The following is a 72089-nucleotide window of genomic DNA, read 5'->3' as shown; positions in this document are numbered from 1 at the left end:
CTTACAGGGGATTTTGTTCATTCTAGATATTGGGTTCACACTAGGGATTTGGTTCATACTGGTGATTAGGTTCACACTGGTGATTGGGTTCAAAATGGGGATTAGGATCAGACTGGGAATTGGGTTCACACTTGGTGTTGGTTTCATATTTTGGATCGGTTCATACTAGGGATTGGGTTCATACTGGGGATTGGGTTCACACATTGGATTGGGTTCACACGGGGATTTGGTTCAAACTGGAGAATGGGTTCATACTGGGTATTGGGCTCACACTGAAGATTGGGTTCACACTGGGGATTTTGTTCATACGAGAATTTGGGTTCATACTATGGATTGTGTTCATAATGGGGATTGGGTGCACACTGGTGATTGGATTCAAAATGGGGATTGGGTTCAGACTGGGAATTGGGTTCACGCTTGGTATTGGTTGCATACTGGGGATGGGATTCATACCAAGGATTGGTGTCACACTATGGTTTGTGTTCCTACTGCGAATTGGGTTCACATTGGTGATTGTGTTCATACTGGAGTACGGGATCATTCTGGGGATTGGGTTCACACTGCAGATTGGGTTCTCACTAGGTATTTTGTACATATGAGCTATTGGGTCCTCACTAAGTATTGGGTTCACACTTGTGATTAAGTTCACACTTGTGATTATGTTCAAAATGGGGATTGGTCTCAGACTGGGAATTGGGTTCACGGTTGTTATTGGTTTCATACTGGGGATGAGATTCATACCGAGGATTGGGGTCAGACTATGGTTTTTGTTCCTACTGGGGATTGGGTTCACACTGGTAATTGTGTTCATATAGGAGTACGGGTTCATACTGGGGATTGGGTTCACACTGCAGATTGTGTTCACACTGGCGATTTTGTTCATACTAGATATTAGGTTCGCACTACGGATTAGGTTCATACCGGTGATTAGGTTCATACTGGTGATTGGGTTCAAAATGGGGATTGGACTCAGATTGGGAAGAGGGTTCACGCTTGGTATTGGTTTCATACTGGGGATGGGATTAATACTGAGGATTGGGGTCACACTATGTTTTGTGTTCCTACTAGGGATTGCATTCATACTTGGTATCGGGATCACAGTGGGGAATCTGTTCATATTGGGGATAGGGTTCACACTTGGGATTGGGTTAATACTGGAGATTCGGTTCAAAATGTAGATTAGGATCATACTGGGGATACATTCACACTGCGGATTAAGTTCATACTGGGGATTGGGATCATATTGTGGGTTGGGTTCATAATGATTATAGGGTTCATATTGCGATTGGGTTCAAAATGTTCATACTGGTGATTTAGTTCATATTAGTGATTGGGATCATTTTGGGCATTGGCTTCGTACTTGGGATTGTGTTCACACTGCTGATTGATTTCATACTGGGAATTAGAATCATGTTGTGGTTTGGGTTCATAATGATTATAGGGTTCATACTGGTGATTGGGTTCAGTATGAAGATTGGGTTCATACTGGTGCTTTAGATCATATTAGCGATTGGGATCATTTATGGCACTGGCTTCATACTGGGGATTGTGTTCACACAGCGGATATGGTTCACACTGGGGATTGGGTTCATACTGGGTATTGGGTTGACAATTGTGATTGGGTTCATACTGGTGAATTTGTTCATACTGGGAATCGGTTTCATATTTTGTATCGGGTTCATAGTGGGGATTGGGTTTATACTGGGCATAGCGTTTACACTGGTGATTGGATTCAAACTGGGGATTGGAATCACACTGGTTATTGTGTTCATATTGTGGATTGCATTCATACCGGAGATCAGGTTCATACTGGGGATTGGTGTCATACTGGGGATTGTTTTCACACTTGGGATTGCATTCAGAGTGGGGATTGGGATCACACTGGGGATTTGATTCATACTGGGGATTGGGTTCACACTGCAAATTGGGTTCTCCCTGGGTATTTTGTACATATGAGCTATTGGGTCCTCACTAGGTATTGGGTTCAAACTGGTGATTAGGTTCACACTTGTGATTGTGTTCAAAATGGGGATTGGTCTCAGACTGGGAATTGGGTTCACGCTTGTTATTGGTTTCATACTGGGGATGAGATTCATACCGAGGATTGGGGTCAGACTTTGGTTTGTGTTCCTACTGGGGATTGGGTTCACACTGGTAATTGTTTTCATATAGGAGTACGGGTTCATACTGGGGATTGGGTTCACACTGCAGATTGGGTTCACACTGGGGATTTTGTACATACGAGATATTGGGTACACACTAGGGATTGGGTTCATACTGGTGATTAAGTAGAGACTGGTGATTGGGTTCAAAATGGGGATTGGGCCCAGACTGAAAATTGGGTTCACTCTTGGTATTGGTTTCATATTTTGGATCGTGTTCATTCTGGGGATTTGGTTCATACTGGGGATTGGGTTTACACTGGGGATTGTGTTCACAAGGGGATTTGATTCAAACTGGAGAACAAACTGGGGATTGGGTTCACACTGCAGATTGTGTTCACACTGGCGATTTTGTTCATACTAGATATTAGGTTCGCACTACGGATTAGGTTCATACCGGTGATTAGGTTCATACTGGTGATTGGGTTCAAAATGGGGATTGGACTCAGATTGGGAAGAGGGTTCATGCTTGGTATTGGTTTCATACTGGGGATGGGATTAATACTGAGGATCGGGGTCGCACTATGTTTTGTGTTCCTACTAGGGATTGCATTCATACTTGGTATCGGGATCACAGTGGGGAATCTGTTCATATTGGGGATAGGGTTCACACTTGGGATTGGGTTAATACTGGAGATTCGGTTCAAAATGTAGATTAGGATCATACTGGGGATACGTTCACACTGCGGATTGAGTTCATACTGGGGATTGGGATCATATTGTGGATTGGGTTCACAATGATTATCGGGTTCATATTGTGATTGGGTTCAGAATGTTCATACTGGTGATTTAGTTCATATTAGTTCATTTTGGGCACTGGCTTCGTACTTGGGATTGTGTTCACACTGCTGATTGATTTCATACTGGGAATTAGAATCATATTGTGGTTTGGGTTCATAATGATTATAGGGTTCATACTGGTGATTGGGTTCAGTGTGAAGATTGGGTTCATACTGGTGCTTTAGATCATATTAGTGATTGGGATCATTTATGGCACTGGCTTCATACTGGGGATTGTGTTCACACAGCGGATTTGGTTCACACTGGGGATTGGGTTCATACTGGGTATTGGGTTGACAATTGTGATTGGGTTCATACTGGTGAATATGTTCATACTGGGAATCGGTTTCATATTTTGTATTGGGTTCATAGTGGGGATTGGGTTTATACTGGGCATAGCGTTTACACTGGTGATTGGATTCAAACTGGGGATTGGAATCACACTGGTTATTGTGTTCATACTGTGGATTGCGTTCATACCGGAGATCAGGTGTCATACTGGGGATTGTTTTCACACTTGGGTTTGCATTCAGAGTGGGGATCGGGATCACACTGGGGATTTGATTCATACTGGGGATTGGGTACACACTGGGGACTGGGTTCATGCGTGGGATTTGTTTTACACTTGGGATTCGGTTCACACGAGGTATTGGGATCATACTGGGGATGGGGTTCACTGGAGATTGTGTTCTCATGGCTAATGTGTTTGCAATTGTGTTGGGATTCTTATCGGTGTCTGGTTTCTTTCTGAGTATCGGGTTCAAGCTGGGAATTGTATTCACATGGTGATTAGGTTCACATAGGCGATTGGATTCATAGTGAGGATTGGGATCATATTGTGGATTGGGGTCATATTGGAGATCGGATTACACTGGGAATTGGGTTCACAATGCAGATTGGGTTCACACTAGTCACTGTTCACACAGGGGATAGGATACACACTGGTTATTGGGTTCACACTGTGGATTGCGTTCATACCGGAGATCAGGTGTCATACTGGGGATTGTTTTCACACTTGGGTTTGCATTCAGAGTGGGGATCGGGATCACACTGGGGATTTGATTCATACTGGGGATTGGGTACACACTGGGGACTGGGTTCATGCGTGGGATTTGTTTTACACTTGGGATTCGGTTCACACGAGGTATTGGGATCATACTGGGGATGGGGTTCACTGGAGATTGTGTTCTCATGGCTAATGTGTTTGCAATTGTGTTGGGATTCTTATCGGTGTCTGGTTTCTTTCTGAGTATCGGGTTCAATCTGGGAATTGTATTCACATGGTGATTAGGTTCACATAGGCGATTGGATTCATAGTGAGGATTGGGATCATATTGTGGATTGGGGTCATATTGGAGATCGGATTACACTGGGAATTGGGTTCACAATGCAGATTGGGTTCACACTAGTCACTGTTCACACAGGGGATAGGATACACACTGGTTATTGGGTTCACACTGGGGATTGGGTTCATACTGGGGGATTGGTTTGATACTGACGATCGGGTACAAGCTGGTGATTGGGTTGATACTGGGATGCGGGTTCATGCTGGCGATTGGGTTAATACTGGGGATCGGGATCACACTGGTGATTGGGTTCACACTGGAGATCAGGTTTCTACTGGGGATCGGTGTGCCACTGGGGTTTGTTTTCATAATGTGGATTGGGTTCATATTGGTGATCGTGGTCACCATGGGGATTGGGTTCATACTTGAGATTGGGTTCATATTGGGGATAGGGTTCACACTGGGGATTGGGTTCATAATGGGAATCATGATCACATTGGGGATTGAAGTCATACTAGGAATCGGGGTCAAATTCCAGATTGGGTTCATACTGGAGATTGGGTTCAAACTAGGGATCGGGGGTCACACAGGGGATTGGGTTCACATGGGTATTGGGTTCACACTGTGGATTGGGTTCATACTGGGGATTGTGCTCATACAGGAGATTGGGTAGATATGCTGGATTGTCTTCACACTGTGGATTCGATTCATACTGGAGATTTGGTTCATACTGAAGATCGGTGAACAACTGGCAATTTGGTTCATACTGGGGATTGGGTACTTAATGGGCTCGGGATCATACTGGGGATCGAGTTCATACTGGGGATTGGGAACATACTGGGTATTGGTTTTATAATGGGGATTGTGTTCACACTGGGGATTGGGTTCATACTGGAGATGGGGTTCACACTGGTGACTGAGTTCATACTGGAGATCGGGTTCATACTGGGGATTGGGAACATTCTGGGTATTGGTTTCATAATGGGGATTATGTTCACACTGGGGATTGGGTTCATACCGGTGATTGGGTTCACACTGGTGATTGAGTTCATACTGGAGATCGGGTTCATACTGGGGATTGGTAACATACTGGGTATTGGTTTCATAATGGGGATTGTGTTCACACTGGAGATCGGGCTCATACTGGAGATCGGGGTCACACTGAGTATTGGGTTCGCTTTGGAGATTGGGTTCATACTTTGTATCGGGTTCACACAGGGAATTGCGTTCACACTGGTGATTGGGTTCATACTGGGTATTGGGATCACACTGGAGATCGGTTTCATATTTGGGATCGGAGTCACACGAGGGATTAGGTTCACATGGGGATATGGTTCATACTGGGGACTAGGGATTAGGATCACACTGGGAATTGGGGTTATACTTGTGTTTGGGTACACATTGGTGATTGGCTTCATACTGGGGTGCGTATTCATATAGGGGATCGGGTTAATACTTGGGATCGGGTTCACACGGGGGATTGGGTTCACACTGGAGTTTGTGTTCATACTGGGGAATGGTGTAACACTGGAGATTGAGTTCATACAGTAGATTGGGTTCATAATGGGGATTGGGATCATATTGACGATTGCATTCAAACTGGGCATTGGGTTCATACTGTGGATCAGGTTCACACAGGGCATTGGGTCCATACTGAGAATTGGGTACATTCTGGAGATTGGGTTCATACTGAATATTGGGTTCAAACTGGGGATTTGGTTCACAAAGGAGATTTGGTTCATACTGGTGATTGAGTTCATACTGGGGATTGGGATCATATTGGGTACTGGGGTCATAATGGGGATCGGGTTCACCCTGGGTAATGGGTTCATTCTGTGGATCAGGTTCACACTGGGGATCGGGTTCACACTGGGTAATGGGCTCAAACTGGGGATTGTGTTCATACTTGATATCAGGTTAATACTAGGGATCTTGGTCACACTTGGGATGGTTTCATACTGGGGATTGGGTTCACACTGCCAATTGGGTTACCACTGGGGATTAAGTTCACACTGGGTTTTGGGATCACACTGGAGACTGGGTTCATACTGGAGATTGGGTTATACATTTCCTATGGTTGACACTGGGGTTTGGGTTAAGACTGGGGAATGAGTTCATACTGGGAATTGCTTTAATAATATGGATCGGATTCATACAGGGGATTGGGTTCACAATGGGGAATGGGTTCATACTGGAGAACGGGTTCACACTGGGGATTGGGTTCACACTGCAGATTGTGTTCACACGGGATTTTGTTCATACGAGATATTTGGTTCAAACTATGGATTGGGTTCATACTGGTGATTGGGTTCACACAGTTGATTGGGTTCAAAATGTGGATTGGGTTCAGAAAGGGAATTGGGTTCACATTTGGTATTGGTTTCATATTTTGGATTGGGTTCATACTGGAGTTTGGGTTGAATCTGGGGATCGTGATCACAGTGGGGTTTCTGTTCATATTGGGGATAGGTTTCACACTAGGGATTGGGTTAATACTGGAGATTCGGTTCATACCGTAGATTGGGATCATACTGGGGATACGTTCACACTGAGTATTGAGTTCATACTGGGGATTGGGATCATATGTGGATTGGGCTCATAACGTTGTAGGGTTCATACTGGAGATTGGGTTCAGTATGAAGATTGGGTTAATACTGGTGATTTAGTTCATACTAGTGATTGGGGTCATTTAGGGCACTGGCTTCATACTCGGGATTGTGTTCACACTGCGGATTTGGATCACACTGGAGATTGGGTTCATACTAGTGAATATGCTCATACTGGGAATCGGTTTTATATATTGGATTGGGTTCATTGTGGGGATTGGGTTTATACTGGTGTGAGGGTTCAAACTGGGTATTGTATTCATACTGCGGATTGCATACATACCGAAGATCAGGTTCATGTTTGGGATTGCATTCACAGTGGGGATCAGGGTCACACTGGAAGTTTGATACATACTGGCGATTGGGTACACACAGGGGACAGAGTTCATATGGGGGATTTGGTTCACACTAGGTATTGGGATCATGGTGTTCACACTGGTGATTGGGTTCACACTGATGATTGGGTTCAAAATGGGGATTGGGCTCAGACTGGGAATTGGGTTCACACTTGGCATTGGTTTCATACTTTGGATCGGGTTCGTACTGGGGTTTGGGTTCATACTGCTGATTGGGTTCACACTGCGGATTTTGTTCATACAAGATATTGGGTTCACACTATGGATTGGGTTCAGACAGGTGATTTTATTCACACTGGTGATTGGGTTCAAAATGGGGATTGGGCTCAGACTGGCAATTGGGTTCACGCTTGATATTGGTTACATACTGGAGATTGGGTTCATACTGCGGATCGGGATCAGAGTGGGTTCATATTAGGGATAGGGTTCACACTGGGATTGTGTTCATACTGCAGAATCAATTCATACCGTAGATTGGGATCATACTGGGGATACGTTCACACTGCGGATTGAGTTAATACTGGGGATTGGGTTCATAATAATTATAGGGTTCATACTGGGGATTGAGTTCACAATGCAGATTTGGTTCATACTGGTGATTGAGTTCATACTGGGGATTGGGGTCATATTGGATACTGTGGTCATATTGGGGATTGGGTTCATACTGTGGATCAGGTTCACACTGGGGATCGCGTTGATACTGGTTTTTGGGTTCACACTGGGGATTGGGTTTATACTTGATATCAGGTTAATAATGGGGATCTTGGTCACACTTGGGATGGTTTCATTCTGGGGAATGGGTTCACACTGACAATAGGGTTAACACTGGGTATAAAGTTCAAACTGGGGATTGGGTTCACACTGGAGACTGGGTTCATACTGGGGATTGGGTTATACTTTTACTCGGGTTGACACTTGGGTTTATGTTGATACTGGGGAATGAGCTCATACTGGGAATCAGTTTCATATTGTGGATCGGGTTCATATTGGGCATTGGTTTAATACTGGGGATTGGTTTCAAAGTGGGGATTGGTTTCATACTGGAGAACTGATTCATACTGGGGATTTGAATCACACTGCAGATTGGGTTCACGCTGGCGATTTTTTTCATACGAGACATTGGGTCCAGACTATGGATTGGCTTCATACAGGTGATTTTATTCACACTGGTGATTGGGTTCAAAATGGGGATTGGGCTCAGAATGAGAATTGGGTTCACATTTGCCATTGGTTTCATACTTTGGATGGGGTTCATACTGGGTTTTGGCTTCAAACTGAGGATCGTGATCACAGTGGGGATTCTGTTCATATTGGGGATAGGTTTCACACTGGGGATTGGGTTAATACTGGAGACTCAGTTCATACTGTAGATTGGGATCATACTGGGGATACATTCACGCTGAGTATTGAGTTCATACTGGGGATTGGGATCATATTGGGGATTGGCCTCATAACGATTATAGGGTTCATAGTGGAGATGGGGTTCATACTGCGGTTCCAGATCACAGTGGGTTCATATTGGGGATAGGGTTCACACTGGGATTGTGTTCATACTGGAGAATCAGTTCATACCGTAGATTGGGATCATACTGGGGATAGGTTCACACTGCGGATTGAGTTCATACTGGGGATTGGGTTCTTAATGATTATAGGGTTCATACTGGGGATTGGGTTCACAATGCAGATTTGGTTCATTCTGTGAGTTCATACTGGGGATTGGGTTCATATTGGATAATGTGGTCATAATGGGGATTGCGTTCACATTGGGGATTGGGTCATACAGTGGATCAGGTTCACACTGGGGATCGCGTTGATACTGGTTATTGGGTTCCCACTGGGGATTGTGTTTATACTTGATATCAGGTTATTACTGGGGTCTTGGTCACACTTGGGATGGGTTCATACTGGGGATTGGGTTCACACTGCCAATAGGGTTAACACTGGGGATTAAGTTCAAACTGGAGATTGGGTTCACACCGGAGACTGGGTTCATACTGGGGATTGGGTTCACACTGCCAATACGGTTAACACTGGGGATTAAGTTCAAACTGGGGATTGGGTTCACACTGGAGACTGGGTTCATACTGGGGATTGGGTTATACTTTTGCTCGGGTTGACACTGGGGTTTGTGTTGATACTGGGGAAAGTGTTCATGCTGGGAATGAGTTTCATATTGTGCATGGTGTTCATGTTGGGGATTGGATTAATACTGGCGATTGGTTTCATACTGGAGAACGGATTCATACTGGGGATTGTATTCATACTGCAGATTGCGTTCACACTGGCGATTTTGTTCATCCGACTCATTGTGATCACACTATGGATTGGGTTCATACAGGTAATTTTATTCATACTGGTGATTGGGTTCTAAATGGGGTGTGGGCTCAGAATGGGAATTGGGTTCACTATTGGTATTGATTTCATATTTTGGATAGGGTTCATACTGGGGATTGGGTTCATACTTGGGATTGGGTTCACACTGCAGATTTTGTTCATGCGAGATATTGGGTTCACACTATGCATTGGGTTCATACTGGTGATTGGGTTCACACTGATGATTGGGTTCAAAATGGGGATTGGGCTCAGACTGGGAATTGGGTTCATGCTTAGTACTGGTCTCAAATTTTTGATCAGGTTCAAACTGGGAGTTTGGGTTCATAATGGGGATTGGGTTCACACTGGGGATAGGGTTTATACTGGAGAACGAGTTCATACTGGGGATTGGGTTGACACTGCGGAATTTGTTCATACGAGAGATTGGGTTCATACTGGTGATTAGGTTCACACTGGTGATTGGGTTCAAAATGGGGATTGGGCTCAGACTGGGAATTGGGTTCACACTTGGTATTGGTTTCATATTTTGGATAGGGTTCATACTGGGGTGTGGGTTCATTCTGCGGTTTGGTTTCATACTTGTAATTGGGTTCACACTGCGGATTTTGTTCATACGAGATATTGTGTTCACATGATGCATTGGGTTCATACGTGTGATTGGGTTCACAATGGTGATTGGTTTCAATATGGGGTTTGGGCTCAGACTGGGAATTGTGTTCACACTTTGTATTGATTTCAAATTTTGTATCGTGTTCAAACAGGGAGTTTGGGTTCATACTGGGGATTGGGTTCACACTGGGGTTGGGTTTATACTGGAGAATGTGGTCATAATGGGGATTGGGTTCACATTAGGGTTTGGGTTCATACTGTGGATCAGGTTCACACTGCGGAATGCGTTGGTACTCGTTATTGGGTTCACAATGGGGATTGTGTTTATACTTAATATCAGGTTAATAGTGGGGATCTTGGTCACACTTTGGATCGGTTCATACTGGGGTTAACTGCCAATACAGTTAACTCTGGAGATTAAGTACAAACTGGGGATTGGGTTCACACCAGAGACTGGGTTCATCAAGGGGATTGGGATATACTTTTGCTCAGGTTGACACTGGTGGTTTGTGTTGATACTGGGGAATGAGTTCATACTGGGAATCAGTTTCATATTGTGGATATGGTTCATATTGGGTTTGGTTTAATACTGGGGATTGTTTTCAAATTGGGGATTGGTTTCATACTGGAGAACGGATTCATACTGGGGATTGGATTCACACTGCAGATTGGGTTCACACTGGGGATATTGTTCATACGAGACATTGGGTTCACACTATGGATTGGGTTCATACAGGTGATTTTATTCACACTGGTGATTGGGTTCAAAATGGGGATTGGGCTCAGAATGGGAATTGGCTTCACATTTTGTTTTGGTTTCATATTTTGGATCAGGTTCATACTGGGATTTGGCTTCAAACTTGGGATCGTGATCACAGTGGGGATTCTCTTCATATTCGGGATAGGTTTCACACTGTGGATTGGGTTAATACTGGAAATTCGGTTCATACTGTAGATTGGGATCATACTGGGGATACGTTCACACTGAGAATTGAGTTCATACTGGTGATTGGGATCACATTGTGGATTGGGCTGATAATGATTATAGGGTTCATACTGGAGATTGGGTTTAGTAGGAAGATTGTGTTCATACTGGTGATTGGGGTCATTTGGAGCACTGGCTTCATATTGGGGTTTGTGTTCACACTGCGGATTTGGTTCACACTGGTGATTGGGTTCATACTGGGAATGTGCTTTACATATTGGATCGGATTCAATTGTGGGGATTGGTTTTATACTGAGGAGAGAGTTCAAACTGGGTATTGTATTCATACTGCCGATTGTGTTCATAACGAAGATCAGGTTCATGCTTGGGATTGCATTCACAGTGGGGACCGGGATCTCACTGGAGATTTGATACATACTGGGGATTAGGTACACACAGGGGACTGAGTTCACACGGGAGATATGGTTCACACTTGAGATTGGGTTCACACTAGGTATTGGTATCATGGTGTTCACACTGGTGATTGGGTTCACACAGATGTTTGCGTTCAAATTGGGGATTAGGCTCAGACTGGGAATTGGATTCACACTTGGTATTGGTTTCATATTTTGGATAGGGTTCAATAATGCAGATTGGGTTCATCCTGGGGATTGGGTTCACATGTGGATTTGGTTCAAACTAGGGAACGGTTTCATACTGGGGATAAGGTTCACGCTGCAGACTGGGTTCACACTCAGCATTTTGTTCATACTAGATATTGGGTTCATACTAGAGATGGGGTTCATACTGGTGATTAGTTTCACACTGGTGATTGGGTTCAAAATGGGGATTGGGCTCCGATTGGGAATTGAGTTCACGCTAGTATTGGTTTCATACTGGAGATTGTGTTCATACGGCGGATCAGGATCACAGTTGGTTCATATTGGGGATAGGGTTCACACTGGGATTGTGTTCATACTGGAGAATCAGTTCATACTGTAGATTGGGATCATACTAGGCATACGTTCACACAGCGGATTGAGTTCATCCAGGGGATTGGATTCATAATGATTATAGGGTTCATACTGGGGTTTGGGTTCACACTGCGGATTTTGTTCATACGAATCATTGGGTTCACACTATGGATAGGGTTCATACAGATGATTTTATTCACTGGTGATTGGGTTCAAATTGGGGTGTGGGCTCAGAATGGGAATTGGGTTCACTATTGGTATTGATTTCATAATTTGGATAGGGTTCATACTGGGGATTGGGTTCATACTTGGGATTGGGTTCACACTGCAGATTTTGTTCATGCGAGATATTGGGTTCACACTATGCATTGGGTTCATACTGGTGATTGGGTTCACACTGATGATTGGGTTCAAAATGGGGATTGGGCTCAGACTGGGAATTGGGTTCACGCTTAGTACTGGTCTCAAATTTTTGATCGGGTTCAAACTGGGTATTTGGGTTCATAATGGGGATTGGGTTCACACTGGGGATAGGGTTTATACTGGAGAACGAGTTCATACTGGGGATTGGGTTGACACTGCGGAATTTTTTCATACGAGAGATTGGGTTCATACTGGTGATTAGGTTCACACTGATGATTGGGTTCAAAATGGGGATTGGGCTCAGACTGGGAATTGGGTTCACACTTGGTATTGGTTTCATATTTTGGTTAGGGTTCATACTGGGGTTTGGGTTCATACTGCGGATTGGTTTCATACTTGTTATTGGGTTCACACTGCGGATTTTGTTCATACGAGATATTGTGTTCACACGATGCATTGGGTTCATATGTGTGATTGGGTTCACAATGGTGATTGGTTTCAATATGGGGTTTGGGCTCAGACTGGGAATTGTGTTCACACTTCGTATTGATTTCAAATTTTGGATCATGTTCAAACAGGGAGTTTGGGTTCATACTGGGGATTGGGTTCACACTGGGGTTGGGTTTATACTGGAGAATGTGGTCATAATGGGGATTGGGTTCACATTAGGGTTTGGGTTCATACTGTGGATCAGGTTCACACTGCGGATTGTGTTGGTACTCGTTATTGGGTTCACACTGGGGATTGTGTTATAATATCAGGTTAATAGTGGGGATCTTGGTCTTCATACTGGGGTTAACTGCCAATACAGTTAACACTGGGGATTAAGTACAAACTGGGGATTGGGTTCACACCAGAGACTGGGTTCATCAAGGGGATTAGGATATACTTTTGCTCAGGTTGACACTGGTGGTTTGTGTTGATACTGGGGAATGAGTTCATACTGGGAATCAGTTTCATATTGTGGATATGGTTCATATTGGGTTTAGTTTAATACTGGGGATTGTTTTCAAATTGGGGATTGGTTTCATACTGGAGAACGGATTCATACTGGGGATTGGATTCACACTGCAGATTGGGTTCACACTGGGGATATTGTTCATACGAGACATTGGGTTCACACTATGGATTGGGTTCATACAGGTGATTTTATTCACACTGGTGATTGGGTTCAAAATGGGGATTGGGCTCAGAATGGGAATTGGCTTCACATTTTGTTTTGGTTTCATATTTTGGATCGGGTTCATACTGGGATTTGGCTTCAAACTTGGGATCGTGATCACAGTGGGGATTCTCTTCATATTCGGGATAGGTTTCACACTGTGGATTGGGTTAATACTGGAAATTCGGTTCATACTGTAGATTGGGATCATACTGGGGATACATTCACACTGAGAATTGAGTTCATACTGGTGATTGGGATCACATTGTGGATTGGGCTGATAATGATTATAGGGTTCGTACTGGAGATTGGGTTCAGTAGGAAGATTGTGTTCATACTGGTGATTTAGTTCATACTAGTGATTGGGGTCATTTGGTGCTCTGGCTTCATATTGGGGATTGTGTTCACACTGCGGATTTGGTTCACACTGGTGATTGGGTTCATACTGGTGAATATGTTCATACTGGGAATGTGCTTTACATATTGGATCGGGTTCAATTGTGGGGATTGGTTTTATACTGGGGAGAGGGTTCAAACTGGGTATTGTATTCATACTGCCGATTGTGTTCATAACAAAGATCAGGTTCATGCTTGGGATTGCATTCACAGTGGAGACCGGGGTCACACTGGAGATTTGATACATACTGGGGATTAGGTACACACAGGGGACTGAGTTCACACGGGAGACATGGTTCACACTTGAGATTGGGTTCACACAGATGTTTGCGTTCAAATTGGGGATTGGGCTCAGACTGGGAATTGGATTCACACTTGGTATTGGTTTCATATTTTGGATAGGGTTCATAATGCAGATTGGGTTCATACTGGGGATTGGGTTCACATGTGGATTTGGTTCAAACTAGGGAACGGGTTCATACTGGGGATAAGGTTCACGCTGCAGATTGGGTTCACACTCAGCATTTTGTTTTTACTAGATATTGGGTTCATACTAGAAATGGGGTTCATACTGGTGATTAGGTTCACACTGGTGATTGGGTTCAAAATGGGGATTGGGCTCTGATTGGGAATTGAGTTCACGCTTGGTATTGGTTTCATACTGGAGATTGTGTTCATACTGTGGATCAGGATCACAGTTGGTTCATGTTGGGGATAGGGTTCACACTGGGATTGTGTTCAAACTGGAGAATCAGTTCATACTGTAGATTGGGATCATACTAGGCATACGTTCACACTGCGGATTGAGTTCATCCAGGGGATTGGATTCATAATGATTATACGGTTCGTACTGGGGTTTGGGTTCACACTGCCAATATGGTTGACACTGGGGATTAAGTTCTAACTGGGTTTGGGTTCACACCAGAGACTGGGGATGGGTTATACTTTTGCTCGGGTTGACACTGGGGTTTGTGTTGATACTGGGGAATGAGTTCATACTTGGAATCAGTTTCATATTGTGAATCGGGTGCATATTGGGGATTGGGTTAACACTGAATATTGGTTTCAAATTGGGAATTGGTTTGATCCTGGAGAACGGATACATACTGGGGGTTGGATTTACACTGCAGATTGGGTTCACACTGGGAATTTTGTTCATACGAATCATTGGGTTCACACTATGGATAGGGTTCATACAGATGATTTTATTCACCGGTGATTGGGTTCAAAATGGGGTGTGGGCTCAGAATGGGAATTGGGTTCACATTTGGTATTGTTTTCGTATTTTGGATCGGGTTCATACTGGGGATTGAGTTCATACTTGGGATTGGGTTCACACTGCGGATTTTGTTCATGCGAGATATTGGGTTCACACTATGCATTGGGTTCATACTGGTGATTGGGTTCACACTGATGATTGGGTTCAAAATGGGGATTGGGCTCAGACTGGGAATTGGGTTCACACTTGGTATTGGTTTCATATTTTGGATCGGGTTCATACTGTGGTTTGGGTTCATACTGTGGATTCGGTTCACACTGGGAATTGGGTTCACATGGAGATTTGTTTCAAACTGAAGAACGGGTCCATACTGGGGATTGGGTTCACACTGCCAATTGGGTTCACACTGGCGATCTTGATCATACTACATATTGGGTTCACACTAGGGGTTGGTTCAGACTGGTGATTAGGTTCATACTGGTGATTGGGTTCAAAATTGGGATTGGGCTCAGACATGGAATTGGGTTCATGCTTGGTATTGGTTTCATACTGGGGATGGGATTCATACTGAGGATAAGGGTCACACTATGGTTTTTGCTCCCTCTGGGGATTGGGTTCATACTGCGGATCGTGATCACAGTGGGTTCATATTGGGGTTAGGGTTCACACAGGGATTGTGTTCATACTGGAGAATCAGTTCATACAGTAGATTGGCATCATCCTGGGGATACGTTCACACTGAGGATTGAGTTCATACTGGGGATTGGGTTCATAATGTAGATTTGGTTAATACTGGTGAGTGAGTTCATACTGGGGATTGGGGTCATATTGGGGTCATATTGGGGTTTGGGTTCATACTGTGGATCAGGTTCACACTGGGGATCGCACGGATACTGGTTGTTGGGTTCACACTGGGGATTGTGTTTATACTTGATTTCAGGTTAATACTGGGTATCTTGGTCACACTTGGGATGGGTTCAAACTGGGAATTGGGTTCACACCAGAGACTGGGTTCATTCTGGGGATTGGGATACACTTTTGCTCAGGTTGACAATGGGTTTATGTTGATACTGGGGAATGAGTTCATACTGTGAATCAGTTTCATATTGTGGATCGGGTGCATATTGGGGATTGGGTTAACACTGAGGATTGGTTTCAAATTGGGAATTGGTTTGATCCTGGTGAACGGATTCATACTGGGGGTTGGATTTACACTGCAGATTGGGTTCACACTGGGAATTTTGTTCATATGAATCATTGGGTTCACACTATGGATAGGGTTCATACAGATGATTTTATTCTCCGGTGATTGGGTTCAAAATGGGGTGTGGGCTCAGAATGGGAATTGGGTTCACATTTGGTATTGTTTTCGTATTTTGGATCGGGTTCATACTGGGGTTTGGCTTCAAACTGGGGATCGTGATCACAGTGGGGATTCTCTTCATATTGGGGATAGGTTTCACACTGGGGATTGGGTTAATACTGGAAATTCGGTTCATACTGTTACCTCACTGACAAAAGGCAAAGGAGGAAAAACCCAACACCCATCCCCAACCAACCAATTTTCCCCTGCAACCGCTGCAATCGTGTCTGCCTGTCCCGCATCGGACTTGTCAGCCACAAACGAGTCTGCAGCTGACGTGGACTTTTTACCCCCTCCATAAATCTTCGTCCGCGAAGCCAAGCCAAAGAAGAAGAAAAAGACTGTAGATTGGAATCATACTGGAGATACGTTCATACTGAGGATTGAGTTCATACTGGGGATTGGGATCATATTGTGGACTGGGCTCATAATGATCATAGGGCTCATACTGAAGATTGGGTACAGTATGAAGATTTGGTTCATACTGGTGATTTAATTCATAGTAGCGATTGGGGTCATTTAGGGCACTGTCTTCCTACTGGGGATTGTGCTCATACTGCGGATTTGGTTCACACTGGGGATTGGGTTCATACTGTTGAATGTGTTTTATATGTTGGATCGGGTTCATTGTGGGGATCAGCATGTACAGAGCCATTGTCATACCCATGCTCCTGTTTGGCTCTGAATCATGGGTCCTCTACCGGCATCACCTACGGCTCCTAGAACGCTTCCATCAGTGCTGTCTCCTCTCCATACTCAACATTCATTGGAATGACTTCATCACCAATATCGAAGTACTCGAGCTGGCAGAATCCGCAAGCATTGAATCCATGCTGCTGAAGATCCAACTGCACTGGGTGGGTCATGTCTCCAGAATGGAGGACCATTGCCTTCCCAAGATTGTGTATTTTTGGCGTGCTCTCCACTGGCCACCGAGACAGAGATGCACCAAAGAAGAGGTACAAGGACTGCTTAAAAAATCTCTTGGTGCCTACCACATTGACCACCGCCAGTGGGCTGATATCACCTCCAACCGTGCATCTTGGCGCTTCACAGTTCGGCGGGCTGCAACCTCCTTTGAAGAAGACTGCAGAGCCCACCTCACTGACAAAAGACAAAGGAGGAAAAACCCAACACCCAACCCCAACCAACCAATTTTCCCTTGCAACCGCTGCAACCGTGCCTGCCTGTCCCACAACGGACTTGTCAGTCACCAATGGGTCTGCAGCAGACGTGGACATATCCCTCCATAAATCTTTGTCCGTGAAGCCAAGGCAAAGAAAAGGGTACACCCTGGTGATTGGGTTCATACTGGTGTACGGGATCATACTGTGGATCGCGTTAATACTGGGGATCAGGTTCACACAAGGGATTGGGTTCACACTGGGGATTGTGTTCATAATGGTAATTGAGTTAATACTGGTGATGGGATGCATACTGGGGATTGGGTTCATACTGTGGATTGAGTCCATACTGGGTATTGGCCTCAGAGTGGGGATTGGGTTCACACTGGAGATCATGTTTCTACTGGCAATTGATGTCCCACTGGGAATTGGGATAATACTGGGGATTGATTCACACTAGGGATTGGGTTCATACTGTGGATTGGGTCCATACTGGGTATTGGGATCAGAGTGGGCATTGGGTTCACACTGGAGATTGTGTTTCTATTAGGGATAGGATTCATACTGGATATCGGGTTTCTATTGGTGATCGGTTTCCCACTGGGAATTGGGATCATACTGGTTATTGATTCACACTAGGGATTGAGTTCATACTGGTGATTGCATCCATACTGTGTATCGGGGTCACTGTGGGGATTGGGTTCATACTGGAGATTTGATTCATATTGAGTATAGGTTTCACTTGGGGGATTGTGTCCACACTGTGGATTGGGTTCATTCTGGGGTGCGTGTATTTTGTATGTTTACCAACTCCTAGTGGAGTTGGGTTTATATTGGGTATGGGTACACACTGGTGATTGTGTTCATACTGGGGTGCAGGTTCATACTGGGGATCGGGTTAATACTGGGCTTCAGGTTCACACTATTAATCGGGTACACGCTGGGGATTTGGTTTATACTGGAGATCGTGTTCATACTGGGGAGTGATGTCACACTGGGGATTCAGTCCACACTTGGGATTGGGTTCACACTGGAAATTGTGTTCACACTGGGGATTGGGTTCATACTGTGGATAGGATTCACACGTGAGATCGGGTTCACACTGGGGATTGGTTTCATACTAGAGATCAATGTCCGACTGGGGATTAGTTTCATACTGAAGATTGATTCATACTCGGGATTGTGTTCATACTCGTGATTGGGTCCATACTGGGCATCAGGGTCACAGTGGGGATAGGGTTCACACTGGGGATTGGGTTCATAATGGGAATCGTGATCACCCTGGGGATTGGGTTTATACTTGGGATTGGGTTCATTCTGCAGATTGGGTTTCTATTGGGGATCGGTGTCCCATTGGAAATCGTGATCACACTGGAGATTGGGATCATACTGGGATGCTGGTTCATACTGGGGATTGATTCACACTAGAGATTGGGTTAATACTGAAGATTGGGTTCAAACTAGGGATCAGGGTCACACAGGGGATTGGGTTCACACTGGGAATTGGGTTCATACTGGTGAATAGGTTCACAATGTGGAATGGGTTCACACTGGGAATTGCATTTATACTGGGGATTGGGTACACTCTGGTTATTGGGTTCATATTGGGGTTCACATTCATACTCGTGATCGGGTTAATATTTGGGATGGGGTTAACACTAGGGATTGGGTTAACACTGGATATCAGGTTCATAGCAATTGGGTCCATACTGGGGACCAGTTTCATATTAGGGATAAGAAGAAACTGGCGATTGTGTTCAAACTGGGTATTGGGTATATACTGAAGATTGGGTACTTAACTGGGATCGGGATCATACTGGGGATTGGGTTCATGCTGGGAATCGGGATCAGACTGGGTATTGGTTTAATACTGGGGATTGGGTTCATAATGGGCATCGGGATCACACTGGGTATTGGGTTCATACTTGGGATTTGGTTCATGCAGGATATCGTGTTCATACTGTAGATCGTGGTCACACTGGGCATTGGGTTCATACTGCATATTGGGCTCATACTGGGGATTGGGTTCACAATGGAGATTTGGTTCACACTGGTGATTGACTTCATACTGGGGATTGAGATCATATTGGGTACTGGATTCATACTAATGATTGGGTTCACATTGGGGATTGGGTTCACACTGTGGATTAAGTTCACACAGGGGATTGGGTTCACACTGGGAATTGGGATCACACTGAGGATTGGTTTTACTCTGGTGTTTGGGTTCACATTGGAGTTCGGTTTCATACTGGGGATCTCTGGGGATAAGATTCAAATGGCGATTGGGTTCACACTGGGGATTGGGTTCACTCTGGGGATTGGGTTCACACTGGGGATTGGGTTCACACTGGGGGATTGGGTTCATACTGGGGATTGGGTTCATACTGGGGATTGGGTTCATACTGTAGATTGGGTCCATAAAGGGGATTGGGATCATACTGGCGAATGGATACACACTGCAGTTTGGGTTCATACTCTGGATCGGGTTTACATGGGAGATTGGGTTCACACTAGGAATTGGGTTCACACTGGGGATTGTGTTCATAATCGTAATTGGGTTAATACTGGCGATGGGATTCACACTGGGGATTGGGTTCATACTGGAGATTGGGTTTCTATTGGGGATCGGTGTCCCATTGGAAATCGTGATCACACTGGAGATTGGGATCATACTGGGATGCTGGTTCATACTGGGGATCGAATTCACACTAGGGATTGGGGTCACACTGGGGACTGAGTTCATACTAGGGTTTGGGATCACAATGGCGATTGATGATCAGGGGATTGGGTTCACCTGTGGATTGTGTTCCCACTGTGGATTGGGTTCATACTGGGGTTTTATTCACACTAGGGATTGGGGTCATACTGGGGATTGGGTTCACACTGGGGATTGTGTTCATACTGGGGATTGGGTTCATGCTGGGGATTGCGTTTAGACTGGAATTTGTGTTCATACTGGGGTTTCAGTTCATACTGGATATTGAGTTCATACTAGGTATATGGTTTATGTTGGAGTTTGGGTTCATACTGGGGATTGTGTTCACAATGGGGATTGATTTCACACTAGGTATTGGTTTCACCTTGGGGATTGGTGTCATACTGGGAATTGGGTTCCTTCCTGGGAATGGATTCACACTGGGGATTGGGTTCATACTTGGGATTGGGGTCATTCTGTAGATTAGGTTCACACTGGGGATTGGGTTCATACTTAGGAATGTTTTACATTGATGATTGTGTTCATGCCAGGGCTCGGGTTCTTACTGGGCATTGGGGTCATACTGGACATTGTGTTAAATCTGGGAATTGGGTTCATACTGGGGATTGGGTTCACACTGGGGATTGGGTTCACACTGGGGATTAGTCTTATATTGTGAATTGGGTTATAATTGGGATTGGGTTAACCTTGGTGATTGTGTTCATACTGGAGGACAGGTTCACTCTGGGGATTGGCTTCATCCTGGAAATTGGGTTCGGATTGGTGATTGGGTTCATATGGGCATTGGGTTAACACTGGGGATAGGGTTCATACCGTGGATTGAGGTCACATGAGGGATTGAGTTCTTAATGGGGATTGGATACACACTGTGGATTGGGTTTATACTGGGGATCGAGGTCACACTGCTGATTTGGTTCATACTGGAAGTTGGGCTCACACTGGGGATTGGGTTCATATTATTGATTTGGTTCATACTGGAGATTGTGTTCATACTGGAGGACAGGTTCACTCTGGGATTGGCTTCATCCTGGAAATTGGGTTCAGATTGGTGATTGGGTTCATATGGGCATTGGGTTAACACTGGGGATAGGGTTCATACCGTGGATTGAGGTCACACGAGGGATTGAGTTCTTAATGGGGATTGGATACACACTGCGGATTGGGTTCATACTGGAGATTGGGTTCATACTGGAGATTGGGTTCATACTGGAGATTGGGTTCATACTGGAGATTGGGTTCATACTGGAGATTGGGTTCATACTGGAGATTGGGTTCATACTGGAGATTGGGTTCATACTGGAGATTGGGTTCATACTGGAGATTGGGTTCACTGGGATTGGGTTCATATTGGCAACTGGATTCACACTGGGTATTGGGTTATTACTGGAGATCGGTGTCATACTGTGGACTGGATTCATACTAGTGATTGCGTTAATGCTGGGGTTCGGGTTTTTTCTGGGGTTTGGGGTCATACTGTGGATTGGGTTTACTCTGGTGATTGAGTTTGTACTGGGGATTGTGTTAATACTGGAGATTGGGTTCATACTGGAGATTGATGTCATATTTGGGATTGGGTTCATACTGCTGATTGGGTATCAGGTTCATACTGGGGTTTGGTTTCATACTGAGGATCATATTCACACTGGTGGTTGGGTCCATATTGCTTCCTGTGTTTGCACTAAAATTGGCATGGTTTTGTGCAATGCTCATTTGGGAGCCTTATCGTCAGTTGAATAGATTAAAAGCTTTGGGGTGCCCTGTCATGGGATACGAGGCTTGTAGGAAAAAAGTGGAGCATAGTAATGGAAAGACGAGTAGTGGTGCCCCATAAACCAGCTCGGCTGACAAGGTGTCCAGATCTTCCTTGGGTGCCTTACAGATTCCTAGCAGGATCTAGGGAAGTTTTCTACCCAGTTAGGCCCTTTCAGGCGAACCATATGCCGACTTTAAGTGCCTGTGGAAACGCTCTACTAACCGGTTTGACTGTCCTTCCCCGAGACATGCTTGATGGTGGTTGTGTATTCAGAGATGTAGGACAGATGTCGCTGCTGGCGGGCCGACTAGGAATTGGACCTCCTTGCGAACGCGAAAGTCAACAGCTTGTGGTGTGTGAAAGCCTTCTAACAAGTACCAGGATGGCCAGGCACAGTGCCAACAGCTCCCAGTCGAAAGTACTGTACTTAAGCTCAGGCAGCCTTAGGTGCCTACTGAAAAATGCCAGGGGCTGCCAGCACCTTTCGAGCAACTGTTCCATCACCCCGCAAACTGCCATATTGGATGCATCCACTGTGAGGTCGGTTGGGACATCTGTCCTGGGTGAGTTAGCATCGTGGCATTTTCCAGGGCTTCCATCACCTGCAAAAAGGCGGTCATGGAAACTTCATCCTAAGTGATGTCTTTGGCCTTACCTGACATCAGGGCAAATAAGGAGCACATGATGCATGCCACTGAGAGGATGAAAAAGTGATAGAAGTTCATCATGCCAACAAACTCTTGCAGGCCTTTGACCATGTTGGGCCTGGTGAACTATTGGACTTCACCTACCTTAACAGGTAGCTAAGTTTTTGGTAATCCTGTGGCCCAGGAAATCGATGGTGTCAAGTCCAAACTATCATTTGGCCAAGTTGCTCATGAGACCGAAGTCGGTCAGGCGAGTGCAGAGGTGGGACAGATGTTCCTGATGACTGCTGCTGGCTATCATGATGTCAATTAGATAGATGAATCCAACGTGCAGGTTGAGTCCTATCATGTCCATTAGCCGCTGGAATGTCTGTGTTGCATTCTTCAGGACGAATGGCATTCAGACGAACTCAAACAATCTGTCTACCTGAACTGATCCCATTTGGAATGATATAAGAAGGAACTCAGCAGGTCACACCACATCCACGGAAAGCAAGGTGCAGTCGATGTTTCCACCCTGGCCCTTTGTCAGAGATTGTTTAGCCTCGTTTACCCTAACCAGCATTCAGCCTATATCACTCGAAGCCTTTCCTCGAGACTTTAAAATGTTGAATTTTCACCACCTCCACCACTTGCACTACCAGCTCATTCCACAGCCCACTACTGTGTGAAGGAAGAGTCCCCTCCGATCCCTTTTAAATCTTTCCCCCTCTCAAATCTAACTTTAGACTGATCATTCAATTTTCCTGTGTCCCTTGTGGCTTTATATACCTTTACAATATCATACTGGGTATGATATTACTCCTCATTAGGCTCCCCAGAAAAAAGTCCTCAGCCTCTCCTCATAACTCAAATTCCCCAGTCCTGGTAACATCCTCAGGAATCTTTTCTGTACCCTTTCCAGAATAATGACATCCTTCCTGTAGACCAGAACTGCATGGCTCATGTGGGCTCACCAATGCAACATTACTTCCCAATTCCTGTTCTCAGCGTCCAGCCAATGAAGGCAAGCAGTCCAAATGTGTAGCCAGCTTCAGGATACTAAGTACCTGTACTCCTACAACATTCTCTGGAGCCCCGGTTTAACCCTTAAAAATGCAATATCTTGCATTTGTTCCACTTAAATTCCATCTATCATTCTTTGGCCCCAGCTCTGGTAGATCATGCTCCTATTACAATCTCAGATAACATTTGTCACCACTGATCTGGTATCATTTGCAAACTTACCAATGATGCCAACTACATTGTCATCAAAATCTTTAGTGGAGATGATAACAGCTGTGCACCCAGCACTGGTCCCTGAGGCACACCACTGATCACAGGACTCAAGTCTGAGCAGCAGCCCTCCAATCTTATCCTCTAGCTCCTTCCACTGAGCCCATTTTGAATCTAATTGACCAATGCACCCTGGGCCCTGCATGACCTGATCTTCCAGACCAGCCTACCAGGCAGAACCTTGATAAAGGCTTTCCAATGTCCATGTAGACAACCTCTCCCTGATCAGCCCACTTTGTTGATTTCACAATTTCTTCTATACCCTTTCGGCACCTATTCTCACCCATTCTCAAGCCCACCCATTCTTAATCCCACCCATTCTATCCCCACCCATTCTTACCCCCACCCAATCGCACCCATTCTTACACTCACCCATTATCAACCCCACCCATTCTTACCCCAACCCATTCTCACCCCATCCATTCTCATCCCCCACCCACTTACACTCTCCACCATTCTCATCCCCACCCATTCTCACACACGCCTGTTATTAAACCCCACCCATTCTCAACCCCCACCCATCCTCACCCCCACCCATTCTCAACCACCTCCTTATTAGTTTCATCCCCCACCACTCTCATCTCCTAACTGGATCCTTCAACTCTATACTTCCCTCCCACCCTGTCCCTTTCTACCCCATCATACCCACCTTCTCCAATTACCACATTCCAGCACTGGAAGAATTTGCCTCTAGCCTCCTTCCCCAACCCATGTGGCTCATCTTCGTCCAGCTGACCCTAAGATTTTTCTTGCCTCTCTCTCCCATATCTGAAATCTATCAGTCCCTGCCCCTGTCCCTCCCTTCCCTGCCTCACAAATCCCACATGGGCCACATTCCCACCTCTCACTCCTGCCCTGCCCTCTGTACTCTGACTTCTGCACTACATACTCTCCCTCTTGCAACACCACCCAGTCACACCCATTCCCAGCTACTCCTCACCTGCCGAAAGTTGGGGCAGACAAGACACAAGAGTTCGCAGGGAGGGTGAGAATCTTTGCAACAAAGTAATTGCATTAACACCAGGGTCATTGGTGAATAAGGTGACATCAATCCCACCTCCTCCCACATTAGATGCATGATTTCTGAGCACAGGTGGGTGGAATTGAGGGCTAAGATGGGGAGGAGGGATAGAATGCAGTCCGGATTGTGGAGTAATGGCATCTTACAACAGGAAAGGGCAGCAGAAGATTACCAGCCTGGAAATACTGCAAAGACTATGCATTATAGATTCTCCAACCGCGCTGATATCATCAACCTTGATCACAGGGAGATGCAAGGGAACAGAGGGTGGTGGATGTTTGGAATGAGCTTCTAGAAGAGGTGGTAGATGTGGGGACAGATAGGGCATTTAGGCATGTCCATTGATAGGATCAGAGAAATCAGCACTGGTGAATATCTTATCAGTGTAGGTGAATGTGGTATCAACACTGGCAAAGATGGTATTGGCATTGGTAAAGGTGGTAACAGCACTGGTGATGGTTATATCAGCATTGATAAAGGTGATATCAGTGCTGGTGAAGGTTGTATCAGTGCTGGTGAAGATTGCATCAGCAGTGGTGAAGGTGGTATCAGCGTGAGTGAAGGTGATATCAGCAGTGGTAAAGGTGGTATCAGTGGTGGTAAAGGTGGTATCAGCATTGGTGAAGGTGATGTTGGTGAAGAGGGTATCAATGCTGGTGAAGGTAGTATCAGCACTAGTGAAGGTGGTATCAGCACTGGTGAAGGTGGTATCAGTGGTGGTAAAGGTGGTATCAGCATTGGTGAAGGTGATGTTGGTGAAGAGGGTATCAATGCTGGTGAAGGTAGTATCAGCATTAGTGAAGGATGTATCAGCGATGGTGAAGGTTCTATCAGAGCTGGTGAAGCTGGTATCAGCATTGGTGAAGGTGGAATCAGCGCAGGTGAAGATTGTATCAGTGCTGGTGAATGTGGAATCGGTACTGGTGAAGATTGTATCGGCCATGGTGAAGGTGGTATCAGCATGAGTGAAGATGGTTTCAGCGCTAGTGAAGGGGTATCAGCGCTGGTGAAGGTGCTATCAGCATTGGTGAAGGTTGTAGCAGCAATGGTGAAGCTGGTATCAGCATTGGTGAAGCTGGTATCAGCATTGGTGAAGCTGGTATCAGCATTGGTGAAGCTGGTATCAGCATTGGTGAAGCTGGTATCAGCATTGGTGAAGCTGGTATCAGCATTGGTGAAGCTGGTATCAGCATTGGTGAAGCTGGTATCAGCATTGGTGAAGGTGGAATTAGCACAGGTGAGGATTGTATCAGTGCTGGTGAATGTGGAATCGGCACTGGTAACGATTATATCAGCACTGGTGAAGGTGGTATCAGCACTGATGAAGGTGGTATCAGAACTGGTGAAGCTGGTATCAGCATTGGTGAAGGTGGAATTAGCGCTGGTGAAGATTGTATCAGTGCTGGTGAATGTGGAATCGGCACTGGTGAAGGTTGTATCAGGACTGGGAAGATGGTATCAGCGTGGGTAAAGGTGATTTCAGCGCTGGTGAGGGTGGTATCAGCACTGGTGAAGGTGGAATCAGTGCTGGTGAAGATGGTATCAGCACTGGTGAAGATGGTATCAGCATTGGTGAAGCTGGTATCTGCATTGGTGAAGGTGGAATTAGCGCTGGTGAAGATTATATCAGTGCTGGTGAATGTGGAATCAGCACTGGTGACGATTATATCAGCACTGGTGAAGGTGGTATCAGAACTGGTGAAGATTGTGTCAGCAAGAGGGAAGGTGGTATAAGCGCAGGTGAAAGTGGTATCAGCACTGGTGAAGGTGCTATCAGCATTGGTGAAGGTGTTATCAGCACTGGTAAAAGTGGTATGAGTGCTGGTAAAGGTGGTATCAGCGCTGGTGAAGGTGGTATCAATGCTGATGAAGGTGGTATCAGCACTGGTGAAGGTGGGATCAGAACTGGTGAAGATTGTGTCAGCAAGAGTGAAGGTGGTATCAGCATTGTTGAAGGTGTTTAACAAAAGTAACAAACTCTGGTTTCTTCAATAACATTAAATTAAATCTCCATCTAAACGACGAATGTACTATCTCCGAACTTTCACAAGAAAAAAGCAATAGTGAATTATCTCTATTTTTATATTCAGCTCATAATACTCTGCCTTGTAAATGTGCTGATACCAAAAATAAATCAATTCTAGAAAACAAATCATACCTCGAAGAATAAAAAGAAAAATCTTTTTTCTGTCAGGTTAACTTTTCTCCAAATATTCACCAAATTTAAATCTTTCATTAATGCATTAATTTTAATTTGTGTTGCCATCTTTGATTTCCTTATACTTTTTGGATTTCTATCCAATAAAGGGTTGAGAACACAGTTAAAATCACCACCAACTAAAACATTTCATTAGCTTGAGTTAACAATAAGAAAGCTTCTGAAATGAACCACTCATCATCTATATTAGGGGCAGAAAGTTTCAACAAAGTCCACGATTCAGCAAAAATTTAATAATTCACTCTTAATACTCTATCAGCATACCGCTCTGAAGATACCAATTCAAAGGGTAATTTTTTTATGAATCAAAATTGCTTCTCCTTTTGCCTTAGAATTAAAAGAAGAAAAAACATGACCAACCCAATCCCTTTTCAATTTCAAGTGTTCGTTCTCAGTCAAATGTGTTTCTTCATTTTCACTTTTTTATATAAGCCAATATTCTCTTTCTCTTAATTGGATTATTTAACCGCTGCACATTAAAAGTTGCAAAATTCAATTGAGACATTTTTTTAACTACTAATATATTTACATACTATAAAATAATGCTCCCCTCTACAATTCTTCCAAAAAAGAAAAACCCCCTCAAAAGAGAAAAAAAAAATTAAAAATAAAAAAAACCAAAACAAAAAAAAAACCACACAAAGGTAGTAATACCCTAAAAAAAAGCTGGGTGTGGTAAACCCACTAGTGGCAGATGATTGTCAAAGTTTTCAGTGTCATCCACCTACCCCCCAGCCAGATACATATTAATTATTTAATCAAACACAATTGAATATAGTCCATATATTCAGCCAAATGATTCCAAGCCCAATGACTGCTCCGGATCTTCAACATCAAGAAGACTTTGTGTGTTTTTCCTATTTCTGTCATGACCATCTCTAATCTATTCACTTTTTCTTCTGTACCTTTTATTCTTCTTTTTTATTTCACTGAATTCTTGTGTCAGCCATTCTTTTAATGTTTCCATATATTCTTGAAAAATATTTTATCCATGTACTGTCCCTTCCCTTCATCTTTCATTTCTCTGTGTAGAGTTTGATGTTCTCCCTCCTCTTCTTCTGAGTCCAGTCCAGGATCTGTGTCCTTTACCTCTGTCTCTTCCGATTTTCTTCTTGGGTTATTTATCTTTGTTTGTTGGGCATTTTTGTTTTTATTATTTTAATTTAAGGTGTCTTGGTGTTGGTCTTCTTCCTCTGGGTTAGTCATTTGCTGTTTTTCTGATTTCCATTTTTTATTCTCTTCCTTCTTGTTCCCGTTATTTTCTATTTCTGAATTAAAAGAAGAAAAAACATGACCAATCCAACCCCTTTTCAATTTCAAGTGTTCGTTCTCCGTCAAATATGTTTCTTGTGAAAAAGCAATATCAATTTTCATTTTTTTATATAAGCGCAGCTTATTTTGGCTCCGTGAGCCATCTTTGTAGTCCTGCGCTCGGGGTTTCCACTGACCTCAAGGAGCAGGCTTCTCTCTCCACGGCGGGCTTCCTCCTACAGTTAAGGCCTTCACCTTTCTCTTCCGATGTCTTTCCTTCTTTTCTTCCCGTTGTTTTTGGTTTTTCTTTCTTTGCTGCCATTTTCTCCACACCTTTATTTTTAATATGTTATGGTTTCTGTGTTTGTGGTTTTGCATTTTCTTTACTTTTTTTTAAACTTTTCTGGAGAGGGCTGGTATTTTCTTACTGGTCACTACTCATCACATGACTTCCTGTGTGGTAAGACAAGGTGGCAGAACAAAAAACAGCCATAGAAATGGAGGTAGATGAATTAAAAAAGAAATTGGAAGAATCTGATAAAAAAGCTCAGAAGATAGATATAATGGAAAGCTATAATAGGAGAAACATTATAAAGATAGTGGGCCTTAAGGAAGATGAAGAAGGCAAAGATATGAAAGAATTTATAAAAGAATGGATCCCCAGGGTCCTAGGAATGCCAGAATTACAGGAAGGAATGGAAATAGAAAGGGCACACAGAACATTAGCCCCTAAACCACAGCCACAACAAAAACCAAGATCCATTCTAGTAAAATTCCTAAGATATACGACAAGAGAAAATATATTGGAAAAGGCAATGAAAAAAATAAGAGAAGACAAAAAACCACTGGAATACAAAGGTCAATTTTTTTTTTCTACCAAGACATAAGATTTGAACTCCTGAAGAAGAGGAAGGAGTTTAACACAGCAAAATTGACCCTATGGAAAAAAGGTTATAAATTTATGTTAAAATATCCAGCAGTGCTTAAAATAGTTATCCCAGGCCACCAAAGCAAACTGTTCTCAGATCCGGAAAAAGCACAAAAATTTGCAGAACACCTACAAAACAGACAGAGAGATGAAGAGATGTTACAAGAACAAAAATGACAACAAACTATATATAAAGAAGAATAAAGTATAAGTAAGAACTAAGAAGGGAAGAAAGGAAGTAAGGAGGGAATTAAGAGAGTGAGCTTTGTTATATGTGAAGATTAAAATATTTTCTGAGGGGGCTGGGTGGGGAAGAATAACAGTCACTGCGAAATCAGTTGACGCTTGCGAGCGGGTTCACAATCCAAATGGAGAGGGGAGATGTGGTTGCCTGACAAGGGACGAAGGGCAACTCAGAGAGGGGAGGGACTATTGGGGTTAAAGGAATTTTAGATATGGGAATAGTGGAAATATTTTATGTTTTAGAAATGTTGTCTTACAATGTGTTAAAAAAACAGAAATGGATAAGAAGGGAAGGTGGTGATGAGGAAACGGAAAGGAAAAGTAAACAAAGTTTGAAATGGCCATGTTGAACTATATGACTTTAAATATTAATGGAATACATAACCAAATCAAAAGGAAGAAGCTGTTAAATTTACTGAATAAAGAAAAAAATTGATATAGCATTCGTGCAAGAAACACATCCAACTGAAGTGGAAAACAAGAAATTTAAGAGAGATTGGATAGGGCATATAACAGCAGCATCATATAATTCAAAAGCCAGAGAAGTAGCTATATTAATCAATAAAAATGTACCAATCAAAATAGAAGAGGAAATAATAGATCTAGCAGGGAGGTATGTAATGATAAAAGGTCAGATATGTTCAGAATTTTGGAATTTACTCAATATATACGCATTTAATGAAGAAGATCAAAAATTTATGCAAGATATCTTTTTGAAGATCATAGATATGCAGGGGAATATACTAATAGGAGGGGATTTTAACCTTAATTTGGTCTCAAACATGGATAAAACTGGAAAAAAGACTAACAGAAAGAACAAAGTAACCAAATTTATAATTAAATCGATGCAGGAAATGCAACTTTTGGATATATGGAGGAAACAACACCCAAAGGAAAAGGAATATTCATATTATTTGGGTAGACATAAAACATACTCAAGGATAGTCCTATTCCTGTTATCAGCCCACATTCAAGGACAAGTTAGGAAAACGGATTGTTATCGGATCACTCACCCCTGTTATTGACAATAGAGCTAGAGGACATCCCACCAAGAATGTATAGATGGAGATTTAACTCCATGCTACTTAAAAGACAGGATTTTAGAGAATTCATTGAGCAACAAATTAAAAAGTACTTTGAAATAAATATGGAATTTTGATTTAAATATGTTTTTTTAAAGTCTGATATTTTAGTATTAGTTACTTTTCTTTTTGTTAGTATTTTAATCGGTTACGTTTTTGTTGTTTTTTTTGTAAGTGGGTTTTTTTTCTCACATATATTATTAACTTTATTAATTCTTCACTCTTTATTTTGGGGAGAAAATTTGCCTTTCCAAAATGTAGCACCACACATTTATCTGTATTAAATTCCATCAGCCATTTCTCAGCCCACATCTCCAGCCTTCCTAAATCACCTTTTAATCTACGGTAATCTACCTCACTGTCCACAACACCACCAATCTTTGTGTCATCCGCAAACTTGCTTATCCAATTCTCCACCCCTACATCCAGATCGTTAATATATACATAACATATAATAGTGGACCCAGGACCGAACCCTGAGGAACTCCACTAGTCACCGGCCTCCAATTGGACAAACAATTTTCTACCACTACTCTCTGACACCTCCTATCCAACCACTGCTGAATCCATTTCACTACCTCCTTATTTCTACCTAATGCCTCCACCTTTTTTCCTAACCTCCTGTGGGGAACTTTGTCAAAAGCTTTACTAAAGTCCAAATAGACAACATCCACAGCTTTCCCTTCATCAACCTTTTTTGTAACCCCCTCGAAGAACTCAATCAGGTTTGTCAAGCATGATCTACCCCTGACAAAACCATGCTGATTACTCCCTATCAATCCCTGTACCTCCAAAAATTTGTAAATAGCATCCCTCAGAACACTTTCCATCAACTTGCCCACCACAGACGTCAGACTTACAGGCCTATAATTCCCAGGTTTGCATTTGGACCCTTTCTTAAACAGAGGAACCACATGCGCCACCCTCCAATCCTTTGGTACCACCCCCGTGGCCAGTGACATCCTAAATATCTCTGTTAATGGCCCCACTAACTGTCCACTAGCCTCCCTGAGTGTCCTAGGGAATATTTTGTCCGGTCTGGGAGATTTATCCACCTTTATCTTTTTTAACACAGCTATCACTACCTGCTCGGTTATCCTTATATGCTTCATGACCTCCCCACTATTTTTCTTTACTTCAATTGGTTCAACATTTTTTTCCCTAGTGAATACCGAGGCAAAGAAATCATTCAAAATTTCCCCCATTTCCTCAGACTTCTCACTCAGCCTACCCTCGCTATCTACAAGGGGTCCAATTTTATCTCTCACTAATCTTTTACTTTTAATGTACTTATAGAAACCCTTTGGATTTATTTTTACTCTGTCAGCCAAAGCCTCTTCATGCCTTTTTTTGGCCTTTCTAATTTCTCACTTAAGGTTCGTTCTACACTCCTTGTAGTCCTCCTTCAACTTCTCAGCTCCCTGCTCTTTATACCTCTTGTACACCTCCCTTTTTCTCCTAACCAAATTTCCAATATTCCTCGAAAACCAAGCTTCCCTATGACTTCCAGCCTTTCCTTTGATCCACACTGGGACATAACTACTCTGTACCCTCAAAATTTCTTTTTTGAATATCCTCCATTTTTCATCAACATCCTTGCCTGAAAATATCCTGTCCCACTCAATACTCCCAAAATCCCTTCTTATTCCTTCGAAATTTGCTCTTTTCCAATCCAGAACCTCAACTTTAGGCCTCTCCTTGCTCTTCCCTAAAACTACCCTAAATCTAACAGAATTATGATCACTAGACCCAATTGGTTCTCCAACATTAATGTCCGCTACCTGACCTAGCTCGTTCTCTCTACTAACTGATTTAGAAAACAATCCTGAACACATTTAACGAACTCCAGCCCATCCAGCCCTCTAACTGTATGGGTATCCCAATCAATGTGTGGGAAGTTAAAATCTCCCATGATCACTACCTTATGATTTTCACACATATACGTTATCTCCCTACAAATTTGTTCCTCTAATTTTCTTGGCCCATTTGGTGGTCTGTAATACACCCCTATTAGCACCCTCTTGCCTCCTCCACCCTAACAGTTGGAAAGGGAAATAACAAATACAGAAAAAGAATTAGCAATAAAGGAAGATACAACTAAAAGACAAAAAAAAATGAAACACTACAAACATAAGGTGGAGAAGAACATAATGAAGACAAAACAGAAATATTATGAATTAGGAGAAAAAATGCACAATATACTAGCGTGGCAGCTTAAGACAGAACAAACTAAAAGAACGGTATTGGCATCAAGGAAAAAGGACAAACAAATTACATATAACCCAACAGAGATCAACGAAAACTTCAGGGAATTCTACGAGCAACTATATCAAACTGAAAACGAAGGGAAAGAAGACAAAATAAATGAATTTCTAACTAAAATTGAACTACTGAAATTGCAAACAGAGGAACAATATAAGTTAATAAAACCGTTTGAAATAGAAGAAATACAGGAGATATTAAAAAAAAAACTACAGAACAATAAAATGCCGGGAGAGGATGGACTCCCAATAGAATTCTATAAAACATTTAAAGACTTATTAATTCCTCCTCTCCTGGAAGTAATGAACCAGATTGAAAAAACATAAAACATACCAGATTCATGCAAAACAGCAATAATTACAGTAATACCAAAGATGGGGAAAGATCCATTAACACCAGCATCGTATAGACCAATATCTCTACTTAACACAGATTATAAGATAATAGCTAAACTATTAGCAAACAGATTGGCCTACTGTGTACCAAAAATAGTAAAACTAGATCAAACTGGATTTATTAAAAAAGACAAACAACGGACAATATCTGTAAATTTATTAACTTAATCCATGCAGTACAAGGAAACAAAACTCCAACAGTGGCGGTTGCTTTAGATGCAGAAAAGCCTTTGACAGAGTAGAATGGAATTATTTAGTCAAAGTACTACAAAAATTCAACCTACCAGATTAAAGCATTATATAAGGGAACATTGGCGAAAGTGACAGTAAATGGCTATATATCAAACCAATTTAAATTAAGCAGATCAACAAGGCAGGGATGTCCACTATCTCCCTCACTGTTTACGTTAGCTATAGAACCACTAACAGAACTGATAGTAACAGAAAATGAAATAAGAGGGATAAAATAAAAGAGAAGGAATATAAAATCAGTCTATTTGCAGATGACATCATAATATACTTAACAGAACCAGAAATATCAATAAAAGAATTACATAAGAAATTGAAGGAATATGGAGAAGTATCGGGGTACAAGATCAACGCAAATAAAAGTGAAGCAATGCCAATGAATAATGCAGATTTCACAAAGTTTAAGAAAGAATCACCATTTAGATGGCAAACACAAGCAATTTGATACCTAGGTATACAATAGATAATAATCTCGGCCATCTATACAAACTAAATTATCAGCCATTAATGATAAAATTACAAGACGACTTAGAGCACTGGAAAGACTTACCACTAACATTGATAGGAAGGATAAACTGTATTAAAATGAACATCTTCCAAAGGATACAATACCTATTTCAATCATTACCAATTGACCTAACAGAGAAATTCTTCAAGGAGCTAAAGAAAATAATAAGGAAATTCTTATAGAAAGGGGGGAAACCGAGGATAGCACTAGATAAATTAACAGAATGGTACAAACAAAGAGGCTTACAGCTACCAAACTTTAAGAATTATTATAGAGCAACACAATTAAGATACCTATCAGATTTTTATCAAACAAGGGAAAAACCAGATTGGACCAGGGGAGAAGATACCTGAACATATACTATATAAGTGGGATGAAAAGTTGGTGCAACATAGGAATTCACCAGTATTGCACCATCTGCTCAACATTTGGAAGAAGATTCACGTAGAAAGGAATAAAATAAATTATCAACCACCAAAATTAATATTGACACAAAATCAACTAATCCCTTTCACAATAGATAACCTTTCCTTTAGAGAATGGGAGAGAAAAGGGATCAAAAGAATAGAAAATTGTTTTTTGGAAAAAAAATTATTATCTTTTGAACAAATGAAGGACAAATATAGTATAACTCACGATACAATGTTTGCATACCACCAACAGAAAACCTACTTGAAGGACAAATTGGGAAACAGTCTGAGGTTACCAGAAGGAAGCAATTTTGAATATGTGATTACAGACACAATGATAATTTAAAAGTTTATAACAAACATGTACATCAAACTGCAAGAAAAGGAGAATGAGGAAACAAGCTGTAAACTGAAACAAAAATGGGAACAAGATCTAAACATAAAGATAAAGAATGAAACATGGGAAAAGCTATGCTCCGGAACTATGAGAAATACAATAAACACGAGGCTACGCATGATACAATATAATTGGTTACACAGGTTATACATCACACCCCAAAAGTTAAATAAATGGGACCCAAAAGTATCACAGATGTTTTCGCTGTAAGAAGAAAACAGGAACAACAATACATGCAATTTGGGCTTGTGAGAAAGTGAAAAAATTTTGGGAAGATCTAAACCAAGTATTAAATAAAATCAGAAAAAGCAATATACCAAAAAATCAAGAGATCTTCCTTCTAAGTAATATAAGAAATAAAGAACTTGGACTCAATTTGGATGGAGCACAAAAAAGATTTATTATAATAGCTCTAGCTGTAGCAAAAAAATGTATTATGCCAACCTGGAAATTAGAAGACAACCTGAGAATGCAGCAATGGTACATAGAAATAAATAAATGTATTCCATTGGAAAAAATAACATATAATTTAAGAAATAACATCACAATATTTGAACAAATATGGGAACCATTCATGAAACACAATAGAGAAATCCTACCACAGACCTCCACCACCTAAAATGAAAGAAGGAGAAGACAACGAAATGAACTGACTCAGTATGTAAAAGTAAAAGTCACAAATTTCTTGTTTATTTTTATTAAGTGATGACATTGTTTAATGAGTTTAATGTATCATATAGATTGAATTTTGAATAAATGGGATGGGGAGGTGAGGGATGGAGGGAAGGGAGGGAGGAAAAAGGGGAGAAAATGACACTATATATTCAAGAGAAAAATGTCTGTATGTATTTTGGTCAGTATGGTTCATAGTGTGAAAAATAAAAAAATTAAAAAAAAAGACTTTGTGTCATCTCTTCTTTCTTTCTATACTTTCCATTCTTTCCATTCCTATGTCCATTTCCATTTACTCCCCTCTTAGGAGATAATGGAGGAGAAGATCCATTTCTTCACAATTCTGCTGGAATTGGCAAAAGCCAATCATGAGCATTCTCAAAAAATTGAGATTGAAAATTTCCATTAAAAACCTTCAAAATTGCTGGATAATGAAAAGCGAACTTGTAACCTTTTTGCCACAAAACGTCTTTAGCCATATTAAATTCTCGTCCTCTTTTAATACCCTATTATGTTGAACCATTGATGGAAATCGATTCTGTCTTGCGTTCTGCACTGCCATATGTAAAATAATTTCTCGATCTTGATATTTTAAACAACGAATCAAGACTTCTCTCGGTGCTTGTCCTGGAAGTGGTCTTCTTCTCAGAGCTCTATGAGCCCTATACAATTCCAAACCTTCAGGGAAAAGCTCTTTAATCAGCACCTCTGGGATTCAGTGCTTAAAAATTTTTTAATGGTCAGCACCTTCCATATCCTCTGGGAGACCAACTATTTTCACATTATTCCTCTGACTGATTTTCCAACGAATTAATTTTCTTCATTAAATCTTTTTTCTGAATCCCCCAATCTACAAAAGAACCTTCCACTTTTTCTCTATTACATGCTACCTGAGTTTGACACTCAGAGAAAGCTGTTTCAATTTTCTTAAAATTATCTTGCACAATGTCTACTGATATTATACATTTATTAATATCACTTTTAACTACAGTCATTTCCTGTTTCAAAGTTGACATTTCATCACACAAAGTATTCATTTTTATTTTCATCTCCATAAATCCTTGAGTCATTTGAGTTGATATTTGTTTTGACATATTATGCATTTGCTGTATTTGACCAGCAATCCCTTCCAAAACAGTGAACACTGAATCCAGTCCGGATTCCACTTCCACTTTTTGAGATTTACCTTCTTTAACTGCAAGCTCCTCCTCCTGGATGAATTCCAATAACGTAAGTTCCTCTTCTTCCTCAGTCATCACAGGTCCTTTGACTAAACCGCTGCAGTTCTGGACAACTGACGCCGGCACCCCAATCTCTTCGGGACGCCAGCGTTCAGGCTCAACCACAGCACCGATTTTTTCCAACAGCTCCCGGTCCGCGATGCCACACGCAGGCCAGGAAAGGCCATTGGACGCGCAGAGGTGTCTTCCGACGCTACCCTGCACACCACCGGGCTGCCCAGCGAGGTCGCGGGTTTGTGAGTCCCCTTATTGGCTGTGCCGCCCACGCACATGGCTTCACATGAACGCGGGGCTGGAGTCCGCTAAGGCTTGGAGACTCCAACGACTCAGTGGATTCATCTATGTAGGTGGGCCTCAATTCTTCCGCATTTTTATATGGTAGATTTTTCTGAAGCTGAGGTTTAAACTTTTTCACATTAGATGCCATCATCAAGCACTGTTATTTAAATAACTGTAAATCTTATTTTTAATCACTTTTATACTATTGAAAAACCAAGTATTTAATGATCCAGCTGGGGAGATGTGGAACACATGTCTTCCTTCTATGCCATCTTGCCATGCAAGGAAGGAAAGGAATAAATAGGTCAGCACAAGGTCCTGTCCTGTGCTGTAGTGCTCTATGTTCTATGCTCTCAGTGAGCTGTTGAAAATGCAGACTCTGGGAGACAAATCATGTTTAAATTCAATCGGTGACATTTCTGTCCTCAGCCTCACCCATTGCTAGTGTGAGGATAAGCATAAACTTGAGGACCAACATATCAATTTCTTCTGAGACTGCCTTAAACCTGACTAATTATCTGTAACCCCATCCAACTGGTCTTTCATCTTGTATTCGTGTGTGAGTTCTTGGACAACACATCGATGAAGGAGAAGGTTCTTTACTTTAAAGTTGTTGTAAGAAACCACCATGAGGTTTTCAAACTTCCATTACAGATCTCTCATAGAGCAGTCTCCTCACCTGTGTCAGCCACGTATATTCAAACAGGATCCTTAAGACATTGCTGGTAGCAATGCAATCTTGGTCACTATCATTACAACTGGAATCATCCCTTCTTTTCCTTCTCCTGTTACATATTGTTCACCCTCTCTGGACCACCTCTTCCAAATGATTTCTCCCTTGACCTGTCTCCCCACCTCGCACATATTCTCTCCTATACTCTATCACCTTTGGGCCCCTCCCCCACCTTCTTTACTCTGCTCTTGAAACGTTGACTGACCTTCATGACCCACGAATACTGTCTGCCCTGCTGGGTCCCTACCTCCCACCTACCCCTGTTACCACAGAGGATTCTCACTTGCACCCACTCTTCCTCCCTCACCACATTCTGGGCCCCTAACAGTCCTTCCAAGTGAAGCAACACTTCACTTGTATACCTGTGGAAGTTATCTACTGCATAAGGTGTCACATTATGGTTTTTTCTACTTGGGAGAGTCTGGACACAGACAGAGAGATCGCTTCACTGAGTACCCACTGCAACAACGGGCACCTCCGAGTGGTCCACCTTAGAACATTTCAGCAGGCCCATTTGGCCCTTCTAGTCTGTGCTACTCTTTCTATCTTATTGACATCTTTTTTGTAGTTAGGTGACCAAAACTGCACAGAATACTCTGAATTTTGCCTCACTAGTTCAATTCCACACACCATCCCCACATCGATTGTCTATCTAAAGTCAAGTGCACTGTCAGACTGAGACAATTTGCAAATTAGAAAAACAACTAATTTTCCATCCGGGCAATCTCCAAGCTAATGGTATAAACATAGAATGTATAACATGGAACACTCTAGCACAGTACAGGCCTTTCAGCCCTTGATGTTGTGCCAACCCAAATAGTCCTTAAAAAAAGTACTAAACACTCCCTACCCCATAACCCTCTATTTTTCTTCCATCCATGTGTCTAAGTCTCTTAAAGCCCCCCAATGTTTTAGCATACACCACCATCCTTGGCAAGACATTCCAGGCACCCACCACTCTCTGTGTAAAAAACTAACCCCTGAGGTTTCCCCTAAACCTCCCTCCATTCCCTTTCTACAGATGCTTCTAGTGTTTGCTGATCCTGCCATAGAAAACAGGTGTCCAGGGGGGACATGGCAAGATGGCGTAGAGGTTTTTTAAGCACCCGTCTTTAAAGTTTATCTAAGTGATTAAAAGTTGTATCTTTATTTTTGGGAACATATAACCATATAACCACTTACAGCACAGAACAGACCAGTTCAGCCCTACTAGTCCATGCCGTAGCAAATCCCCACCCTCCTAGTCCCACTGACCAGCACCCGGTCCATACCCCTCTAGTCCCCTCCTATCCATGTAACGATCCAGTCTTTCCTTAAATGTAACCAATGATCCCGCCTCAACCACGTCTGCCGGAAGCTCATTCCACATCCCCACCACCCTCTGCGTAAAGAAATTTCCCCTCATGTTCCCCTTATAATTTTCCCCCTTCAATCTTAAACCATGTCCTCTAGTTTGAATCTCCCCCTTTCTTAATTGAAAAAGCCTATCCACATTTACTCTGTCCATTTTAAAATCTTAAACACCTCTATCAAGTCCACTCTCAATCTTCTACGCTCCAGAGAAAAAAGCCCCAGTCTGCACAACCTTTCCCTGTAACTCAGACCCTGAAATCCTGTCAACATTCTCGTGAACCTTCTCTGCACTCTCTCTATTTTGTTTATATCTTTCCTATAATTTGGTGACCAAAACTGTACACAGTACTCCAAATTTGGCCTCACCAATGCCTTGTACAATTTCATCATAACCTCCCTACTCTTGAATTCAATACTCTGATTTATGAAGGCCAACATTTCAAAAGCCTTCTTCACCACACCATCTAACTGAGTATCAGCCTTGAGGGTACTATTTACCATAACTCCTAAATCCCTTTGTTGCTCTGCACTCCTCAATTGTCTACCATTCAATGTATATGGCCTATTTAAATTTGCCTTTCCAAAATGTAGCACCTCACATTTAAATTCCATCAGCCATTTCTCAGCCCACATCTCCAGCCTTCCTAAATCACCTTTTAATCTACGGTAATCTACCTCACTGTCCACAACACCACCAATCTTTGTGTCATCCGCAAACTTGCTTATCCAATTCTCCACCCCTACATCCAGATCGTTAATATATATATGTATAACAAATAATAGTGGACCCAGGACCGAACCCTGAGGAACTCCACTAGTCACCGGCCTCCAATTGGACAAACAATTTTCTACCACTACTCTCTGACACCTCCCATCCAACCACTGCTGAATCCATTTCACTACCTCCTAATGCCTCCACCTTTTTTCCTAACCTCCTGTGGGGAACTTTGTCAAAAGCTTTACTAAATTCCAAATAGACAACATCCACAGCTTTCCCTTCATCAACCTTTTTTGTAACCCCCTCAAAGAACTCAATCAGGTTTGTCAAGCATGATCTACCCCTGACAAAACCATGCTGATTACTCCCTATCAATCCCTGTACCTCCAAAAATTTGTAAATAGCATCCCTCAGAACACTTTCCATCAACTTGCCCACCACAGACATCAGACTTACAGGCCTATAATTCCCAGGTTTGCATTTGGATCCTTTCTTAAACAGAGGAACCACATGCGCCACCCTCCAATCCTTTGGTACCACCCCCGTGGCCAGTGACATCCTAAATATCTCTGTTATTGGCCCCACTAACTGTCCACTAGCCTCCCTGAGTGTCCTAGGGAATATTTTGTCCGGTCCGGGAGATTTATCCACCTTTATCTTTTTTAACACAGCTATCACTACCTGCTCGGTTATCCTTATATGCTTCATGACCTCCCCACTATTTTTCTTTACTTCAATTGGTTCAACATTTTTTTCCCTAGTGAATACCGAGGCAAAGAAATCATTCAAAATTTCCCCCATTTCCTCAGACTTCTCACTCAGCCTACCCTCGCTATCTACAAGGGGTCCAATTTTATCTCTCACTAATCTTTTACTTTTAATGTACTTATAGAAACCCTTTGGATTTATTTTTACTCTGTCAGCCAAAGCCTCTTCATGTCTTTTTTTGGCCTTTCTAATTTCTCACTTAAGGTTCGTTCTACACTCCTTGTAGTCCTCCTTCAACTTCTCAGCTCCCTGCTCTTTATACCTCTTGTACACCTCCCTTTTTCTCCTAACCAAATTTCCAATATTCCTCGAAAACCAAGCTTCCCTATGACTTCCAGCCTTTCCTTTGATCCACACTGGGACATAACTACTCTGTACCCTCAAAATTTCTTTTTTGAATATCCTCCATTTTTCATCAACATCCTTGCCTGAAAATATCCTGTCCCACTCAATACTCCCAAAATCCCTTCTTATTCCTTCGAAATTTGCTCTTTTCCAATCCAGAACCTCAACTTTAGGCCTCTCCTTGCTCTTCCCTAAAACTACCCTAAAACTAACAGAATTATGATCACTAGACCCAATTGGTTCTCCAACATTAATGTCCGCTACCTGACCTAGCTCGTTCTCTCTACTAACTGATTTAGAAAACAATCCTGAACACATTTAACGAACTCCAGCCCATCCAGCCCTCTAACTGTATGGGTATCCCAATCAATGTGTGGGAAGTTAAAATCTCCCATGATCACTACCTTATGATTTTCACACATATACGTTATCTCCCTACAAATTTGTTCCTCTAATTTTCTTGGCCCATTTGGTGGTCTGTAATACACCCCTATTAGCACCCTCTTGCCTCCTCCACCCCTCAATTCCACCCAAACAGCCTCACTGGTCGATCCCTCCATACCATCCTGCCACCTCATGGCAGTAATGTCCTCCTTAACAAGCAGAGCAACTTCTCCTCCTTTTTTACCCCCTGATCTATCACATCTAAAACAAATGTATCCTGGAATATTAAGTTGCCAGTCCTGCCCCTCCTGTAGCCAGGTCTCACTAATTGCCACAATATCGTGACCCCAAGTATCTATCCATGCTCTCAGCTTATCTACCTTGTTCACTATGCTTCTTGCATTAAAATATATGCATCTCAGAGAATGACCCTCACATATATTCTCTTTTTTACCTTCTACCCTAATCTCCATCCTACCTTTGTTATCTTTTTTATTCCTAGCTAGGAGTCCATACTCCCTGGACACTGCTCTCACACTCTGTTCCCCACCCCCCTGCCAAACTAGTTTAAACCTTCCCCCACAGCTCTAGCAAATCTGCTTGCCAGCACATTGGTCCCCCTCCAGTTCAAGTGGAGTCCGTTCCTCTTGAACAGGTCCAACCTTCCCCAGAAGAGATCTCAATGATCCAGAAATCTTATCCCTTGTCCCCTGCACCATCTCTTTAGCCACGCATTCATTCTCCACATCCTCCTATTTCTACCCTCACTAGCTCGTGGCATGGGCAGCAATCCAGAGATTACTACCTTGGAGGTCCTGTTTTTTAACTTCCTACCTAATTCTACATAATCCTGTTTCAGGACCTCATCCCCACTTCTAACTAAGTCATTGGTCCCCACATGGACAACGACTTCTGGCTGTTCTCCTTCCCCTTGCAGAATGCTATGTACTCGATCAGAGATATCCCTGACCCTGGCACCAGGGAGGCAACATACCAACCTGATCCCCTATCTCGTCCCACAAACCTTCTATCTGTCCTTCTGACTAATGAGTCCCCAACTACAAGAATCCTATTCTTATCCTTCTTTCCCTTCTGAACCTCAGGGGCAGCCCCTGTGCCAGATACCTGACCCCCACGACTCGTCTCTGATAGGCTGTTCCCCCCAACAGTATCCAAAGCCGAATACATGTTGCTGAGGGGCACTTCCACAGGGGTACTCTGCACTGGCACTCTCCCTCCTTTCCTCACAGTACCCAATTCCCTGACTCCTGCCTTCTAGGGGGTGACTGTCTCCCTGTAATTCCTCTCTATCACTCCCTCTGCTTCCCTTATGATCCTCAGTTCATCCAATTGCAGCTCAAGCTCCCTAACACGGTCACTCATTATATGCAATTGGATGCACCTTTTGCAGGTGTAGTCATCAGGAACGGCTGTGCAGTCTCTGATTTCCCACATCCTACAATTGGAGCACTTAACTACCCCAACTGACTCCATTTCCTCCTTTCTTACTATAATACCCTTTACTAATAAGCTCCTTCTTAGCCCCGAAGTCCCTCGACCCAAAGTCCCCACTCCTTCACTGGGCCACTCACTCACTGCGCCGTTCCTCGCTGGCCGCTCACTCCGTTTCTACTCCTTTTATTAACCCCTTAACCCCAATTAACTCCCAGCTCCTCCTCCTCCTCCTCTCACCCGACACCAGGCACTGACTCACTGTCTCCTCCGACCCCGAGTCTGACCTGACTGAGCCCAAGTCCCGGTAAGTGCAGCTTTTATTTTACTCACCCTCTGATGCTCCTCCTCTGATGCACTTACCGGTGTCTTGGTACATGTGGGTACAAACGACAATGACAAGAAAAGGGAGGAGGTAATGAAAAGGGATTACAGTGAGCTGGGACGAAAGATGAAAGACAGGAACGCTAAGGTGGTGATCTCGGGATGAAAAGAATGTAAGGATAAGGAAAATGAACGTGTGGCTGAGGTGCTGGTGTACAAGGCAAGGATTTGGCTTCTTGGATCATTGGGATCTCTTTTGGGGAGGGCATGATCTTTACAAGAGGGACGGGTTGCACCTAAATCGAAAAGGTGTCAACATTTTGGCAAGTATGTTTGGTACAGCAGTGGGGCAAGGTTTAAACTAATTTGGCAGGGGTATGGGAACCAGAGTGATAGGAAAAAGGGTAGGGAAGATAAAGTAATGGCCAGGAAAGGTAAAATAGGAAAAGTAATGTTGGGAGGAGAAAGTAAAAAATCAGATGGTGCAGTGAGTTTTCGGGTCAATGATAGTGTTAAGAAAATTACAAAGAAAAATAGTGGGCAGAAAAATCAAAAGAAAAGGTTATAGAAGTCACTAGATCTTTCTTCTTTGGCTTGGCTTCGCGGACGAAGATTTATGGAGGGGGTAAAAAGTCCACGTCAGCTGCAGGCTCGTTTGTGGCTGACAAGTCCGATGCGGGACAGGCAGACACGGTTGCAGGGGAAAATTGGTTGGTTGGGGTTGGGTGTTGGGTTTTTCCTCCTTTGCCTTTTGTCAGTGAGGTGGGCTCTGCAGTCTTCTTCAAAGGAGGTTGCTGCCCGCCAATCTGTGAGGCGCCAAGATGCACGGTTTGAGGCGTTATCAGCCCACTGGCGGTGGTCAATGTGGCAGGCACCAAGAGATTTCTTTAGGCAGACCTTGTACCTTTTCTGTGGTGCACCTCTGTCACGGTGGCCAGTGGAGAGCTCGCCATATAACACGATCTTGGGAAGGCGATGGTCCTCCATTCTGGAGACGTGACCCATCCAGCGCAGCTGGATCTTCAGCAGCGTGGACTCGATGCTGTCGACCTCTGCCATCTCGAGTACTTCGACGTTAGGGATGAAAGCGCTCCAATGGATGTTGAGGATGGAGCGGAGACAACGCTGGTGGAAGCGTTCTATTGAAAGGACAAAGAACATAAGGGCACTTTATCTGAATGCCCGCAGTATTAGAAATAAGGTTAGTGAACTTGAGGCGCAAATCGGTACCCATGCCTATGATTTGGTAGCCATCACGGAAACATGGCTACAAGGTGACCCTAAATGGGAATTAAACTTTCAAGGGTATCAGGTGGTGCAAAGAGATAGACAGGATGGTAAGGGAGGTGGAGTTGCACTCTTAATCAAAGATGAGCTCCAGGCAATAGTGAGGAATGATATAAGATCTAAAGAGCATAATGTTGAGTCCAATTGGGTAGAGATAAAGAATAACAAAGGGAAAAAATTATCGGTGGGTGTTATCTATCGCCAACCATATAACAATAGCTTAGTGGCACAGGAAATAGAGAGAGAGATAAGTGAGGCATGTAATAGTCATGGGAGACTTAACTTCCACATAGATTGGGAAAATCAAGTTGGTCATGGGAGTCTGGAAGAGGACTTCATAGAATGCATCCGCGATAGCTTTCTTGAGCAGCATGTTAAGGAACCAACAAGAGAAAATGTTCTCCTGGATCTAGTGTTGTGCAATGAGATAGGTAGAGTAAATGATGTAATAGTCAGAGACCATCTGGGAAATAGCGATCATAGTATGATTGAATTTCTCATTCAGATGGAAGGGGAAATAGTTAGATCTAAAACTAATATATTATGCTTAAACAGGGGTGACTACCATAGGATGAGGGAGGAATTGGGCAGAGTGGACTGGGAGCACAGGCTAATTGATGAAACAGTTGAGGAACAGTGGAAGATTTTCAAAGAAATATTTTGTAATGCTCAACAAAAATATATTCCAGTCAGGAAAAAGGGCAGCAAGGGAGGGGAAAATCAACTGTGGTTAACAAAGGAAATAAAAGAGAGTATAAAATTGAAGGCACAGGTATACAAAGCTGCAAAGAGCAGTGGGTTACTGGAAGATTGGGAAAACTTTAAGAGACAACAAGGGGTTACAAAGCGGGTAATAAGAAATGGGAAAAAGGATTATGAAAGTAAATTGGCACAAAATATAAAAACAGAAAGCAAAAAATTTTATAAATATATAAAACGGAAGAGGGTGGCCAGAGTTAACATAGGACCCTTGGAGGATGAGAAAGGAAAACTGGTAGCAAAAAATGAGGAAATGGCCGAGGCATTAAACAAATATTTTGTATCAGTCTTCACGGTGGAAGACATGTCCAGCATGCCCAAGTGCGGAGTTAAGGATGCGAATGTTGGGGAGGGCCTTGATAAAATAGTTGTTACAAAGGAAGTAGTGATGGAAAAACTAATGGTACTAAAACCAGACAAATCACCTGGTCCTGATGATATGCATCCAAGGGTCCTGAAGGAAATGGCAGAAGTTATAGTTGATGCATTGGTGGTCATATACCAAAATTCCTTGGATTCTGGGCAGGTCCCGGCAGACTGGAAGACAGCAAATGTCACGCCACTTTTTAAGAAGGGATGTAGGCAGAAGACTGGAAATTATCGGCCAATTAGCTTGATGTCTGTGGTTGGAAAAATGCTTGAAGCCGTCATTAAAGATGAAATAGTGAAACTTTTGGAACGTAAGGGTTCAATCAGGCAGACGCAGCATGGTTTTAGAAAGGGAAGATCTTGATTGACAAACTTGTTAGGATTCTTTGAGGATATAATGGGCGCGGTGGATAGAGGGGAACGGGTTGATGTTGTATATTTGGATTTCCAGAAAGCGTTTGATAAGGTGCTGCACAAGAGACTTATCAGTAAGTTACAGGAAAGTGGAGTCTGGGGAAGTATATTGGCCTGGATTGAAAATTGCTTGTCTGACAGGAGGCAGAGAGTTAGGATAAATGGGAGTTTTTCAGGTTGGCAGAGTAAGTGCCAGGTCATCAGGTAAGTGGGGTGCCGCAGGGGTCGGTGTTAGGCCCACAACTGTTCATCATTTACATTGATGACTTGGAGGAGGGGACAAAATGTGGTGAGGCCAAGTTTGCAGATGACACCAAATTGAGTGGAAGAGCAAATTATAATGAGGATGTGGAGAGTCTGCAGAGGGATATAGTTAAGCTGAATGAGTGGGCAAAGGTCTGGTAGATGGAGTACAATGTTGGTAAGTGTGAGGTTATCCACTTTGGCAAGAAAAATAAAAGAGCTGAATATTATTTAAAGGGTGAAAAACTACAGAATGCTGTTGTGCAGAGGGACTTGGGAGTGCTTGTGCATGAATCGCAAAAAGTTAGGTTGCTGGTGCAGCAGGTTATTAAGAAGGCAAATGGAATGTTGGCCTTCATCGCTAGAGGAATTGAATTCAGGAGTAGGGAGGTAATGTTGCAACTGTATAAGGTACTGGTGAGACCGCACCTGGAGTACTGTGTCCATTTCTGGTCTCCATATTTGAGGAAGGATATACTGGCTTTGGAGATGGTCCAGAGGAGGTTTTCTAGGTTGATCCCTGGGATGAAGGGGTTGACTTATGATGAAAGATTAAATCATCTAGGATTGTATTCGCTCGAGTTCAGAAGAATGTTTCTTATAGAAACATATAGGATTATGAAGGGTATGGATAGGATAGATGTTTTTTGAGCTGGCCGGGGAAACTAAAATGAGAGGACACAGTCTCAAGATTCAGGGGAGTAGATTTAGGACAGAGATGAGGAAAAATAGTTTTTCCCAGAGAGTAGTGAATGTTTGGAATTCTCTAACCTGGGAAGTGGTTGAGGCTGCCTCATTAAACATATTTAAAATTCGGTTAGATAAATTTTTACGTGATAGAGGAATTAGGGGATATGGGGAGAAGGCAGGTAGGTGGAGTTAGGTCATAAATTAGATCAGCCATGATCGTATTGAATGGCGGAGCAGGCTCGATGGGCCATTTTTGGCCTACTCCTGTTCCTACTTCCTATGTTCCTAATGTTAAAAAAATGAAAATTCAATTACAGAAGAAATTACCTTTTAAAAGTGCTGAAGAATTGAGGCCTACCTGTTCAACTGAAGCCACAGAATTGTCGTTTGGAACCTCCAAGGCACAGAGAACTCCTGCCAGGCTGAGTATTACATCGGCGACGACCTTGCCTCCACAAGATGTTGCCGGCATGATGACGAGCTCGGCCGGAGTCGATCCGCGCGTTTGTGATGTCAGGTGCGCAGGCGACCCGGCTGAGAGAAGAGCCCTTGAGCCCGGGCTGCCATCGAGTGGGCTGGGTACACGCAGAATGATGTCAGAAGCTGCCTCTGACTTGTAAATAAAGCTTGTCGTGTCATCAGTTTTAAAGAGACTCATGTGTGAGAAGTTTTATTTCTGACATTAGACATCCTTATAAACTAACAATATAATCACTTGCTACAAAATATCACTCCCCTTCTAGTAACTTAAAACCACTCTCCCTCCCCTAAATATTTTTTAAAAGAAACTATATAAAAATATTTAATTATCTCCCCCCCCACCAAAAAATCTACCCGAAGGTAGTAACGCCCTAAAATCTGGGTGTGGTAAACCCCACTAGTGGCAGATGACTATCAAAGATTTCAGTGCTATCCACACCCCCCAGCCAGAAATACATCATTCACATCAATACAAACCAGTTCTGTAAATATATTCAACCCATTGACTCCATTCCCAATGATTGTTCCAGACCTTCAATGTCAACAAGACTTCTTTATTTCCATTTTTTCCATTCTGCCTATTTCCATTCCAATTTTCCCTCTTTTTAGGTGACGGTGGTGAAACTCTTCCATGTCCTCGTAAATCCGGTAATGAATTAGCAAGAATTAATGCATCATGATCATTCTCAAAAAATTGAGATTGAAAGTTGCCATAAAAGACTTTTAACACAGCAGGGTATGGAAAAGCAAATTTATAACCCTTCAGCCACAGTACTTTAGCTGAATTAAATTCCCGTTGTCACCTAATAATTTCCTGACTCAGATCTGCATTAAAAAATACTGTTATTATGAATCATCAGTCCTGATAGTTCAGGCACCGAACTATGACTGCCCATGTCGGTTGTCCCAGTAATGGTTTCTTTCATAACGTTCTATGTGCCCTCTCCAATACTAAACCTTCCGAAAAAACTCTTTGCCTAACACCTCGGGAATCCAATTCTTGAAAAGTTTTATTGAATCAGACCCTTCAATGTCTTCTGGAAGACTCACAATTTTCACATTGTTTCTCCAAATTTGATTTTCCAATGAATCAATTTTTTTTTCAGTAAATCTTTCTTCTGGAATCCCCAATCCAAAAAAGAATCTTCCACTTTCTCTATTTTTTCCTTGTTACGTACGTACAACTTGAACTTTTCATTCAGAAAAAGCTGTTTCAATTTTTTAAAAAATTTCTTGCACAGTATCCACTGATTTAATACATTTACTGACATCCCTCTTAACTGGTAGATATATCTGATATTTTAGTTGTCACATCCAGAAATCCTTGAGTCATTTGTTTAAACATATTGTCCATTTGATAGGCAATCCCTTCCAAGACTTTGCAAACAGATTCCATTCCAAATTCCAGTTCCACATTTTGAGGCCTACCTTCTCTAGACTCCACCTCCAATTGTTCATGTGAACTGCTCATTAAAGGTAAGTCTTCCTCTTCTTCCAGCGTTGTCAGGCCCTTCCCGGTGCGGCTGCGGGTCTGCACACCTGATGGTGGCATGCCAACCACGTCGGAACACCACCGCTCGGGCCCCCCCCACCCACAGCCCACATGCGGTCCAGTAGCTCACGGACCCTTGAAGCACCGCACATTTTCAAGAATAGATTTTTTTTAATGTCAGCACATTTACAAGGAAGTATAATTTCAGAAGGAAGTGACAGAAGATTTTTAAAAAGTGGCTTTGACTAAACTGAAATTGCATGATAATATGTTGCCATCTTATCAATTTGAATGTTTAATTAATCAATCTTAGCAGCGTTACAGGCAGAATATAAAAGCAGATCATTCTTTATTATTTTTCTTGCATAAGTTCAGAAGTGGTACGTTCATCTTATAGATGGAGATTTGACACAATGTTGTTGAAAAAACCAGAGTTCGTTATCTTTGTTAAAGAACAGATTACCTTTTTGTCTGAGAATGCTAATTCAGTAGAAAGTCATTTTGTGTTATGGGATGCAATTAAAAGCTTATTTAAGAAGACAGGACAGATTATTAGCTATACCACTAAAGTTAAGAAGCAGTATATGGCAGAAAGTTTAGAATTATAAAAGCAAATCAATGAATTGGAGAAGGAAAAATAAGGAAGTGACAGAAGATTTAAAAAAGTGGCTTTGACTAAACTGAAATTGCATTATAATACATTGCCATCTTATCAATTTAAATGTTTAATTAATCAATCTAAGCAGCGTTACTATGAGTTGGGTGAGAGGGCACATAAGGTACTTGCATGGCAGTTAAAGGTGGAACAGGTTTCATGGACTATTAATGCTGTTTAAAAAAAAGAATTCAACAGTTACCTATAAACCTCAGGAAATTAATAACCAGTTTTTTTTCATTTTATAAAAAATTATATCTTCTTTGGCTTGGCTTCGCGGACGAAGATTTATGGAGGGGGTAAAAAAAGTCCACGTCAGCTGCAGGCTCGTTTGTGGCTGACCAGTCCGATGCGGGACAGGCAGACACGATTGCAGCGGTTGCAAGGGAAAATTGGTTGGTTGGGGTTGGGTGTTGGGTTTTTCCTCCTTTGCCTTTTGTCAGTGAGGTGGGCTCTGCGGTCTTCTTCAAAGGAGGCTGCTGCCCGCCAAACTGTGAGGCGCCAAGATGCACGGTTTGAGGCGTTATCAGCCCACTGGCGGTGGTCAATGTGGCAGGCACCAAGAGATTTCTTTAGGCAGTCCTTGTACCTTTTCTTTGGTGCACCTCTGTCACGGTGGCCAGTGGAGAGCTCGCCATATAATACGATCTTGGGAAGGCGATGGTCCTCCATTCTGGAGACGTGACCCATCCAGCGCAGCTGGATCTTCAGCAGCGTGGACTCGATGCTGTCGACCTCTGCCATCTCGAGTACCTCGACGTTAGGGGTGTGAGCGCTCCAATGGATGTTGAGGATGGAGCGGAGACAACGCTGGTGGAAGCGTTCTAGGAGCCGTAGGTGGTGCCGGTAGAGGACCCATGATTCGGAGCCGAACAGGAGTGTGGGTATGACAACGGCTCTGTATACGCTTATCTTTGTGAGGTTTTTCAGTTGGTTGTTTTTCCAGACTCTTTTGTGTAGTCTTCCAAAGGCGCTATTTGCCTTGGCGAGTCTGTTGTCTATCTCATTGTCGATCCTTGCATCTGATGAAATGGTGCAGCCGAGATAGGTAAACTGGTTGACCGTTTTGAGTTTTGTGTGCCCGATGGAGATGTGGGGGTCTGGTAGTCATGGTGGGGAGCTGGCTGATGGAGGACCTCAGTTTTCTTCAGGCTGACTTCCAGGCCAAACATTTTGGCAGTTTCCGCAAAGCAGGACGTCAAGCGCTGAAGAGCTGGCTCTGAATGGGCAACTAAAGCGGCATCATCTGCAAAGAGTATTATATACTTCTGATGGAAACAAGATAGTAGTTCTATTAATTTTTATTTATCTAAGTTAATGTTATCAGCATTAGAAGAGGAGGATGTTATGAATCTGGAAGCTCCGTTTACAGAATTAGAGATTAAGGCGGCTATGTTGGAGATGCCCAATGGGAAGTCACCAGGCGATGATGGGTTTTCGGTGGAATTTTATAAAACTTTTATATGAAGTTTTATCTTCGATGTTTGGGGAGGTATTGCAACAAGTGACTGAACAGCATGAGTTACCAGAAACTTGCTCTAGTGCTTTAATTACTGTAATCCCGAAAAAGGATAGAGACCTATTGCAAGTGTCTTCGTATCGAACTATTTCTTTATTATATCTCTCAATTATAAAATTATAGCAAAATTGTTAGCAAATCGACTTGCCAAGTATTTACCTAAATTGATACTTGTTGATCAAACAGGTTTTATTAAAAATAGAAATGCTTCAGATAATATTCTTCGATTGATTAGTCTGGTCAATGCATATCAACAGCAGCCCAATCATCCAATGGTGTTTGCGCTTGATGAATGGGATTTTTTTTTTTAAGTATTGGAGAAGTTTAAATTTGGCCCTTTTTTATTGGTTGTGTTAAAGTTTTATATACGAACCCGACTGCTAGGGTGGTGACAAATGGTCAAGTCTCATCATCATTTAAATTGATGCTTTCAACTCGACAAGGCTGTCCATTGTCACCAGCTCTGTTAGCTCAAACAATAAGACAGAATGAACAGATAAGAGGGTTGAGAGTTATGGATGAAGAGTATAAGATTAATTTACTTGCAGATGATGTTTTGATATATTTAACAAACCCAGAACAATCATTGCCACATTTGCGGGAATGTTTATTACAATATGGAATATTATCTGAATATAAAGTTAACTGGAACAAGAGTGAAATTTTGCCAGTCGGAGAAGGAGAATATTCAGAGTATAAAAACATTATAAAACTGAAATGGTCTGATAAAATTAAATATTTAGCAATAATTGTAAATACTGAGTATCAATCTTTATATAAGTTAAATTATATTTTGATGGAATGTAAACTTGTTGAGGGAATATAATATGCTGATATTAAAACATCTATTAAAGCTATGGACTAAAAAAATAAGATTTTAGGATCAAAAGGTAAATTGTCAATTCTAATTCCATTATATAACTATCCGCTTATTTCTTTTTCAATGTTTAATAGTAATTTAAAGAGCTGGGATTCTTAGGGTATAAAAATGTTACAGGATTGTTTTGTAGAAGAACAAAAGTTTCTTTCTTTTAATCAATTAGGGTTAGCATTTTGGTATTGCTGAAAATTCTTTATTTGTTTATTATCAACTTCAAGCTTTGGTGAAAAATATGTATGGTACAGAGATGATTTTACCTGTATTGACAGAATTCGAGTCTTTGATTTCTTCTATACCAAAAAGGGATAATATCTCTGTTATGTACCAAGTATTAAAAACAATATGGATAAACCGGAATGGGAGAAGTCTAAGCTTAAATGGGAAATTGATTTAGCTTTTGTTTTTCCTGAAGACTACCGGGCAGATATGTTAGTGTTACTAAATTGATAAATGTGCGGTATGGAATGGTTAATTATAACTTTCTACATCACTTGTATCTAACCCCAGAGAAATTGAAAAAATATGGTTTTAATAATTCAGATTTGTTGTTTTAGATGTGGTGTATGTACTGGAACTTTTTTTACATGCTGTTTGGTCTTGCGTGCATGTACAACCATTCTGGGATGAAATTAAGTTAATTTTGGAAAAATTATATAACTTTAAGTTATCATTAGATGAATCTATTTTTTTAATGGGTTATATGATTCCTTTAAAGGAATTGGGGTTGGATAAATTTCAAATTGCATTTGTATATTTAGCATTGTCTGTAGCTCGAAAATGTGTAGCAAGTACATGGAAAGATAACAGTGATTAATAAAATGCGATGGCATAATGAATTGAAAGCTTGTATTGTTATGGAAAAAATTACATATAATCTGCATGATAATTATTCTTTTTTTGTTAATAAGTGGTACCATATTTGGAATATATGCATTTAGATATATTTTGATTTATTATATATTCTTAGTGTCTTAATATATTTTGGGCTCTCCTTAAGAGAGCTGGCTGATGGGGTGGGTGGGGATTTGATTTAACTTTTTGGTTTTTTAATTTTTTTTGGTTTTTCTATATAAATATTCATATAAAATTTTCTTTATGGAATGTATTCTGTATTACTACTAATGATCCTTCAAATAAATAAAGTTTTTTTTAAAAAAATGAAACAGGTGTCCACCCGATCTTTGACTTTCAGAATCTTGTAGGCCTCTATCAAGTCTCCTCTCATCCTTCCAAGCTCCAAAGAGAAAAGTCCCAGCTCTGCTAACCTTGCCACATCAGACATATTTCCAATCCAGGCAACATCCTGGTCAATCTCCTCTGCACCCTCTCCATAGCTTCCACATCCTTCTTATAATGAGGTGACCAGAACTGAACACTATAACTGTGGTCTTACCAGAGATTTGTAGAATTGTAACATGACCTCTCTACTCCTGAATTCAGTCCCTCAATCAATGAACCCCAGCATCCCATAGGCCCTCTTAACGATTCTATATAACTGCAGCAACCTCGAGGGATGTATGGATTTGAACCCCAAGGTCCCTCTGTTCATCCACACTCTTAACTAACCGACCATTAACCCTGTTTTCAGCCTTTTGGTTTGTCCTTTCAAAATGCATCGCCTCACACTTACCCGAATTGAAATCCATCTGCCTTTTTTCCACCCAACTCCTTCAGTTCCATCCACAACTCTTCCAACCTTCATATCATCTGCAAACTTACTGACCTATCCTTCCGCCTCTTCATCCAGGTCATTTATAAAAATCACAAACAGCAGGGGTCCCAGAACAGATCCCTGTGCAACTCCACAAGTCACCAACCTCAAGGCAGAATAATTTCCTTCCACTACGACTCTCTGCTTTCTTCCTACAAGTCAATTTTTTTTATCCACACAGCCAAGGTTCCACTCATCCCATGCCTCATGACTTTCTGAACAAGTCTCTCATGGGGGACCTTAACAAATGCATTGCTAAAATCCATGTCGACCCCATCTACTGCACTACCCACATCAATTTCTTTGGTTACTTCCTCAAAAATCTCAATGAGGCTAACTCTAACCCTTCATTTCACAAAACCTGGTTGAGTATCCTTGAGTTGGACTTCTCCAAATACTCATTGATCCTATCCTTAAGAATCCTCTCCAATAGTTTGCACACCATTGATGACTCACCGGTCTAAAATTCCCAGGATTTTCTTCTATTACTTTTGTTAAACAATGGGACTAACTACACATGACGTTCTCCAATCCTCCAGCACCTCGCCTACAGCCAGAGAAGATTCAAAGATCATAGCTACTGCCCCAGCTCTCTCTTCTCTCACTTCCCACAACAGCCTGGGGTATATTGCTAGATCGTGTCTGGTCCCAGGGATTTAACAGTCTTAAAGTTTTTAAGATCCAACACTTCCACTTCCTTAATTTCCACATTGTCCAGCACACAGGCTTGTTCTATTCTGACCTCACCCTGATCAAGGTCCTTTTCTCTCCACCTCCTTTATCCTTTAGCAGCCCCACCTTCATTCTCAAAATAAGCTTCCCCAGTTTCTGTTAAGCCCCTCCCTTTCCCTATCTCCTTCCCTCCCAAAATAATTTTTCAGCTTTTTTCACTTCTAACCTCCTACATGACTTGTCAGCCTGTACTCCTCACCCTGCCCCTTCTTCACTCCTCTCCTCTCCCACCATTATGTTCATGGGACTGTCTGCTTACTGCTCATACCTGACAAAGGGCTCAGACCTGAAACATTGGTGACTCTTTACTGACCATAGATGCTGCCTTACCTGCTGAGTTCCTCCACCATGCTTGCTTATTGCACATTCATGGGCAGCATGCACCTCACCTCCACCTGAATACTGCCCACCCCTCTCCCAGACAGGCCACTCCTCCCCACCTGCTCCCTCTCACCTTGTCCCTCTTCCACCTGGCCCCACCCCCATCTGCTGCTTCTCCCACCTGGCCCCACCCCACTTGCACCTTCTCCCACCTGGCCCCTCCTCACCTGCTCCCTCTCCCACCTGGCCCCACTTCCACCTAGCCCCGGCCCCACCTGATCCTTCTCCCGCTTGGCCCCTCTCCCTCTTGGCCCTCTCCCTCTTGGCCCCCTCCCTCGGCCCCCTCCCTCTTGGGCCCCTCCCCAACCTGGCCCCTCCCCAACCTGGCCCCTCCCCAACCTGGCCCCTCCCCAACCTGGCCCCTCCCCAACCTGGCCCCTCCCCAACCTGGCCCCTCCCTTCCTGCTCCCTCTCACACCTGGCTCCTCCCCACCTGCTCCCTGTGACACCTGACCCTCTCCCACCGAGCCTCCCCCACCTGGCCCTTCCCCACCTAGCCCCTCCCCCACCTGTCCCTGCCCTCATGTGTCCCCTCCCCACCTATCCCCTTCACACCTGGTCCCTCCCCTACCTAGCCCCTGCACACCTGGCCCCGACCCCACCGGGTCCCTTCCCGCTCTGTCCCTCCTGCTGATAGCTCCGTGCCGGCGCTGATTGGCTGATCTATCGCTTGTGACCGGGGTGAGCGCGACAATGCGGAAGTGGCGACGCAATGAAGGTGCGGGCGTTGCGGTGGCTGCTGTTGCCCGGCTGGGCTTTGGTCGGCCTGGGGCTGCTCCCGCGGGCTACGGCCCTGGACAACGGGCTGGCCAGGACCCCGCCCATGGGGTGGCTGCACTGGGAGCGCTTTCTGTGCCACATCGACTGCCGCGCCGATCCGGACAACTGCATCAGGTGAGGGAGCGTCCCCGCCCGTGGGTGCTAGGTTGGGGTGGAGCGCCCCTGCCCGTGGAGCCAGTTGAGAATGACGGTTTCTGTCTGTCTGGCACAGTGAGAAACTCTATATGCAGATGGCTGATGTGATGGCAGCAGAAGGCTGGAAGGACGTTGGCTATGAATACGTGTGCATCGATGATTGCTGGATGTACGTCACCCGGGATGCTGACCACCGGCTGCAGGCTGACCCCAAACGCTTCCCCAATGGCATAAGACAGCTGGCAGACTACGTAAGTACCACCTGTTTGCAATTGCACCGGATCCCGACACCTGACCACTTTCACTCGGCAAATTCTTGTGAGAGGACCTTCCACGCACTCACCTACTAACCACGAACCGGCCAGTCGCCTTAATCCCACCCGCACGTTATCAGCAAGATTGAAAGAGTGCAGCGAAGATGATTTGGGTCTTGAGGAACGTAGTTACTGGGAAAGATTCTGCTGATTGAGTGTTTATTCCCTGGACAGTTGAAGAATGAGGGGAGATTTGACAGCATTGTACAAAATTAGAGTGTAAATACAAGTAGGTTTTTCTCACTTAGCTTGGATGAGACAAGAGCTAGAGGACACAGGTTAAGGGTGAAATGTTCAAGGGGAAAATTAGGGGCAAATCCTTCACGCAGAGTTGTGAGAGCAGAAGGAGTTGCCAACTGAAGAGACGAATGCAGGTTCGACCCACGTTTAAGAAAAATTTGGACAGGTATGTGGAGGGGTGTAGTCTTGGAGGAGGTCAGTGGACTGGGAGGAATTAGTTTGGCATGGACTAGATGTGCAGAAGGGCCTGTTTCTGTGCACTAGCATTCTATGGTTCTAATCCCAATCCATTTTTCTCACATACTCATGAATTTACACAGAAATTTAACGAAAAGACTCGCATGACGTTAGGATGTGGGGGGAAATCTGAGTTATGGGGTGAAGGTGCAGACTCCACCCAGACAGCACCGGAGGTCGGCATCGAACCAGTGTTGCTGGAGCTGCGAGGCACTTCACCTCATGTTGACTTTGGCCCATTTCTCCTGAGGCAGGTACATTCTAAAGGCCTGAAGCTGGGCATCTATCAGGACGTGGGCACTCACACTTGTGCCGGGTATCCGGGCAGTTATGGCTTCTATGAACTGGATGCCCAGACCTTTGCTGAGTGGGGTGTGGATCTCCTAAAGTTTGACGGCTGCAACTTTGTCAGCTTGGACCAGCTGATTGAAGGTGAGCGAGGGTGGGGGGGGGGGGGTGGTGAACGTGAGTTAGGCTGGGTGACTGATTACATTGGGGTTGCTGTCTGCTGCAGGCCATCTGGACTGACTGCTGTGCGACCCCACCAGTCAACTTTGCTGAAACCCAGGGTGCACAGAGGCTTTGGCTTCGAGCCATGCTGAACTGTGATGTATGCAGCCAAACCTGTGTTGTACGAGGTCCATGGATCTAGCTGCTCTGTGAGGTAGAGGAGCATCGCTCAAGTAGTGGCCCTAACCTTGTTAATCTTCTGTTTTCAGGTTATAAAAACATGTCGGTGGCCTTGAATCAGACAGGACGAAGTATCGTGTACTCCTGCGAGTGGCCTGTATACGTCTGGCCTTTTAAGCAGGTTGGGTCTTAAAATATGATAAAACCTTCCAGAGCCTTCCCGCACGTACAGGTGGCTTGGAGACACCAGAGCAGTGCGTGAAGCGTGGTGTCTCCAGCCTGGCCAGGCAGGTTTATACATCCGGCCTGTTCCATCAGTCTCTTTCACCTTTTATCAGTGAGCCCTAAAACCCTGTGCAGTTTGACAGTGTTCCCTGTCAATTTGCATCGTCCACGCCTGCCAGTTGCTGTTCTCTCCACAAGGAACTGGTTTTCCTGTTTTACAAGCCTGGATTACATTTCTCCCAGTGTCCCTCATGCCATGTCACCAGAAACCTCCACCCCTAATGACCTTGGCCCTGTACTCTTCACAATGCCATGACATCCCTCTGCATGTGTCGGACCACAACTGTGCCCTGACCCTGACAGTTTATGGCCATGAGCACAAATGCACCAACAGCAATGATACTCTGTCGAATGTCGATTCGCTAAGAGTGTGAGCAGTGAAAGGGTCCTGGTCCTGGTTCACCCCCAGCAACAGTGGGTTAGAGGACTCTGGCTACATCCTCAGGAATAGCCCATAAATCAATCAACTTGGTGAAAGGTGCACTTTGGTCTGCTGGACACGTTGGCCTTTCAGCATGGAGACTTGATTTAAAATGTCAATGCTGGTGCACACCTAGGACAGTGGGGAGCAGAGACACAATGCTACTCTGAAGGTTTCAACCACCAGTCTGAATGCCATGGCTCTGCTGTTTTCACCTGCCAGTTAAAGGAGCCGACGGTGTTAGTCAGTGAAATCCTGCAACCACGAGATCTGTGCCCAAGATGGTGGAGCCTGTGCTGGACAGCAACCACGAGGGGTTGTAGACACCAGGGCAACAGCGGACCAGAAACGGGGTAACACCCCTGTTGTTGAGGAGGAGTCTAGAAGACGACCCTGCAGTGGACCAGCAAGGTGCTCAGCAGCTGAAAGGAACCACACTGGCTGTAGGCAAGATGATTTATAAATTTAGACATTCAGCCCACGAGTCTGTGCCGCCCAATCTACATCCCGGTACATTTTGATTAGAGCTAGGAAACTGGAATCCATGGGGAAAACCCACGCAGACACTGGGAAAACATACAAACTCCTTACCCCAGTCCTGATTGCTGGCACTGTAACGGCGTTGTGCTAAACATTACACTAACCATGATGTCTTTATGGATGGGGCACCCACATGGGCTGCAGGCTACTGGAGACTAGCTCATGGGAACCAGGTGTCAGGGCCAGGTTTTGAGTGGGTGCTGAAGGCTTCCTGATTGTGCTGGAGGTTTAGATCTGGAGCTTGGGCTGATGCTCAGTGTCTCTGAGGAGACTTTTTTGCTTCTCTTTGTCTCTAATCGAAGGGGCACTGGACAATCCCAATGGCGACTTTGTTTGCCATACGATGGGCAAAGGTTGCTGGGTATTATGTATGCTATAGCTTTTAAAATGTATTATTATGTGACATTCTCTTTCTTTGGCTTGGCTTCGCGGACGAAGATTTATGGAGGGGGTAAATGTCCACGTCAGCTGCAGGCTCGTTTGTGGCTGACAAGTCCGATGCGGGACAGGCAGACACGGTTGCAGCGGTTGCAGGGGAAAATTGGTTGGTTGGGGTTGGGTGTTGGGTTTTTCCTCCTTTGCCTTTTGTCAGTGAGGTGGGCTCTGCGGTCTTCTTCAAAGGAGGTTGCTGCCCGCCAAACTGAGGCGCCAAGATGCACAGTTTGAGGCGATATCAGTCCACTGGCGGTGGTCAATGTGGCAGGCACCAAGAGATTTCTTTAGGCAGTCCTTGTACCTTTTCTTTGGTGACATTAAACAGAACCTTAAAGGTTGGTGCAGCACTGCTGCTGGCTGGCTCCTCCATGTGACAGGACATGCTGAGGGTGCACGGAGGCTTGGTGCAGCTGTGGGGAAGGACCACGGTCTAGTTTCCAGAATGCTTCTGTTACTGGGGATGAGGGACTGAGACGGAAGGAAGGCCCTCAAACAACGGAGAGGGGAGTAACAACTAGAGGGACCACAATGGTGGCGATAGTGTACAATGATGGAAGAAACTATGAAATGGTTTCCTTTTGCAAATAATTAATTCTGAATAATGTCTATGTTGTTGTGAAAAAAATACATTAAATAGTGATGTTTCAATAGTCCTCTCCCCCCTCCACTTTTCCCTCCCTTGGCCCTCCGCCATCCTCTCACCTTCTCTCTCCTGTCCCATCTCAGCCCAATTACACCGAGGTGCGGAGATACTGCAATCAGTGGCGGAATCACGGGGACATCCTTGACTCCTGGGTCTCGGTGAAGAGCATCATTGATTGGACAACTGCCCACCAGCGTGAAGTTGGGCCCGTGGCAGGGCCTGGGGGCTGGAATGACCCAGACATGGTGAGTCCGTAGTTAATAGTGAGTGACAGCTTGGTCTTGCTCTCCTCTGCCCCTCACCTGTCCCTCCCTTCAGATAGCCTGAACACTCCCCCACCCCCCCCTTCAGATAGCCTGACCCTCCCATCTGGCTTGTGGCTGCGCGACCACAACCCTCCCCCACACAGCCTGTGGCCCTGCGGACCAGCCCCACACCCCCCAGCTTGTGGTCCCTCTACCCCTTCCACCTGGCCTGTGACCCCACGATCGGCCCAGGTGGCGCCCCCGCCGTTCCCCCCCGCCCCGGGCGGCGCCCCCGCCGTTCCCCCCCGCCCCGGGCGGCGCCCCCGCCGTTCCCCCCCCGCCCCGGGCGGCGCCCCCGCCGTTCCCCCCCGCCCCGGGCGGCGCCCCCGCCGTTCCCCCCCGCCCCGGGCGGCGCCCCCGCCGTTCCCCCCCGCCCCGGGCGGCGCCCCCGCCGTTCCCCCCCGCCCCGGGCGGCGCCCCCCGCCGTTCCCCCCCGCCCCGGGCGGCGCCCCCCGCCGTTCCCCCCCGCCCCGGGCGGCGCCCCCGCCGTTCCCCCCCGCCCCGGGCGGCGCCCCCGCCGTTCCCCCCCCGCCCCGGGCGGCGCCCCCCCCCGTTCCCCCCCGCCCCGGGCGGCGCCCCCCCCGTTCCCCCCCGCCCCGGGCGGCACCCCTCCCCGTTCCCCCCCGCCCCGGGCGGCGCCCCCGCCGTTCCCCCCCCGCCCCGGGCGGCGCCCCCGCCGTTCCCCCCGCCCCGGGCGGCGCCCCCGCCGTTCCCCCCCGCCCCGGGCGGCGCCCCCCCCCGTTCCCCCCCGCCCCGGGCGGCGCCCCCCCCGTTCCCCCCCGCCCCGGGCGGCACCCCTCCCCGTTCCCCCCCGCCCCGGGCGGCGCCCCCGCCGTTCCCCCCCCGCCCCGGGCGGCGCCCCCGCCGTTCCCCCCGCCCCGGGCGGCGCCCCCGCCGTTCCCCCCCGCCCCGGGCGGCGCCCCCGCCGTTCCCCCCCGCCCCGGGCGGCGCCCCCGCCGTTCCCCCCCGCCCCGGGCGGCGCCCCCGCCGTTCCCCCCCGCCCCGGGCGGCGCCCCCGCCGTTCCCCCCCTCCCCGGGCGGCGCGCCCGCCGTTCCCCCCCTCCCCGGGCGGCGCGCCCGCCGTTCCCCCCCTCCCCGGGCGGCGCCCCCCCTGTTCCCCCCCGCCCCGGGCGGCGCCCCTCCCCGTTCCCCCCCCGCCCCGGGCGGCGCCCCCCCCCCCTGTTCCCCCCCGCCCCGGGCGGCGCCCCCCCCCCCCCCCGTTCCCCCCCGCCCCGGGTGGCGCCCCCCCCGTTCCCCCCCGCCCCGGATGGCGCCCCCGCCAGCCGTTCCCCCCCAGATGGTGCCCCCGCCATTCCCCCACACCCCCAGATTGTGGCCCTGTGACCCCTGTTTGCTTTCCCAGCTCGTCATCGGGAACTTTGGGCTGAGCCATAATCAGCAGGTGACCCAGATGGTGCTGTGGGCAATGATGGCCGCCCCCCTGCTGATGTCCAATGATCTCCGTCACATTGATGCTGCTTCCAAGGCTCTGCTGCAGAACCGCCATGTCATCGCCATTAACCAGGACCCCTTGGGCATCCAGGGCCACCAAGTCACCAGGGTGAGTTGCCCAAACCCTCCCCTTTGCCCACTGCGGTCACTCAGGGATCTGTGTCAGGTCCGCCTTGCAGGTCTGCCATTGGCAGGCTCCCAGTAACTTCAAATGGGGGTCTGGGTAACCTGGGCTGTCATCGAGGAAGGGACTCCACTGTCAGTGTCTTCTTGTTGGCTCAGTACTCCTCCCAAGATGTGGAGGGTGGGTGTGGGGGTGTTGGGGTGGGTGAATGAGTGGGGGAGTGGAGTTAAGGTAGGTTTGGGGGATGGGTGGAAGAATCCGGGTTGGGAGTGGGGGGGGGGGGAGGAAAAGTTTCACTGCAGGTTTCCAAGTAGAGTTGTGACTAAGTGGCTTACCCAGCACCATTCGGTGGATGAGCCCTGGGCTTGATGGTAGGTGGGTGAGGCCTGGCCCACTGTGGGTGATGGTGGGTGGATGAGGCCTGTCTCACTGTGGGGAAGGCTTCTCCTGCTGCCCCATTGTGGGTGTGCCCCTGTGGGCAACCCTGCCTTACACCTCAGTGACTGCTCTGACCTCTCCACAGCAAGGTGACTTTGAGCTGTGGTCTCGACCGCTGGCTGCTGATGGGTTTGCCTATGCCGTGGTCAACCGTGCAGAGATCGGTGGACAGCAGAAGTTCTCCATCGCTATGTTCACCTTGGACGAGGGCAAGGCCTGTCAGGGAAGGTGTCTGGTCACACAGATCCTGCCCACCTTTCAGTTTCTGGGAATCAAGACCCTGACCTTGGTCGTGGACTTCTGGGTGAACCCCACCGGTACAGTCCTCTTCACCGTCTTCCCCCATGGCCTCTAATGAAGTTGTCGGAGGATGGATGCCCCAGGCAACAGGAGGTGTGAATGGTGCTCTGGTACAGTAGCATCATTGGATTCCTGCACTCACGGATCAGGTAACTTTGCCCATGGGCCAGGGTCTCCCTCCTCTCCCCTGCACCCCCTCCATGTTTCCTGTGGTGTCAGGAACACTGTCGCAGTGAAAAACATCCCCTGTATGCAGGTTTGGGGTTTTCATTGGGTACTGAACTCTGGCTTCAGCTCAACAGTATCAAGCTCAGCCGAGCTCCATGCTCTTCCCTGTCCGTTAGCTACCTGGGATGACATGTCACTGATTTTTGTACAACCGTGGAGTATGTGCTTTCTTCTGTTGTTATTTCTGGAAGGCTGAGTGTGGGGAAAATTACCAGGATCCCTGAAGCTAGTAACTGCACCTTCTCAATCACCTGTCAGCTGGTTCTGTTGGAGTTCAATATACAAATGTGCTGGAGAACCCTGCATCCGTGGATTCTGATGGGCATTTGGTGCAGACTCACCTGATTAAACTGGACAACAAAAAGTTTTGCTCCCTGAACACTTTTGGGTGTATTTTATGGATTTAAGGCTGCTGATCACGAGAATCATCTTAAAGTTGTCTTATCTTATTCTGTTCTTCAGCTATTTTTTGTGATTTCCTGTCATATTTTAAGTCTTCACACATTAAAAATCCATGAAGTGAAACATCTCATTGAAAATTCATTTTCTGCATTTGCACTTGGGCTTCGACCCTGCTGATCCTGGTGCCGTCAGTGTCGAACGTGGTGAAATTTGCGACCATGGAAAAGTGATATCAGGGCAACCAGAATCCATCAATGCTGGCCGACTATTGTTGGATGCTGACACAAGAAGCATCAGGTGCTGAGTACAAACGAAAATCAGCAACAAAACATTTTAGGTCAGTTGATCTAACGGAATGTGTCAGCATCATTATGCGATGAAACATGCAATTCAATAAAAGTTAATGTTTCTCCAACTTCCTACGTGATGCAGGAAATCTGAAATTATCTTTGTGTTCAGCTTGAAGTTGTCTATCACAATCCCTAATTTCTTTTTCAGAAAGCAAACCTTTTTGGGGGAAAAAAATGTCCATTTGTTAGCGTGGTTAACAGGAAAGTGGTGTTCAGCAGCTTCTTGGCAGTGCGGTTTTCTTTCCCCATTCTCTGTACTGTTGAGTCTTTCAGGCCGACCAGCCTCTCCTGCATCGTCCGTACTCTCTTCCTCCTTAAGATTTTTCTGGGTCACACTATCAGCATGGAGATCGATCTGCCGTCCCACTCTTGCCCTACATTCCCATCACCCAACCATCTCCATCTGGCCCTTCAAGACCATTTCGTTTATTATCCTCTGTACAACCAGGCAAAACATTGTTTCTCTGGACCAGGATGCACTGAACACAATACACTTCTCACACAGTGCATAATCACATACACTAAGAAAATTTTAAAATGTATAAGTATTCTTGCATAGTTCAGTCCATTTCATTATAAAATAACGCAAGCTTCTGGATGCATTTCATCAGATATGCTTTGGTGGATAGCACTTCTTGCACAGAGTGGACCACCTTGCTCCCTTCTCTCGACCTCCTTAATCTCCATCTCCTGAATTCTCATTCCATATCCAGCATCCCCAATCTGGTTTACCAGAATTCCTCCCAGGTGAATTTGTTGGGCTCTCTTTCGCCCTGAACTCGAATGTTATTTATTGACAGTAGCTGTGTTTGTTTCTAGAGTCAGAGTCCTGCAACACAGGAACTGGCCCACAGCCCAGCTTCTCCATGCTGACCCACGTGCTCTCCTGCCTGTATTAGTCCCAGACCGCTCCTATCCCCTTTCAGCCACAGTTATCCAAGTGTTTCTTAAAGGGAGCTAATGTCCCTGCTTCTACTACTGTGTCTGGCAGCTCATTCCATGTGCACACCACGCTCTCATCATCATGCCCTCACCTTAGAGTTAGCCCTCTCATCTTGGATTCCCCTACTCATGAAACAAACTCTCACTATTCACCATATCTATGGCCCTCATAATTTTATAAACCTCAAGAAGATCAACCTCTCAAACTACTAGGCTCTCAGGAAAACAGGCCTTTTTTTTAATCTCTCGACTTCCCTATTCCAGCATTAACTTTGTAAACCTCTTCTGCAACCTTTCCAACTTTATAATCTCCTTCCTATCACTGGGCAATGAAAACTACACACAATATTCCAAATGTGACCTCACCAACATCTTGAATAACTTCAACATGACGCGCCAACACTTGTGTTTGGTGCCCTGACCCATGAACTACTCTGTTCTACCTGTGCTGCCACCTTTAACAAGCGATGTACCCTGGGGAGTCGATCTCCACAGCCGGCAATGACAACTGCAGAACACCTGCAGCAAGAGGAGAACATAGAAGACAACGAAAACAAGAAAGAAGAGAAGAAAAGGGCAACAAAGAAACAACAGGTGGCCAACCCAGAGGAAGAAGAAGAGGAAGAGTACAGTGAAATAGAAGAAGAAGGGAAAGGCAAGATAAAGGATATACTTTCTCTTATTAAAGAATACATGGAGTCATTTAAAGAATGGCAAGCGCAAGAATTTAATGATTTAAGAAGAAGAATAAACAATACAGAAGAGAAAATGAATAAAATAGATATGACCTTATCAGAAATGGGAAAAAGAATGGACAAGGTGCAAGAACGAGAAGCAGCAGTAGAAATGGAGGTAGACTTAAAAAAGAAATTAGAGGAATCTAATAAAAAAGTTAAAGAGACACAAGAACTGTTAGCTCAGAAAATAGATATAATGGAAAATTATAACAGAAGAAATAACATAAAGATAGTGGGCCTTAAGGAAGATGAAGAAGGCAAGAATATGAGAGAGTTTATAAAAGATTGGATCCCTAGGATCCTAGGATGTCCAGAACTACAGCAAGAAATAGAAATAGAAAGGGCACATAGAGCATTGGCCTTTAAACCACAATCACAACAAAAGCCAAGATCTGTTTTAGTAAAATTCCTAAGATATACTACAAGAGAAAAGGTACTGGAGAAAACAATGGAAAAAGTAAGAGAGGACAATAAGCCACTGGAGTACAAAGGGCAAAAAATCTTCATTTATCCAGATATAAGTTTTGAACTCCTGAAGAAGAGAAAGGAGTTCAATATAGCAAAGGCGATTTTATGGAAGAAAGGGTATAAATTTATACTAAAGCATCCAGCGGTATTGAAAATATTTATTCCAGGACAACAAAACAGACTATTCTCAGATCCAGAGGAAGCACGAAAATTTGCAGAACAATTACAAAATAGACTGAGAGATGAAGACGTGTAACGAGAGTACAAAAGACTGCAAACTAAAAAGACATAAGTTTTGAACTCCTGAAGAAGAGGAAGGAGTTCAAAACATCGAAAACGATCTTATGGAAAAAAAACTATTCTCGGATCCAGAGGAAGCAAGGAAATTTGCAGAACAACTACAAAACAAACAGAGAGATGAAGACATGTAATAAGAGTAAAAATGACCACAATTTATATGTATGTGGGTAAAGAGGTATATGTGTGTATATGTATAATGTGCATACATGAATGTATCCGTATTTAGAGGAAAATATAGATAGTATAGACAAGAATTAATAAGGGAAGGAAAAGGAATAGAGGGAATAAGGAGGGAATTAAAAGAGTGACCTTTGTTACATATGAAAAGTGAAATCTTTTCTGGGGGGGGCTAGGTGGGGGGGTGTTACGGTCACTGCAAAATCAGCTGATGCTTGCGAGTGAATTCACAAATCCAAATGGAGAGGGGAGATGTGGTTGTCCGACAAGGGATAAAGGACAACTCAGGAGGGGAAGGGGGGATTGGGCCTAAAGAAGTTTTAAATAGGAGAATAAGGAAAATGTTTGATGTTTTAGGAATGTTGTCTTATAAAGGATTCAAAACAAGAAAACAGAAATGGATAAGAAGGAAAGGTAATGATGGAGAAACGGAAAGGGAAGATAAACAAAGTATAAAATGGCTACGTTGAACTATATGACTTTAAATATTAATGGAATACATAACCAAATTAAAAGGAAGAAACTGCTAAATTTACTGAAAAAAGAAAAAATTGATATAGTATTTGTGCAAGAAACACATTTAACTGAATTGGAGCATAAGAAATTAAAGAGAGATTGGGTAGGACACGTAACAGCAGCGTATAATTCAAAAGCAAGAGGAGTAGCAATATTAATTAGTAAAAATGTGCCATTTAAAATAGAAGAGGAAATGATAGATCCAGCAGGGAGATATGTAATGATAAAATGTCAGATATATTTGGAGTTTTGGAATCTACTCAATGTATATTCAACTAACGAAGAAGATCAAAAGTTTATGCAAGATATCTTTTTGAAGATAGCAGATACGCAAGGGAACATATTAATAGGAGGGGATTTCAACCTGAATTTGGATTCAAATATGGACAAAACTGGGAAAAAAATTAACAGAAAGAACAAAGTAACCAAATTTATAATTAAATCGATGGAAGAAATGCAACTTTTGGATATATGGAGGAAACCACACCCAAAGGAAAAGGAATATTCATATTACTCGGCTAGACATAAAACATACTCAAGAATAGACCTATTTTTGTTATCAGCTCGTATGCAAGATAGAGTAAAAAAACCAGAATATAAAGCTAGAATACTATCGGACCATTCACCCTTAATATTGACAGTAAAGTTAGAGGACATCCCTCCAAGAATGTATCTTTTTTTTTCTTTGGCTTGGCTTCGCGGACGAAGATTTATGGAGGGGGTAAAAGTCCACGTCAGCTGCAGGCTCGTTTGTGGCTGACAAGTCCGATGCAGGACAGGCAGACACGGTTGCAGCGGCTGCAGAGGAAAATTGGTGGGTTGGGTGTTGGGTTTTTCCTCCTTTGCCTTTTGTCAGTGAGGTGGGCTCTGCGGTCTTCTTCAAAGGAGGTTGCTGCCTGCCAAACTGTGAGGCGCCAAGATGCACGGTTTGAGGCGATATCAGCCCACTGGCAGTGGTCAATGTGGCAGGCACCAAGAGATTTCTTTAGGCAGTCCTTGTACCTTTTCTTTGGTGCACCTCTCCATGGTGGCACCCCATGTTACTTAAAAGGCAGGATTTTAGAGAATTTATTGAAAAACAAATTAAAATGTATTTTGAAATAAATACGGAATCAGTGGAAGATAAGTTTATACTATGGGATGCAATGAAAGCATTCATTAGAGGGCAAATAATAAGTTATGTAACCAAGATGAAGAAGGACTATAATCTGGAAACAGAGCAGTTGGAAAGGGAAATAGTAAATATAGAAAAAGAATTAGTAATGAAGGAAGATATCACTAAAAGAAGAGAATTGGCAGATAAAAAAATAAAATATGAAACACTACAAACATATAAGGTGGAGAAAAATATAATGAAGACAAAACAAATATTATGAACTAGGGGAAAAAACGCACAAAATCCTAGCATGGCAGCTTAAGACAGAACAAGCTAAGAAAATGGTATTGGCATCAAGGAAAAAAGACAAACAAATTACATATAATCCAAAAGAAATTAAGGAAAACTTTAGAGAATTCTATGAACAATTATACCGAACTGAAAACGAAGGGAAAGAAGGGAAAATAGATGAATTTCTAACTAAAATTGAACTACCAAAACTACAAATAGAGGAACAAAATAAATTAACAGAGCCATTTGGAATAGTAGAAATACAAGAGATAATAAAAAAAATTACCAAATAATAAGACACCAGGAGAGGATGGATTCCAAATAGAATTCTATAAAACATTTAAAGACTTATTAATTCTGCCCCTCCTGGAAGTAATCAACCAGATTGATAAAACGCAAAGCTTACCAGATTCTTGTAAAACAGCAATAATTACAGTAATACTAACGCAAGGGAAAGATCCACTCACACCAGCGTCATATAGACCAATATCTTTACTTAACACAGATTATAAGATAATAGCTAAATTATTAGCAAACAGATTAGCAGAGTATGTACCGAAAATGGTAAATCTAGACCAAACCCGATTTATCAAAAAAAGACGCACAACAGACAATATTTGTAAATTTATTAACTTAATTCATGCAGTAGAAGGGAATAAAGCACCAACAGTAGCAGTTGCTTTAGACGCAGAGAAGGCCTTTGACAGAGTAGAATGGAATTATTTGTTCAAAGTATTGCAAAAATTCAGTTTACCGGAGAAGTATATTAATTGGATTAAAGCATTATATAAGGGACCATCAGCGAAAGTGACAGTAAATGGACATGTATCAAAACAATTTAACTTAAGCAGGTTAACACGACAGGGATGCTCACTATCACCTTTATTGTTTGCGTTAGCTATAGAACCACTAGCAGAATTGATAAGAACAGAAAATAATATAAAAGGGATAAAAATAAAAGACAAGGAATATAAAATCAGTTTATTTGCGGATGATGTTATAGTATACTTAACAGAACCAGAACTATCAATAAAAGAATTATATAAGAAATTGAAGGAATATGGAGAAGTGTCGGGTTACAAGATCAACGTAAATAAAAGTGAAGCAATGCCTATGAATGATGCGGATTTCTCAAAATTTAAGAAAGAATCACCATTTAGATGGCAAATGCAAGCAATAAGATACCTAGGTGTACAAATAAACAAAAATCTCGGCCAACTATATAAACTCAATTATTATCCACTAATGAAAAAATTACAGGATGATTTAGAGCATTGGAAAGATTTACCATTAACACTAATAGGAACGATAAACTGTATTAAAATGAACATTTTTCCAAGGATATTATACCTATTTCAGGCATTGCCAATACAACTGACAGAGAAATTCTTCAAGGAGTTAAAGAAAATAATAAGGAAATTTTATGGAAAGGGGGGAAACCGAGGATAGCACTAGATAAATTAACAGAATGGTATAAACAAGGAGGCTTACAACTGCCAAACTTTAAAAATTATTATAGAGCCGCACAATTAAGATACCTATCAGATTTTTATCAAACAAGGGAAAAGCCAGATTGGACTAGATTAGAATTAGATAAAATAGGGGAAAAGACACCTGAACACATATTATATAAATGGGATGAAAAATTGGTACAACATAGAAGTTCTCCAGTATTACATCATCTACTCAATATTTGGAAGAAGATTCATGTAGAAAGAAATAAAACAAATTATCAATTACCAAAACTAATATTGACGCAAAACAAGTTACTCCCTTTTACAATAGATAACCTTTCCTTTAGAGAATGGGAGAAAAAAGGGATTAAAAGAATAGAAAATTGTTTTTCAGGAAATAGATTATTATCCTTTGAACAAATGAAAGATAAATACAATATAACTCAAGATACAGCACTGGCATATTACCAATTGAGATCCTACTTGAAGGATAAATTAGGAAGCAGTTTGAGTTTGCCAGAGGGAAGTAACTTTGAATATGTGATTACAGATACAATGATAATCAAAAGATTTATAACAAATATGTATATTAAACTGCAAGAAAAGGAGAATGAGGAAACAAATGGTAAAACTAAACAAAAATGGGAACAGGATTTAAATATAAAGATAAAAAAGGAAACATGGGAGAAGTTATGCTCTGGAACGATGAGAAATACAATAAATACGAGGTTACGTATGATACAATATAACTGGATTACACCTCAAAAGTTAAATAAATGGGACCCAACAATATCTGATAGATGTTTTCGATGTAAAAAAGAAATGAGAACAACAATTCATGCAATCTGGACATGTGAAAAAGTAGAAAAATTTTGGGAAGATCTCAATCAGATAAAATAACAGAAAACAATATACCAAAGAATCCAGAGATCTTTCTCCTAAGTAACATAAAAAACAAAGAATTTGGAATTGATTTGGAGGATGCACAAAAAAGATTTGTTAAGATAGCTCTAGCCGTAGCAAAAAAATGTATTATGTCAACCTGGAAATTGGAAGATAATTTGAAAATACAACAATGGTATATAGAAATGAATAAATGTATTCCATTAGAAAAAATAACATATAGTTTAAGAAATAATATTGAAATATTCGAACAAATATGGGAGCCTTATATTAAACACAATAGCGAAAACCTACCGGGGACAATCACTACCTAAGTTAACGGAAGGAAAAGGAAATGAAAAGAATGGACTCAGTGGAATTTCTGGTGTATTTTTATTGAATGACAACATTGTCTGACTGGTTTAATGTATCCTAGATTTTATACCTTAAATGGATGGGAGGGGGGAGGTGGGGAGGGTGGGAGGGGAGAAAATGACATTGTATATGTGTGAAAAGGAAAAAATGTGTATCATGGTTAATGTGATTTATGGTGTGAAAAATAAAAAATTATATAAAAAAAAAAGCGATGTACCTGCATCTCTTGGTCTCGCTCTGCTCTACACCACTCTTTAGTGCCCTGTTGGTAACAGAGTAAATCCTGTACGGGTACAATTTTCCCAAATGCAGCACCTTGCACTCTGAGTTGAACTCTATCTGCCCGGTTCCCCATACAATCTAGATACCATTGCCAACCCAGATAACCTCCTTCACCATCCTCCTGTCCTCTGGAACTTCTCCTGCCCCCAGTGATGAGTTAGAAATTTTTGTCCAGGCCCAACAATTTTCTTTCCTCTCTTGCCACGATGTTCTGGGATGTTCCTGGTCTGGACCCAGAGATTTATCCATCATGATATGATGTGAGACTGCTGACACCGCTTCACTACTGGAGCAGACATTCCCTGAGCTGTCTTCAGTTACCTCCCTTGCCTCCCACTCCTGCTTATCTTGCTCCACAGTAAACACGTTCACAAGACATTCATTTAAGATCTTCCCTGGCTCTACACATAGACATCCTCCTGTTCCTTAAGGGGATGTTTTTTCCCTCCTGACCCTAATTTTGCTTCATATATTTTTTAGATCCCTTGCACTGTCTGCCAAAGCCATCTTAAAAGCTCATTTAATCAAGTTTGTTGTCATCTGATTGTACAAGTACAACCTGCCAAAACAGCATTCTCCAGTCCTCGATGCAAAGCATGCAGACACATAACCAGACATTGTACACGTACAGACAAACAATACACACGCAGGACAAGTATCCATATATACAAATAAATAAATATTGTTTCATCAGTATGAAAGTCTCAAGAGGGTTAATGTGAGTAGTTCCTTTGGTCGTTCACCATTCTCACTGCCCATGGGAAGAAGCTGTTCCTCAGCCTGGTGGTGCTGGCTCTGATACCCCTGTATCTCTTCCCCGACCAGAGCAGCTGAAAGATGGCGTGTACAGGTGGAAGGGATCCTCAATGATTTTGTGTGGGCTCTTCAAACAACGATCCCAGTAGATCCCGTCAGTGGGAAGGGAGATTCCAATGAACCTCTCTGCCACTCTAAAGATCCTGTGGATTGACCTGCAATCCATTTCTCTGCAGCAACTGTACCCCACTGTGATGCAGCTGGCCAGGACCCTCTCGATAGACCTCCTGTAGAAGGTTGACATAATGGTGGCCGGTAGCCTTGCCCGCTTCAGTCTTCTCAGGAAGTGCAGTCGCTGTTGCACCTTCCTGACAAGTTAGGAGATGTTAAGTGTCCACATTAGATCACTGGTTAAGTGAACTCCAAGAACTTGGTAGTCCTCCTTATTTCCCTCTTCATCATCCTCCTCCATTCCTGATACTCCTCAAGGGATTCCCTCAAGCCTATCTGCTGGTATCTGATCTGTGCTTCAATATTTCTTCACCAGCGTTCCTTTACCTTCCTATTTCCTGCCCTTTACTCCACTAGGAACATGTTTGCCTTGGACCTTCTTTATCATTCATACCCCTCCCATTGAGCAACTGTGCTCTTACTCTCTA

At 43.6% G+C, this 72089-nt stretch overlaps 2 protein-coding genes across 2 annotated transcripts; both read left to right on the top strand.

Moving 5' to 3' along the window:
- Positions 1 to 26607: 26607 nt before the first annotated feature.
- On the top strand, positions 26608 to 47698 carry LOC138742000 (uncharacterized). Its single transcript, XM_069896196.1, has 4 exons — positions 26608 to 26799; positions 26902 to 27040; positions 36939 to 37270; positions 47363 to 47698. The coding sequence occupies exons 1-4, from the start codon at positions 26608 to 26610 to the stop codon at positions 47663 to 47665; spliced, it is 966 nt and encodes a 321-aa protein (XP_069752297.1). The 3' UTR covers positions 47666 to 47698.
- Positions 47699 to 55575: 7877 nt separating this feature from the next.
- gla (galactosidase, alpha) lies at positions 55576 to 62927 on the top strand. The gene is made up of 7 exons (XM_069893802.1): positions 55576 to 55789; positions 55887 to 56061; positions 56856 to 57033; positions 57321 to 57412; positions 59639 to 59800; positions 61224 to 61421; positions 61960 to 62927. The coding sequence occupies exons 1-7, from the start codon at positions 55608 to 55610 to the stop codon at positions 62227 to 62229; spliced, it is 1257 nt and encodes a 418-aa protein (XP_069749903.1). The 5' UTR covers positions 55576 to 55607; the 3' UTR covers positions 62230 to 62927.
- Positions 62928 to 72089: the final 9162 nt, after the last annotated feature.

This window comes from Narcine bancroftii, chromosome 8 (genome assembly GCF_036971445.1).
Source record: "Narcine bancroftii isolate sNarBan1 chromosome 8, sNarBan1.hap1, whole genome shotgun sequence".
Lineage (NCBI taxonomy): Eukaryota > Metazoa > Chordata > Chondrichthyes > Torpediniformes > Narcinidae > Narcine > Narcine bancroftii.
The sequence above is the reverse complement of the archived record's forward strand: the minus strand, read 5'-3'. Positions and strand labels throughout refer to the sequence as shown.

What these genes read in the sequence shown, in the direction of transcription:
- LOC138742000 (XM_069896196.1), top strand. Translation starts at nt 26,608, where the DNA reads ATGGTATCAGCACTGGTGAAGATGGTATCAGCATTGGTGAAGCTGGTA. An exon ending in TGTCAGCAAGAGGGAAGGTG is followed by an intron (nt 26,800 to 26,901) that starts GTATAAGCGCAG and finishes GTGCTGGTAAAG; the next exon opens with GTGGTATCAGCGCTGGTGAA. An exon ending in GTTGAAGGTGTTTAACAAAA is followed by an intron (nt 27,041 to 36,938) that starts GTAACAAACTCT and finishes CTTCTTCCTCAG; the next exon opens with TCATCACAGGTCCTTTGACT.
- gla (XM_069893802.1), top strand. Translation starts at nt 55,608, where the DNA reads ATGAAGGTGCGGGCGTTGCGGTGGCTGCTGTTGCCCGGCTGGGCTTTG. An exon ending in GATCCGGACAACTGCATCAG is followed by an intron (nt 55,790 to 55,886) that starts GTGAGGGAGCGT and finishes TGTCTGGCACAG; the next exon opens with TGAGAAACTCTATATGCAGA. An exon ending in GCTGGAATGACCCAGACATG is followed by an intron (nt 59,801 to 61,223) that starts GTGAGTCCGTAG and finishes TTGCTTTCCCAG; the next exon opens with CTCGTCATCGGGAACTTTGG.